This window comes from Leiobunum rupestre, chromosome 8 (assembly GCF_980474605.1).
Source record: "Leiobunum rupestre chromosome 8, qqLeiRupe1.1.hap1, whole genome shotgun sequence".
Lineage (NCBI taxonomy): Eukaryota > Metazoa > Arthropoda > Arachnida > Opiliones > Sclerosomatidae > Leiobunum > Leiobunum rupestre.
The window spans coordinates 10,343,068-10,415,156 of NC_143391.1; the positions used below are offsets into that span (position 1 = coordinate 10,343,068).

A 72,089-nucleotide genomic window follows, 5' to 3' on the forward strand; every position below is an offset into this window, starting at 1 on the left:
GCTCGAGCATCCGGAGTAATTGCACGCGATCCGGAGTTCCCGCGACAAACAGCCCAGAACTAGATTTCATTCCGCGAAGAGGCGTTTAAAAAGAAAACCGAAAGACAGCCTAAGGTCAAGGTGTTAGCGTCACTTCTATTTTCAAGAGCACAAACTCCCGCGATCTCATCACCTGCCGCTTGATTACGTTTTCTGTATTATATTCTTCTAAAACAGGTGATGCTCTCCGAGAAGAAAGAGGAAAAAAAGCCGTAGTGTAAGAGGCAGGGGGGAATTGAATAAGATTTACCATAGTCACGCCACGGTGTATAACTACGCGTTTGTCTATATATATATGTATAGCTATAGATAGATGGTTTGCGCGTTAGATTCATACATCCGCCGTACTTGGCGAATTTATGATTAGTCCCTGTCCATCCATTCTCTAATGGGACCTAACGACGGTCCGCGAACGGAGGACTGCCGAGGTAAGGCATAGGCTGCCTCAAGGTTAGTGGGTCAGTGGGAAAGCGAAAGGCCCCGCGTACGAGGGGCAGCACCCGTCACTTAAGATAAATACTATTTTTCGCCGTTGCTAAAGTAGTTAGCCTAGCTAGCTTACCCCGGAGAGGAAAACTAGGCTGGCGCATCTGCCGCGAATGAGGGGACAGAGTGTACCCGTACCCGAGAGACGCGCTTGTACCGCTCGTTATCAATCTTTTTTGAAAGTTTCGCTCTCCTTTACTCGTCAAGCTCGCTTCGTACACCGACAGACTTCAAACGTCCCCTCACTGCTGCCATATTTTTATATACATTTCTGTCGTTGGAGAAAGTTCTACAACGAGATAGCGTGTGCTCCCAAAATTTAATTATTAAATCTGGAAAAGAAGGTGGAAGATGGAGGGGCAAAGTCACCGGCGACCGGGGCTGAAAGAGTGAAGAAAAACTATCCCTTTTTCAGCGTCACCCACTCCCCATCTTTGATATAAGCTTAAGTAGAAGAACTGGAGAAGAAAACGACTTAGGGGTCCACCTGGCGATCGTGGTTATTAGAAAGTGGTACTCTGGTGGAGGGAGGAGGGAGAGATATAATTGGAAGTTTTTGGCAACGAACCAGCGGAGACGTTTGGCTTTCCCTACTGATAGATTTGCTCGAGGAAAAGAAAGTGTTTTTTTTCCTCCTCAGTGGGGTCTCTCCATCCCCTCCTCGTACATCCTTCGCTATCTATGGTCCACTCGGGAAGATGTTACGAGCAGATGCGTCCGGTCCGCGAGTGGTCCAGTCAAACGTCATTTCAAGGAAAAAATCTGACGTCTTGCCCGTTTTCCAACTGCATTGTAATAAAAGTTTACAAAGTTTTATTAGTAAAAATTGAAAAGGGTTAGGCTTATCTTCCGTTTTCTTTACGCAGAGTCCAATGTAAAATACGATTAGCAGGATAGTAATAACAAAGCTATGATAGTGATAAAATTAATGATGTAGAACCAAAATCGTAATTTAAAAAAAAATTGCTGATGCAAAAGGCGATGGGCTAACCACTCTTAGAAAGTCTGTACACCGGATTACGCTAAGATTACCACTGCCAAAGGCAGGGACTTCAAAGATTACGCGTAATCCCATTAGTACAGTCAAAGGTATATTGTTGTTATAATTAAAAATATTTTATAAAAATGTTAAAATCATTTTATAAAAACGTGAAAACCATTTTATTAAAACGCGAAAATTAGTTATTAAAACGTTAAAATTATTTTATTAAAACGTGAAAATCAGTTTAATAAAACGTGAAAATCAGTTTAATAAAACGTGAAAATCAGTTACTAAAACGTGAAAAGCATTTTATTAAAATGTGAAAATCATTTAATAAAATGTGAAAATCACATTTTATTAAAATGTGAAAATCACATTTTATTAAAATGTGAAAATCACATTTTATTAAAATGTGAAAATCGACATTTATTAAAATGTGAAAATCGCCATTTATTAAAATGTGAAAATCATTGTATAAAAATTAAAATGTGAAAATCATTGTATAAAAATTAAAATGTGAAAATCATTGTTTAAAAATTAAAATGTGAAAATCATTGTTAAAAAATTAAAATGTGAAAATCATTGTATAAAAATTAAAATGTGAAAATCATTGTATAAAATTAAAATGTGAAAATCATTGTATAAAAATTAAAATGTGAAAATCATTGTATAAAAATTAAAATGTGAAAATCATTGTATAAAAATTAAAATGTGAAAATCTTTGTATAAAAATTAAAATGTGAAAATCATTGTATAAAAATGAAAATGTAAAAATCATTGTATAAAAATGAAAATGTGAAAATCATTGTATAAAAATTAAAATGTGAAAATCATTGTATAAAAATTAAAATGTGAAAATCATTGTATAAAAATTAAAATGTTAAAATCATTGTATAAAAATTAAAATGTAAAAATCATTGTATAAAAATTAAAATGTGAAAATCATTGTATAAAAATTAAAATGTGAAAATCATTGTATAAAAACGTGAAAACCATTTGATTAAAACGTGAAAATCATTTTATTAAAACGCGAAAATTAGTTATTAAAACGTTAAAATTATTTTATTAAAACGTGAAAATCATTTTGTTAAAACGCGAAAATTAGTTATTAAAACATTAAAATTATTTTATTAAAACGTGAAATTCATTTTATTAAAACGTGAAAATAATTTTATTAAAATGTGAAAATCATTAAAAAAATGTGAAAATCACATTTTATTAAAATGTGAAAATCACATTTTATTAAAATGTGAAAATCACATTTTATTAAAATGTGAAAATCACATTTTATTAAAATGTGAAAATCGCCATTTATTAAAATGTGAAAATCACAATTTATTAAAATGTGAAAATCACAATTTATTAAAATGTGAAAATCATTGTATAAAAATTAAAATGTGAAAATCATTGTATAAAAATTAAAATGTGAAAATCATTGTATAAAAATTAAAATGTGAAAATCATTGTATAAAAATTAAAATGTGAAAATCATTGTATAAAAATTAAAATGTGAAAATCATTGTATAAAAATTAAAATGTGAAAATCATTGTATAAAAATTAAAATGTGAAAATCATTGTATAAAAATTAAAATGTGAAAATCATTGTATAAAAATTAAAATGTGAAAATCATTGTATAAAAATTAAAATGTGAAAATCATTGTATAAAAATTAAAATGTGAAAATCATTGTATAAAAATTAAAATGTGAAAATCATTGTATAAAAATTAAAATGTGAAAATCATTGTATAAAAATTAAAATGTGAAAATCATTGTATAAAAATTAAAATGTGAAAATCATTGTATAAAAATTAAAATGTGAAAATCATTGTATAAAAATTAAAATGTGAAAATAAAATTTAATTAAAATGTGAAAATCATTGTATAAAAATTAAAATGCTAAAATAGTTTTTATGAAAAACCTTTTAAGAAAATGCTAAAATAGTTTTTATGAAACTCTTTTTAGAAAATGCTAAAATAGTTTTTATGGAAATAATAAAAAAAAAATTATGAAAATAATAAAAATAGTTTTTATGAAAATAATAAGAAAACGTTTTTATGATTATAATAAAAATATTTGTGAAAATAAAAAAAGTGTTTGTGAAATAATAATTTTAACCCAAATAATGTTCCTCAGTTCAATTCAAATCCAATTTGTTACGGCAAAGAAATATTTTACAGTTTTAATATTTAGGTATTACATTTTGAAATTTATTAAAATAACGAACTTAGATTTTTTGAAATTTATCTTTGTTTAATATACGCCAAATAACCTTAATCCTAATCCAACCTATACTTTAATCCAAATTAATGACATGTTTGCATTATGTCTGTACAGTTAAAATTAAAAATATATATGTACGTCTAAATGAACAGATTGTAGGGGAAAACCAGTTCGGAGTGGATGAAACTCCGGTATTGGACCATCGAGGAAGGGGGCGGGGATAAAGGGGTCGCCATAAAGTATTAAAGGGGGAATCGGATAAAAAGTCTAATTACCCGCTAGGGAGCGCACGCATCCGAGTTTGTTGACTGCTACCAGCCTTCCACTACAGTCGAATAGTTCCACAGTCATTCACCTGCGATGATGACGTGAGCGGGCAACTTTTTTTTTATTATCTTTCCCTTTTTTTATAATATATCAAAGCTGGGACCGGGTTTTGGTACCTCAATATTTGGTCAAGTTCGCATTGAATTTGGTTAAAATGAATTCGCATTTGCTAGTTACGTCATCAATTGAATCATTCTCATTGTCTGACATTTTCCGGTGTATACGATTCATTTAATGATAATAAACTAAAATAAAATCGAAATACTTTATTTACGGAATAAAATATTTAGTAAAAATTACAAGCACAACATGTTTCGCACTCTGTTCAGATGCATCATCGTAGGTCTGATTCGGCTTAACATTAACAACCGATGAAATTCAACTTTGGTTACGAATAAAAAAATTATATTTTGAATCACGGTTCAGGTGTGAAACATTTCGTAATTTTTAAATATAATTTTTAATAAAATTTTTATTACGCAGCTAAAGTAGTTCGATTTTATTTTATTTTATTTTATTTTTATTTTTTATATATAAATACTAAAACTGTAGAGAAGCAACAGGTTCGAAACTTGAAAGTAAGCTAAGTTGGCCGCAGGCGTATTATGGTAGATAGAGGGGGGAGAGTTAGATATCATCCCAGGGCAGAAGAGGTAAAAATTCGAACGGGGAAAGGGGAGGGTAGCGAGAAGGGATGATGAGAGGGAAGGGGGGGTCGAGATCGAGGGGCAAACGCGGGCTCGAGCAAAAGCATCCTGCGGGAACGGTTCGAAGGAGAGAAAGAGGGAATAGCAGGTGCGAAGCGAAGAGCTCGTGCCACTGACCCAAGTATCTGGAATGGCATCCCTCCCCGGAGGAGCGACCTTGAAATAATCCTTTTCAGCCTGAAAAACCGGGTGCGCCATATTGTGAGAGAAAGTGGACGAAAAGACGATGGAGAAGAAAAAAACAACAATAATAATAATAACGCGTGAAAAGAGTAGCATTGAAAGTTTCTTAAAAGACAAAAGATTCGCATGGTTGCGTTTCATATATTTTAATTGAATTATTGTCACTAATTTGCGTGGGAATTTTCAAAGGACTTATAGCGAAACAATCTTAATTTTTTTATTATAAGCCGCAAGTTGAATTTGCACCGGGAGTGCAAAAAAATAGCGATTTAAAAGAAAATCAAATAAACTTAGTGTTAACGAAAGTATATAAAATTTATTTAGAGATAGGTATTAATCCTCCTATACTGCTAATGCTATTCGTTTGAAACACGTACTTTCATAAGGAAAATTGGCTTAGGCCTATACATCTGTTGCATCAGTTGATACTACGCCGCAATATCTTCATTATTACCCACACATTTGGCGAGAAAACGAAAGTTCGCTATTTTGGGTGTAATATATTCAAAATAATTTGAAGCTCGTAACATTTCTAACTTTTTTTTGCCGGCAAAGAAACATTTACTTTATGGTTAAAATACGCGAAAAGGAGTCAAAAAATTCTAAACACTAACAAATTTATAGTAATGATAAAACTTACTTCGATAATAAAATTAAACTCGGAGCAAATAGATCTTTGAGTCAAAAACAAACTAAAATAGCCAGAATTTGCAGCGGTAGACCGGTTTCGCCCTATTAGGAGCTCACAGTACCGCGCAGGGAATCTGACTTGCGATTAACTAAACCGAAAAGAGAAGCTAACCCTAAATATTAAAAATTTCAAAACGCGTTGCGTAGCAACGGAAATCCAAATTGTGGAGAATTAAATGTACGATAAGTTATAGTTAATAAAAACCACCTATGGACTATAATGCAGTCCACAGGCGGTTCTTATAACATTAAACAACTCCGAAATGGTAAAAAAGACCAACATATTTTTATTTATTTAAAACCGATAAGCGGTACTTCGACCGATAGGCCTTTAAAACGAAGTTATAAGTTACTTTATAAAGCTGTTAACACCACTGAAAATTTATCCTAAGCTAGCTATAGGGGCTTTTTCGACCGTTATTTTGAATTTTCGACAAAGACTTTATCCCTAGTGTAATTTAAAAAATTTTCACCGTTTAGTGAACGAGTGGGACATTAGAGATTTGAAATGTGCTTCGAGCCTTCGAAATTAACTGTATATTTATATCGTAAGATATATGTAATATACTTCTTGAGTAAAATACCTTTTAGACTATACAATTTTATCGCTGCCAAATTAGTTGTTTATATCCTATATACCAATTAATTGATCACTTTACGCTGTGCACACTTTCCCACCAAACAATGCACTTGTATCGAGGGGTTCGACATTTGCAAATTTTGCATACGGGATTTTGAATGTCAAAGTGCTTTCTGAAATCAGAAACTGATTTTCGTGTTGATTTCTTGTTTTTCTGGCTGATTTCCAGATTTTCAAAAAGATTTTGCCATTTTCAAGTTGATTTCAATAATTTTTCTTTAAAGTGTACCGGATTTGTACGAGTGCTAGACCCCTCGGTTTGTATGAAATTTTTGTGGTTCGCAATAGACAATTGACGAAGTCTAACAATTTGGGTTCCTTCCACGAGATTATTCGAATATTTTATCGTCGTTGATATAATTTTTCCTGTATGTAATTTAAAAATTAGGTTTAGCCTGTCAAAATTATTATTTATGTCTGGTTGCATTCCAAATAGTTGTATCTCTCAAACAAGTTTTTACACCCGAAAATCGCCTATTGGAGTGTTGGTCCATCAAAATGTGTACCATTATTTTCTGTTCACATTGATGAATTCACTGCCAATGAGTTGGAAAGTTTGGTATAGTCTGAACGCCCCTTTCGACTACCGAACACTTTTCTAAAGGACTTGCAAAAGCATCTTTACATTTCAGAAAGGAATGGTTCAGGAATGGTTCCGTCTTTAAGTCTTCATACAAAGAAAGAAATGACAATAAAACTCAGCGCGGTTCTTATAGTGATAATGAACAGATATTACTACTAAAAATGAACACATTTTTTGCGCTAAAATATGGCTCATTAAATAAACTTTTCAAGCTATATAGAGCCACGTAGCGGCCAACACGTAAAGCTCATAAACTGCGGGAATTTAATCCGCAAAGCAGACGATAAATCGCAATGAGTCCGCTTAGCAGACGAAAATCCAGCGAGAAACCTAAAAATGCAAATTAGTTCGCGCGAATTGGTAACAGTAGAACAGAAAAATTGGAACGGAAATTACTCGAAATTTGGTATTTGCCTATAAGGCACGTATAATGAAAAATACAAATAAAAAACTTTCGAATTGAAAGATTCGTTTCTGGGAAAAATTTATTAGACAGGCAAAAGGAGGAGGGGGAACGAATTAAATTTATTTCGGCTTTCAAAATGGGGTTTCGGATCGTCGCCGCAATTAAGGGAATTTCGTACAAATGATGATGATAATAATTAAGAGCTGGCACAGTCACCGACCTAACGCCGCTGCCTGAGACACGCTCGCTGAGACATATATAATCCTTCGTCCAAAACTGGATTGGGAATCGGCGGCTTGGCGAGCACTGACCTATTGATCGAAGCGCAGCACACTCCGTTCTCACGCTTGACGCCGGCCGACACATTTTAACATAACGCCAGAAATAAAATTAAGAGAAAAAAAGGAGAGAAGACACGTCGCGCACCCTTTTAACATTCGCCTTCGTCGCCTCGTTTCCGATGCGCTAACAACATCTTCGACTCCGCTTCGCGGCGATGTCCTTCGCCCATACCCCCGACGCCGCGGACTCGGCAGCGCTGACGGAGCCGCCTCTACCCCGTCAAGGTACCAGGGGGAAAAGGGCAATCGTGGCTTCCGACGCGCCGCCAAGCGTCTCGGTGCGCGCCGCCAGAAGACGTTGACTCCCAGCCGTTAAGAGACGAGGCTATTTACCCCTTCGCCCCTCGCCAAAACCGACGGTTCCAAAAATTCCAGCTTCACCTCCGGTTCTTTTCGGGGGCCCCTACCACCTTTGCGTCCCTCCCCGCTCGATTCGAGCTTTATAACGTATAATATAGAATATAATAGCGAGGTACGCTCGCCATCTTCCCCGCTTAATTAGCGCTTCCAGTCGCAAAAAAGCGAAAAAGGCGGTAATTATTATTTCTATTTTTTTGCCCCTTTCGTTTCCATTAACGAAATCGCCGCAGATATTCATCAGCAGAAACAATTAAATCGAAAATATAAACGCGCTGCCGCTGTTTTCGAGGGGCCACTTCACTCACTCTGTAAACGCTTGTGTCTGTATGGGCTACGAGAATCCCGCCCTCGGTCCTGGAAGGCCTCTTGGACATTTAAATACAATCAACCGCCACGGTGAGGTCTATGGGTTAATCGTCCCATGGTCCCCTACAACGTTTTCCAATCGGCATTTTTTTCATCATTTCTGAAAGACATTTAAGGTGTTTCATTAGAATCATTAGCACACGACTATAAGCATTTTATTATGTTAAAAATAGGATAATTTCGGAATATCGTTATCAATTATAACTTTTACAAAGCTAACGCGTGAAAAAAATTATTTTATTTAATATTTACACCCAAAAACTATATATTTTAATTATTTTCTAGTGTTTAAAATTCATTTGGGGATTTTTATTTGTTAGTTACAGAGAAATAAAATAAATAATTTTTGGCAAGTTTTTCGTGAATTATTTGAGGGGGGTTATCATTAAAACGTTATAGCTAATTAACCATTTACTTTAAAATTATTAATTATTATTAAGTATATTCTCTATATTCGAGAAAATTAGTATAACGTATGTAAATATAAAACTTCTACTTGAACTTGAACTTGGCTTTAGTATTTTCTAATTATCTTTAATATAATCGGTCATTCACCAACTATTTATCTAAAAATATTCTGCAAAAAAATGACACATTTAGTATAAAAACCCGCCTTTGTTTTCAAAGGGCAACGCATTCCCTGAGGTTCTAATTCTCCATACAAATAAACAATGTTAGAAGATGAACATATGGGCATATATATATATTTAATTGAATGTATAACAGATATTCTTTCATATACAATAATTGGTCGATATCTATTTCGGCCGCAATTGGTTGTAAACGATTACGAGTTTATTATAATTGAGAAACTATCGAGGGTAACGCTTATTTTCACGATATTTAATTAAGTCTAGTTATCATCCGGTCATGATAGCTAATGCGGCGTCTAACTAGTCCGGATTTTCCAGCATCAAACCGGAGAGGGAAATTACGTAAACGCTAACGTGTTGGATATATCAGAGCGTTTAAATTTAAAGCAGAGGGGAAGGCGGGGGGCCCATTATATTGTTACGGTTCGGAGCAATCTGAATCGTTCGGAAATAGCTACACGCTCGTTTGAGCTTCGTGAGCACGCTCTCTCTCATTTTCTCCTTTCCAGAAACAGCCCTTCCACGGATGAACCGCCATTAACAAACCTGTTCCCCACCCTGTTTAATAGATTACGCAAACACTAGCTGCCATTCGCTCTATCGAAGGGGGTAGCTTATACGCTTTCCAGATTTACATTGTCTATATTTGCTACTAATGGACTTAAATCTGGGTTGTTGATTTTTTTGAATTTAAAAAAAAAATGATATATTTGATTTTAATTGATATTTTCATTTTATGGATTTTTTAAAGTTTTATGCCTTTTGACAAATTTATTAATAATTCGAGTGTAACGGTAACGTAAACTACAATTTAATTAAATTTAATTAAGTATTGCCTTTGCTTTAGATAGAGATCGGCATTTGAATAAGAAATTATCAAATTATTTATTTTTGTTCATAACCGACAATTATCCAAAAAATATCAGAAAAAACGATTATTTTTGCATGTTAAATCGTTGTTTATTCCTATAAAATGTTCGTAAATAAACAGTTAACCAAAGTTTTTATGATTAATAAAAATTTTGCCGGTTAATTTATTTGTTCCGCCGAATCCCTAGCTTGAGAGCTTACTTCTGAGAAAAAACATTAGTGGAATCGGTGATTTAAATAAATGATTTAAAAAACACTTGATTTAAATAATTTTGACAGTGTTTTAAATTAAATATTTCGTCTAACGTTTATCAATCAAACCTTACGAAAAATATATTAATAATTTAAAAAAGTTAAACTTTAGACATCGCGACGTTTCCAAATGAACCATCTCACACTCATAACTCACACTATAGCTAAAAACCATGGAAAGTGTTTCTAAAGCTTATTGGTCAAAATCAGGCGCGGCGTTAGGGGTAGGCGAGACAGGCTATATCCCACGTTTGATTTCACTAAGGGGCCCACCAATCGACTTCAGGGGCCCCCGACGGGCTCACCTCAATTCAAATTATACAAAAAAATTGCTAATTTTAATTTAATTTAGGGGGGCCCACAATTGAGGAAAATCTCCTCGGTCAAAATTGATCATTGAAATCGGCTTAAAATGGGATTAAAGGTTTAGTAAAGCTAAAGTATACGAAATATAGTTTTTGTTTGAAAATGGATGTTGATCGTAAAATACAGGCTTCGTGTCCGCCATAGCCTTGACAATTCAGAACGACTGCAACCTCGGAAATGAAAGCTCAAATGAAGGTTACTAAGTCAGGCTGTCAAAATTAACACAAACTCCCGTAAAAAAAATTAACACAGACTCGCGTAAAAAAAATAAACCCAATTAAAAAAGGGGTTTTTTCTTAAATTAGCAGAGCGCGCTCGGTGTTGATATTTTCCCAGAGACCCAGTTCTGGGGAGATAATCCCTTTATTTCGCCATGCACGCGCGACTCGGCAGACAACTATAAGCGGCCTACTGTGTTTCAGATTGTCCAGCTGTGGTTCGACTCGCTCTCTCGTGGTCGTGAACGCCAAGACTTCCTTTCGCCGGTGATGATGGTGGGAAAGAAATTATGAAAAATGAAATGCCGTTCTGCCACTGACCCCCGCCCCCCGGACCATGTATTTTTCGGGGGTTTTAAATTGACTTCGACAAAAACCCGATTGAAGTGCCCTCGGTGGGCACACACGGTGAAAAAACACAATATATTGTAGGTGTATAATTATTAGCGGTAAAAGATAACACCTACGTGACTATGGTACTGAAAGAGTCTCCTTTTATTTTATTTTTGAGGGTATGCCTACGTCTCTTACTATACTCGGGAATTTTTTAATACACGAAAATCTTTTCTACAATATGTAGAAATTGTACAAAATTACAAATTAATATCTATAGATAGGCGACATTTTACTCAGTAGCTTAACCAGATTTTGAAGAAGAAAAAATAAACAAAAAACAATTGAACTTTCAACTATACGATTTGGGGGCACGTGCTCGCGGTGCCATCCTGGATAAACCACTGATTATACCGTTCCCAATCATGGACTAGTAAACTTAAAATGTATAGTATATAATTATATAACGTATTAACTGTAAAGCTGATGTTATAAGACACTAATCTTTGGAAGATAAAAATAATTTTATTAAGTGGAAAACCAAAGATTTAAAAAAAAAGTTTTTAATTAAAAGCCTACTAAAGGAAATTTCGAAAAAAAGTAGCGTAATTTGTACTGGTCCCACGGACCTCATTGCTTGGTGTGATCGGCCTCCGCTACAAAGGTATTTGTTACGAGCTCGAATAGGAGCAGCTTGAGGTAATCAGTTACTAAGGTAGAGTAACGAGAACAGATTTGCAATTTTCGCTTTCAAAACCCAATCTGGAATTTTTTGTTAATTTGCGAATTTTTTCGGCTGGAGTGAAGGGTTTTTGAATCGGGCCTTCTGGTTCCAGACCTGCCAAGCGAGACAGTGCTTAGGGTGACCGTTACTGGTTCAACTGGTTCCTTTTGATATCTGGCCACCCCTTTTTCTCGGTGGATACCCTCCCTTTATCTTCCATACCTCGCCGCTCACACGCCAACGGAGAGAGCGTCTTCTGTTCCAAAGAAGAATCTCTGGCCGCGAGAGGCGTCTCAACCGAAAGAGACACTGACCCTCATACCGCGTCACCGACCTCCAAATTATTGTTGAGGAAAAAAGTGAAAAGAAGCGCTTGGTTAGTGTAGCCCCCCCCCCCCCCTCGCTCGTATCCCGCCCTCCCTTCCTTCGCAATCTCGTAATAAAACCTGACTCGCCTCTTCCAAAATACCTTTTTTTGCCATCGTACTTGTATGTATACGTATATACTGTTGTACGAGATGAGGCTATTATTATTATTTCGCGAAGTACGAGTAGACTCGTAGCCGTAACTATACGGTGAATCGTGCAGGCGTAGAGAGAAAAATTCGTGCGAATAACGTTTTCCCAAAAGCGTGATTTGGATTACGCTGGCTGGCTGACTGAGCAAAGAACCACTATACCATATATGAATGCGCGTAAATAAACCCGGCGGGCCGACGCGCCGTACATCCTGCGCAAAAATACACTTTTAAAAAGGAAATCAAATAAATTTAATTATTTATGGGTTAATAGTGGTACGTTAAGGGTACAACTACACCGTGAAGTATTTTGTCCTTTTTAAGAAATCGTAATTTTAAAAATTAAAATTAAAAAGCTAAATGCCACTCTTTCAGGGTAATTTTTAACACCTCTTTCAAAATTCTACTTTAAAGAATTATAAATAAGGTTTAATTAGTTGTCTAGCGACTTGCACAATAGTATGAGAATAAATCATAAAAGACAACGAAATCTAAAAGTGCACAAGATAATTTATTTAAAAAGAAAAATAACCCGACTAGTTTCGGACAGCGTTATTGGTCAATCATCAGGGGGAATAATTAGGTAGCGGAGTTTGTTTGGTGTAATTTAAGCTATGTTCTTCCTAAATTAATTAAAATTTCAAACAAAAGGTGTTCCTATAAAATATGGGAGGTCATGTGACAATGTTTTGCCTACGTCACTTAGCTGTAATTCTGGAAGGTAAAGAGCACGTGCTGCCGTGGCGAGACCATTCGGAATCTGAAACCCGCACGCTGCAAAAATCGCGTGCAAGTAAAGCACTTAAATAACTTGCGCTCGTGACGCGGATAAAAACATTTTATACTTCTAATGTTTTTGTTTTATTTTATAGAAACACCTATTCTAAGGGTTGACACAATATTTTCATATTCCCTGACTTTTCCCTGACAATTTTTTAGATTTTCCCTGACCTTTTTAATGTGCAAAATTAGTATAAAGAGACTCTTCAAGTTATGTTTTAACTAAAACATGTTTCATTGCAAAAAGGAATTTATCACAGACTGACTTTTTTAAGGGCAAAAATAGACAATTTTACTTTTATCAGAAGTTAACGGGTTGCTTACTTATATATTAGTATATGTAGAGTAAAGGTAACTCTTCAGGGTATGTTTTACTGCAACACGGAATTTATCAAAGAACTATTATAGTAATAAAACAGTCATACATTTTTCAAGATAAATTTAAATTATCTAATATTTTACAAATTCTTGACCTATCCCTGAAATTTTAGGCCTATTATAAAATTCGCCGACTTTTCCTTGATTTCCATGTTTTTCCCAGATTTCATTTGGTTGCACTCCAGTAAGCCCAAAATTGGTTTAAAAAGTTAGAAATTAAGCGAGAATAGCTGTCAGTCCCATGTAGGTTAAAATCCTACTACTGACAACAAATTTACAAATATGTTCTCTAACATTATTTATTCAAAACAACTGAACTAATAATTTCACTATTTTGCAGTAAACGAAGGGACAAACCCACTAGTTCAAATACAAACCTTAACTCGTTAATTCAAGAACTCCTATACTCAAAATAGTTTTTTAAAAGGGTGATTAAAAGTTTTAATTTATTATATTTGCAAAGTTTAATACTATGTGAAGTTATATTAATGTACCGATTTAGTGATTAATTAATTATTAATTTATTTTCACGCGATTTTGGCTTAATAGATGTAGGCTTAAATAAATTTAGAAAAAATAATTTTGCTTTCTAACAGTTTATAGTTATTATAAAAGCCGTTGGTGGCGCTTTTGTCAAACATTTAATGGTTTGTTTTGGCATTACGTTAATATATTGTCGTTATTTTTGATTTAATATTAAAAAATCTACCCGCTTTATTAAAAATTCAGAGTATTTTTTAAATCCTAAAACAATCGATTTAGTTATAAATTATTTTTACTAAACAAATCAGGTTATATAATTTTTTTAATTTAATCAAAAAGAAAAAAAAAATATTTTTAAACGATTCATTAGCTTTACCGAGGGGCTGATCACTCCCCGTAATCGGTGTACAGGCCTGTAGCTTTGACTGCAGTAAAATGAATACGCGTAAGTACAGATTTTCAGAGAGTGGTTAGCCCATCGAGTTTACATTCTTGAACCCTACATTTTCAACCATTACTTTATCCCAAGTACCACATAAAGAAAAAATATTTAATCATACTGTAATAATGCATAGCTTGTTGTCCCTCAAAAAATACAGATTACAATGATAACAATTCAAAAGAACTGTCTCATTATATTTGATTATTATATTTTTAATATATTTATTAATTATATTTATCATTATTTAACAGCGAGTTTAAAATTTTACTGTACAAATACCGTAACAGTAATATCATATTTATTTCGTAGCGTGTGTTTAGGCGGGATGGAGTGGAGCAATCAGTCTCACGTCAAGCAGCTCGACAGATGTGAAAAAAAGTAGGCGACGTGGTCTAAGTGAAAGTAAAATCTGTTTGTTTTTTAAGCGTATTCTTCACTGGCACTTGTTTTCCCCACTTGTGTTTACGACGATGAAAAGCGAGAGGAAGGTCGCGCGAATCGGAAGGACTTGGCTGGCTGGAGGGTACTCCTGGCGCGGGGTGAGAAAGGAGACGGGGGAAAGACCAGCCGACGCGCCGAAATACTCGTACATATTTTTTGCTTATTTTCGGCGAATCTTCGAAGCCTGTTTCGAGTCAGTTTCCCGCAAATCACGCTCGAAGGACTGCGAAAGTGACCTAGTGACAATGACCCTGATTCGCCCTTAGAACCGGCGCGCGGCCCCAGACACTGACTAAGAGTCTGCCACGTGAGAAAAAGGGGGAGATCTTCGCGACAACGACAATAATCTCCCCAGAAAATGTTCCCAATGACAAATCAATACCGACGAGATACGCGATCGAAACTAGATTTCGTTTCTTTATAGTTTAGGATAAATTTGCTATTCTATTCCTAAGCCCTACTTTTAAAATACGGAACTAACAGGTAACAGCGGATTCGTACTATATTTAAGCCGTGAACCTCACCGAAATCCCAGCGGAACCCTTTTCAGATGTTTGTTTGTTACGAATGTACTTTCCCTTACAATTTTAACTGCAACCAATTCTCGAAATTATTTATCGAGTTTCGTTTAAATTTATTAGATGTTTTTGAAAATGTTGTTTTTCAGAACCGTAAGCGTGAAATCAAGAGCCTTGAAACAAATTTAGTAGCTGACCTTCAAAGATCTCATATTTTTTTGATATAAGAATGAAGCTTTTTTAGTTTAACCTATATAAAAATAAATGTTAATTTTGTTAATTCGTTTACTGTTAATTTATAACGTTGTGAGATATCTTGCACAAGGTGTAACGTGATATCCCTGTAATAGATGTATATTGTTATATTTACTAGATGCATTGTGCGTGGCAAGAAGGGCTTGCTACCACCCTCCTACGCATTGTAACCCGTCCACCAGTTTAAAACATTTAAATTCACTAGATGACTTGGACCTAAGGCGGTGCCTTGGGTATTAGCCTAGCTGATTATTATTATTATTATTATTATTATTATTATTATTATTATTATTATTATTATTATTATTATTATTATTATTTTTGGAAAATAGCCCAACAAAACTGCTCTATTAGCCATTCTTGTTCTAACACAGTTATTCTCAAATCGGGCTCCGTTAATAATTCTAGGGGCTCCACTAGATTTTGAGCTGTGCTATGATAGAATTAGTTTCGGCAGAGAAAATTTAAATACCGAATTGTTTTTCAACGGTTCCACGATAAATTTGAAACTAAAATGGGTTTCCACGAGGGGACAAAGGTTGAGAAACACGGTTCCAACAAATAGATTTGTATGTAAACCAATTACTCATTAATAACAATTAACAACAAATATATTAGACGGAAATTACACGTCTCCTCCCAGTTGCCACTGCCAACCGATAAATAAAAGTAACGATCGAAATTGGCGGGCAACTATACCCCGAGTAGGCGAATAGTTTTCACCTATTGGTTACGTGAGATTTATTCTCAACCGAGGGGCAGGTCACTTCCATTTTGGTTGCGTCCTAATCATAGTAAAATGATTAAATCAGGGTAATCGTGATTAAATCAGGATAATCAAGATCAAAAAATCTAATCACGATTTAAACGAGATTTAATCATTCTAATCATGATCTAGTCTTTTTAATCAGGATTTAATCATTCTAATCATGATCTAGTCTTTTTAATCAGGATTTAATCATTCTAATCATGATCTAGTCTTTTTAATCAGGATTTAATCATTCTAATCATGATCTAGTCTTTTTAATCAGGATTTAATCATTCTAATCATGATCTAGTCTTTTTAATCAGGATTTAATCATTTAAACGAGATGTAATAATTATAATCATGATATAATCTTTTTAATTAGATTTAATAATTTTAATTAGATTTAATCAATATAATCGGTCGAATCGATAATATATCATTAAAATCAAAACTAAAGTACGATTTAATCATACTAATCACGATATAATTTTTTAATCAGGATTTAATAATTTTAAACAGATTTAATCATTTTAATCAGATTTAATCATTTAATCATGATTAAACGTGATTTAATCAACTTAATCGTGATTAAATTGAATTTAATCAAAATAATCACGATGAAATCGAATTTAATCTTTTGAGGGATGCGTCGTTAATCAAGGAAGTGACCTGCCCCTCGTTCTCAACTTAGCACCTGAGCTTGGTCAAACGATTGTTCATTCATTTTCAGAGTTCCAACGACTGTGTTTTTAATGTTTGAAATTAATATTTGGGAATTTCATCGTGATAAATATTTTTACGAGCATAAGTTTACTATACTATCAGCGTAGCACTCCCTTCGACCTTATTTTTCCTATTGTTATTTTCTTTTCGTTGGGCGCGCGGGAGAACAGCGTCGCGGACGTTCCGGCGCTCCAGATAGTAACAGAAGGTTTGCATTCATCGGGCTTTTTTATAGGAAGCTAACGAAGAAGTAGCTCCAGAGGGGATGTTTATTTGGGAATCCGCGTCAATAATAGCCTAGCTGTTTGGTCCGATAGTGGGTCAAGCCATTGTCGAGGGGGACCCTCACCAGACAGCGAACCCGCTGAAATCGACGTCCCATCCCCGACATCGTCCGAAATATCGGGTTAGCTTTATAGCGCAGGGTGCGTTTCAACAACAGATTGGAAGGAATTGGTAAGGAGAGTTAGAGGGGGTCCTTCTTTTTTTCTGATCCGGTGAGACCTGACCGACCACCTCCGCCACCGATTTTAAGGATCAGAAACGCTTCCCGTCCGAAGGTGCGCCCGGGTTATCCCCGAAAAAAATCTCAACGTAAAAAAATGTTGTTATTTATCCGTCAGGTTTGACCCAATTTCGGCCCTGGATGAAGCCCTTTTTTCGGGGCCCAACCTATCTTCGGCGAAAAAGCGCGAGCCACTGGCCCACATGGTCAAAAAATAGAGGCACTCCTAGAAATGGAAACCCCCCGAAAATTGAACGAAAAATATGTTGATCTTCGCCAAGAAAGACTTTAGGAGTGGAGCGCAGCCAAGATTGAAAAACGACCGCTTTTCATTCGGTAAAATTTCCGTTACGGAGTTCACGCATTCTCCAAAACACCCGCGCATACTCGTATTATAGAAACGATTGTACCAACTCGTACTCGCGCTCTACGTGTATCTTTAATTACAATATTAGACAGATGTGTTTATCGCGCGCCTGCCTATTTCGCAATGTTTGGAAGATATTCAAAAACTGAGAAAACTACGCAATTTTGAAAATAAACTTGTACATCTATCCCGCTTTTTATTTCGCCATTCAAACGTTACGCTTACGTAGACTTTATCCTAATAGGTTTCCAATAATCAAAAATATTTACTCTATTTCTTAGATGCGAATCTATTTTTAGAAAGCTATATTTTAAATGGTGAACATTTTTGAAATTTTATATTAGTAAGCGTTTATCCCACGTGGTACTGTTCAGGGATTGTTGTACTATCGGGGGTTTACAATTACTAGAGTCAAACTGAGGTACACAAAGGGAGATTCCATGTCCATCCCCCCCTTCTTCGACGACCCCATAACTTTTACTAATTCCTGATTACGTCTCAGAACTCAACAATCAACGACGTAAGTATTAACTTCGATGTTTTGGGTGGATCAATGAATTTCGCGTTTCTGCCACCAGTTTTTAATTGCGTTAGTTTCGTTAAGTCTTAGTGCGTGTTGCTAGCGACCGAGGGGTAAGACAGTCTCAGATAATCTGTACACCGAGTTCGTGCATTTAGCACTGTTAAAGGTACATATTTTCAAGAGTTGGCGAGTTCTATTTAGCACTGTCAAAGGTACGGCAGTGTACACCGAGTTCGCAGAGTGTCTTACCCCTCACTGGCGACTTCTTGCTTTAGTTCATAGTCCCTTTAACAAGGTCTAGTATGCTAAAAAATCACGACTAAAATTCCATCGTCTCGACACGTGATGTCAAAAGCATCGGGCGCACTATCCCATTCTGTGGCGAGGATGAGCGCGTCTCTATATATTCGTGTTCCCTGAACTTGAAATGAAAGTGGGGAAGAAGAAAGATGGTTACGAGGCTAGGAGGGAAGCACGCGAGAAGATGGCAGGCAGTAGCGGGAAGGAAATCTTTTCCCTTTCCAAAAATGAAAGCAAAACGCTATCTTCTCTCTGCCAATGCCAAGGGCAACGCGGCGTTACGCCATACTGAGACGCATCCCTGGTTTCTCGCCCCCCCCCCTCTTCCCTCTCTCCTGTCCCGCCAAGAATCACTCTCTCTCTCTCTCTCTCTTTCTTGGCGCCCCCCTCTGATCCGCGACCCTCCCCCTCCGAGAACCATCGCGCATTAAAATCTCGATATACTAGTTTTCCTTCTTAGGCAGTTGCGTAGTTTGTTAGCTCCACCAAAGGGACCCAGCATAAAGGCAATTTTAACAGAATACACCGATAGTGACAACAGCTAGTCGGTCCAACTTAAACGGAAAGTAATTGACACGATGGGTACGTGTTTACCTTAATAAATTCAACTGGAATCAGAATCTACCCAGCGCTTCTATTCTTAACAAAATGTCCGTTGTTGACAGGTATATTTTAAATTCAATTGCGTTGATGACTTGGAAAAAAATTCTAACTTAAAGGCGAAATTTCTTATGATTAAAAGTAATTTTCGGAAAGGCTCCAGTAACGCGTACGCTGTGGGTTTAAATTTGGACATAAAACGCGGAGAAGTTTTTCGTCGATCGCGCCATTCTGGTAACGTCACGAAACGAATGTTGTCGAGAAAGCGTGACATGACGAGACGCTCCCTGGCGGAGGGCTTCCGAAACGGCTTCTCTCTCTTCTCGCACCGGAGGAATACAGTTGTGTCACTGACCGACAAACCGCCTCATTCATGCTAGGCGAAAACTCTTCACGATCTTCGGGCTGGCTGGGAGCATGCGCGAAAGGCTCACGGTCATGGTCACGGGCGGGGCGACTAAAGGGAATTTGCGCCTTTTCTCTACCAAATCTCCGACATCGCCTCTACACGTTGCCTAAAATCAGACCCCCTTCCTTCCCCCCTTTCACCAGCTTTCCCCGTTTTCCCCCGAAAAAATGAATAAGTCGCCCTCCCCTGTTATATCCTACCGGTCCACTCGCTTTCTTCGGGTTCCGGAGCGGGCTGATCGAGTCCGAACCACTTTCGCCTAGAAACCCACTTCGCCTAGACCTCCAAATCGTCCGGTCCCCGAAATAACGATCCAGCTCGCGACGAATATTTTTTACCCTTCGATACTAAGCGCATTCTCTCTCTTGGTGTACGTCGAGGTGTACGTAATTGCGCGAGTGAGCCTTATGACTATCGCGTCATCGTCGTCGTCGTCCTATCATCACTCGTCGGCCCGACGATAACGAAGGACGAAAGAGAGTGAGATTGCCAGTGGGCGCGTGATACTGTCGTGACCCGCGACTGGATGGATGACAAGGTCGGACTTCGCGTCGTAGTCTTCACGTTTCGAGTTTAATTTTTATCGCGACAAACACCCACCGAACGAAAATGCCAAAAGTGTTCTTAGTACGAAAACTGAGGAATCAGTTGAAAGGCAACGGGACTTACGGAACTGTTACGCCACCACCCAGTCCGGAGCAACAACTGGGTCTGGCCATTGCGCCACTTCAAGCGGCCAACCAGCCACCACAGGCCGAGAGCCCACCGCCGGAGGAACCCAAGGATCTCTGCTCGCGGCAAAGGGTGCCCGATGCGGATCCAGAGAGCCGGTCCGTCTCTCCATCTCACCACGATGGTAAGGCCAGCATCCTACGATTCCTTTACAGGTTTGACGCGAACATCTCCGTAAAAAATCAACGGTACATTTTACTAGGAATTTATATAAATATCATCATATAGAAACGTATGGAAATGCAAGGCCAAGTGCCTTATTCCGCCATTTTATTTAGAAATTTTCGAAGCAAGCCCGTCTTTTTTCCTACCGTCGAAACCAGTTTAGTGACGAGAAATTTATTCGCGATGCCAGATGGGATCAACGCCGTGATCAATTTTAAATTGGTCTATTGTACAGTTTACGGTCAAACGTCTCCAAATCCCCAAATTTCAACAAACCATTTTGAAAGAATAAAAGTTAAAAACTTTTCTGAGAAACGGGATTTCTCAACTAGCCACTCTAGATCAATTTTCGGTTTTCCTAGTTAGAACTGGCACTTGGGAGTTTCCCTTATAGTTCGATCGTTGAAGTTGGAAGTTTGGAACTAACTAGATAACGCTAAGTTTAATTAGTTCCATGGCTCTATTATGAATTCATATACGAAGTTAAACCAAGATAGTCGTTTTTACGCCTAAATTCCTTTTACCTTAAACGTATTATTTTCGTTGGGTTAGCGATGCGGAGTTATTCTGTAAATGAGCAAAACACTTAATTTCAGAATTGAAATATTAATTAATTTCATAGTATTTGTTGCTCGATTACAATCCTGTGACTTTTCTGATTGGTAATGAGCACTACGAATACATCACTGGAAAATAGAGATTATCTATTTGTTAGTTAGCGGTTGCTCAGAAACTGTAGATTCCGTTGCTACGATAATACAATCTTTGAATAAATTTTGACGTTCGACCTTCAGACTTCGGTTCCAGAAGTCCAATTGCGAATGGAAAAGTTGAGTTTGGTTTTGAAATTTCCAATAACAAGTTTATTTGCTTAATTCGCATCCTTAAAATATTTTGAAAATCATGGAACCTTTCTGGTTGATAATGGTGAACATCACTGGAAAATAGAGATTATCCATTTGATAGTTAGCGGTAGATTAGAAACTGAATTTCTGTAGAACAAATTTTCAGTTTCCATACGGTGTTCGATTTCCTTTACAAGTCGAACACGGAATGGAAAGTTAACATAAATTTAAAAGAGGAATTGTGGTTTCGTGCCAAGGGGTAAGACACTCTGCGATCTGGGGGGACACTGCCGTACCTTTGTCAGTGCTAAATGTAACTCGCGAACTCTTGAAAATATGTACCTTTAACAGTGCTAAATGCATGAACTCGGTGTACAGATTATCTGAGACTGTCTTACCCCTCGTTACGTGTGTATGGTTTGGATTTCGGAATAACGAGCTTATTAATATCGTCAACGATGCTTAAAAGATTTTAGGCGGTATTTTAAAACCATAAACAATTGAAGTCTTCATAGGCCAGACTTATTTAGTGACTCTAAAAAATGTCATAAATCGATAACATAAAATTTCCCGGAATTTGATTGCTCCGTCACACTAACGGAGATTTATAATGTACTGGCTGGAATAAAGTAGTTTCCAAGAAAAATAGCTAGGTCCTCTCTAAATATATTCATAGATCTCACCGTTATTTTCCCCAACTGAGAATTACGCAATTTTCCTGAGAGATGGATCACGTGTTAGTCAGGCATGTGCCTATTCTTTAAATTTGTTGTATCCTATAACTCTTCTTTCACTTAATAGACCAGTTAAATTTCGTAATTCCCAGAAGCGCTCGTGCACCCACCAAACTTTTTTTGTCCCCTTGTACGAAACGCGGCGCAATTTCTAGCAAGAAGTTACGAAATCAGATACGTGTATTCCGTGCCTAACGGGTTTTGCCATTGCAAAAACATTCCTGGTACAGGGAGCTCAAGCCTTTTTAGGGTCCCCTCTTGTACTGCCCTTTGACGACATTCTTTTGATCTACGAAAACGCGTTCTTTATATGCGTGCCTGGCTAAAGTCTCGAGATAATTTCTATCTTGTTAGTGTTTTACAAATTATTCATTAAATCGTCGAGGGATAAAAGATACTCGAAAAAAAAACCGATAACGGGTTTTTGCATACCGGTACACTGCTTGTGCATAAAAAACTCCGATCTTTTTTATCGCGTATTTAATTTAACAGTGTTTTATTATACACAATACCTGTTTCAAGCAGTAGGAAAGTAGTATAGAGGGGTGGGGAGCGGGGTTAGCGAATCGCGATGGCAAGAGCGATGCACGGAACGATGGCCAAAAAGGAGGGAGGGTAGAGACAGACGGGGTGGCCATAGAAAGTGAAACCGGTTTAACAGTCCTTTCGCTTTCTCTCTCCCCGACCGCTTTCATGGCCAAGGTCACCTTGCCTTTCCCCGTTCCAGAGGGGGTGGGGAGTAGTTTTCTTATTTTCCTCGTATCGTGATTTCTTAAAACTCGAATAGCTAGGCCTATGTAAATACATTCTGCTTAAAAATTTCCTTTCAGACTGTGGCTGTAATTGCGAATAGATGCTGGGAGGGTGGAAATGGACGGGGCGATAGATTTTTTGGCTAACGGTTTCTAATATCGCCTACGTTGTATAATTATCATAATTCCCTTTTCCCTTTCATGCTAATTCGACTGTTGTTTCATTTTCGCGTCGTGCCTGTGTACGTTAGTACTCGGAACGTAAAGCTTTATTATTATTAGTCAGTCTTTTTTCATTCCTGACACATTAATAAAATATTCCAATGAGATTTTTCAACGCGGAGGACCTTCTTATAATGAGTAACGAGTTTGAGTCGTTTGTAAAAATTATTGTTTTGATAATTAATTAAATAGCTACTTTTTACTTATTACATTTTATAGTCGATAACTTTTAGTTAAGATATTCTGATTAATTAATGGTAGTATTCTTCATATGGTTGGCAAAAAACTGGATAACCATGGATTAACTAACGCACGGGGATGTTTTGGCCCAGCTAAAACTCAAAAACGTTGGCTAATGGTGGTCTAGCGGCAAGAAACTCCAAAACTATGTATGTACACGGAATTAACTTATTTGTGCCCCGTTTTTCGCCCATGCGAGGTGACGTCTACATATTTGTAGCTTTTACGCGTATTTTATTTTCAAAAAGATATAAAAAAACTTGAAATTGAGAAAATTCCGTTTGAAATCCAAGACGAATCTTCAAAGGGTACTTTCGCTCTAATCTATAGTCTAGTCCATTCCAGTTCCAGTCTTGTAAATTCTTTTCTAATTATCTCTTTAAACATAGCGGATTTTCCCACAGATATAAATTCTTCCGTTTTAATTCTTCATATTTGTATTGTGTATTTAAGGAAATAGTACCAAATAATTATTTTACGATAAGCAATCACTGTTCATCTTACTATCTTTCTTAAATATTTTCGAGTCTAGTCCGAAGCCCTATTTCCCTTAAGTTGATAAAAACGTGTAAAAGGGAACTTGTAGGAGTATAGACTGTACAGAAAAAGCAACGTACGCCAGTTTACCCTAGACGTTTTTGAGTTGTAGCTTAATCTCTCTATTATCAACTTGAAACTAATAAAAAATGAAAAAATTGGGATTTTTTTCAGATCCCCGAAAGCACGCGAAATATCTCGAATCAATGTGCGCTTAAATACGTCGCGCAGATACGAATAGTTATCATTTTTTCCCTTTATTGAAGAACGGTCAGTTACAACTTTAATAGAATAGCGGGTGCCATCGCTATAATTCTTAAAAAATCCGCCATGATATATCTCACGTTTATGAAATATTTAGGCGAAAAACACCGAAATTTCCAGATAGATAGAACATTCGATTTCAAAAAGCAGCCGAAAGGTAGGAATTAAACGAAACCCTTTGACTCTAGTCGAATTATCGCTTATTAAACCGTGACGCGATAGTAGTATTAAAGAACGCTTTTGAATTTCGTTGCCACTAAAGTGCGGTTGAGAAAATGCGAGAATTCCCATATTGCGAATCGCGATTTCAATATAAAATATTCTTGTTATCGCAGAAAGATGCAAAACAGGTTTTGATATAAAATTACCTCTAAAAAAAACCCCCGTAGTGCGTGGTTGTATTGTGACGCGCTCGATACGGGACTGTTTGTGAAAGACCTTCGGGGCCTAAAAATAACGGTTCGTAACCACCGGCGTCACTTGATATACGGCTCCCGAATTGATAGCGTAGACTTTACAATCTCTAACGTAGTAGGTAAACTGATAGGCGAGAAAATTCGCCTATCTTTCCTTATACTACGCCTTTGTTGGATCTACGATTTCCAATGTTCGCCAAAGTCTCTTGACCGTTTCTCAAAACGGGCTTGATAACGGTTACAAAACCGATGACGAAAGTTGGGAGGGACGGAATTTCATGCATTTTTTATGTCAGTAACAAACCAGATCTAACCTTGAAGAAGCAGTTAGAAAAAAAAATCACTTTCGAATTTTTATTGGTAAAAAGAGCGCCCGAAGCCAAATAAGAACGCGCGCACCTACGGAACCCAACCCTGAAATTTTGGGGAACGAACTTGAAAAAAAACTTTCCCTTTTTTGGCTCCCTTACCCCGGAGTTCCGCGGGGAGGCAGATTGGACAGTATAGGTGACCGGGTCCCGGTGAGGCTTTCACGGGCCAGTTGGCGAGTAACTGGAGTGAACTATGGGCTATATAGAGGATACGTGATGTACCTCTATCTAAAAATAGAGTAGGGAACAATAAATTATTTTCTCCGGAGTGGACCGAGTACCCACACTCCTACGGTACTACGGCTAAGGTCCTATCTAAAAATAGATCAGTAACAAGGAGGTCCGGGTGGCCCGCTTCTTTTCAGAAATTCGTTTTTCGAGGGAAAGTGCTCGCGTGACCTTGCTAACCTTCTTACGGCGATAACAACATTTCTGGCCCTTGCCAGATTTCCGCGGAGTCAAACTGTCCTTGTGGAAAAGCCGTTTGTTCTCCTTCTTACCTTTTACCCTACCACAAACGACATAAATCAAATTTTACTTTCAAAAGACGTACTGTTACTACTATACTAACCAAGTTATATTCTAGCCCATCTTTATACAATATGTGTCTATAACGTGTAGTTACAATATGGCGACTCAAATGTACGATATTGAAAGATTTTAGATTTAAATACTGTGACTTGACTCTCTTCTCAAAATGCATTTATTTTAGTGTTATGTAAATTATACGTTTTGCTTTAGAATCCGAAGTTTGATATTCGAATTCTAGGCTCGAAAAATGTATGAAACTATAGCTTCATAAGAATATAAAAATTAATAATAATATTAATAATAATTAAAAATAATTTAAAGACAACTGAACGGAAAAGACGAGATTCAATTTTGAAAATGTTTTTAGCGTGGCTTGACTATCTATCTAGTTTGGATGTATTCCAAAACTACTCTTACTACCGAGCGCATCAATTTAACTCGCGCCAGTAGCGGCCGTTAGATGATGGTGAAAGTAAATAGTAGCTTACGGTAATCGGATATGGTACGAATACGAAGGAAGGAGATAATTTTAATTTCTCTCATTTGAAATAACCTAAACCCGATAACGATTTTATGTTGATCCTAACATTTTTTTTTTTTACTAATTTTGATTTCATTTTGGTTCATACGATAGCCCAACCTCTCGCTATAATAATCATTCGATAAGGAAATCACTAAACAGTTTTATTTCGGGATATTATGCTATTCTTGTCCTTGAATATGAAAAATGCTTAAACGTACAATCAGGTCAACGCGAGCGATGTTACGCTAAACAATTTGCGTATTACATTGAAATAATGAGTCCTATATTACAAATGGCAGTTAGATTAAAATACTGTATTAAACACGGTTATTTAAAAAAGTATAGTTACGCGCCAAGCAAATAACCGTTTGCCGCTGTAAAGTGTTTGGAAACCAACTATAAGCTTTTAATTTCTCGAACTCAAATCTAAAGGAGAACATATTTTTTTTCTTTATAGATCACTCTCGATCGCCGTCGCACTGGGCAGAAACCACCCACACGCCGCCCGTATCACCCATGCGTCCCATGTCTCCTCAACCACTTCGAGAAGAAGACATGATCTCTTCCACCACATCGGCATCCTCAGCCACAAACCGACGAAACGAAAGCTCGTCGCGAGGGTACCAGCACAAGCAATATACGGCGTCATTCTCGCCAGTGTGTCCGCCGTCCTTCTTGCCAGTGTCGGTCATAAAATCGCCCCACGAAGTGGCACCGACCGGATCTAGGGCCAGGTACGCGCTCGAGAAGTACGCCGAAAGAAGCGCCGAAGCTCGCGCTTCGGTGTCTCCCGTTGGTCGCAACTTCTACGATTCCGGTTCAGAGTCATGTTCGGCGATAAGCCCCGTAAGCTACGCTTCCAACGACCAGATGGACTACGAAGGTCCCTTGGACTTTAGATCGCACAGGCATATCAGTCCGTCGAATTCACCTTCGCCTCAACCATATCTTCCACCGATCAGACTGCCGGACTCGCTCCGACAGGTAAGGCACTGTCTATCTAACCCATTTGGCTTCATTACCGGAAACAAATTTAACATTCGGCCTTTACATTTCTTTGAAGGTCATTAATCCGGATTCGTTAGAGTTTGTCAACGGCGGCGCCGGCATTAAAAATCCCTTGATTGTCGCTCGCAGAAATTCCGAATTGACGCCAAGGGTGTCATCCACCAGCTCATCACCGACGGAAATTTACAAAACCCCGCCTCATCGAGAAAATAGGCAAAGCGATTCTTCTTCCAACCATAGGTAACGAATTCTTCGAACCATTTTATTCGTAACACTTATACAACTCCTTACTAAGGTTTTTTACTATTCTTTCAACAGGCTGAATTGTAATATATGTGGTAAAAGTTTCAGCCTCCAGAGACTCTTGAATCGTCACATGAAATGCCACAGCGACCAGAAAAGATACATTTGCTCATTTTGCGGGAAAGGCTTCAACGACACGTTCGATTTAAAGAGGCATACTCGAACGCATACGGGTAAGTGAGAATACAACGACGGCGGCGAAATTCGAAGGGGTTCCTAACTCGTTTTCTTTCTTACGGTGGGACAGGTGTGCGGCCGTACAAGTGCAACCTTTGCGACAAATCGTTCACCCAACGATGCTCCCTGGAGTCGCACACGCTGAAGGTGCACGGCATCCAACACAACTACGCCTACAAGGAGAGGCGAGCCAAAGTCTACGTCTGCGAGGAATGCGGACACACCACCAACGAACCCGAAGTGCATTACATCCACCTGAAGGAGAAGCACCCTTACAGTCCCGCTTTGCTCAAATTCTACGACAAAAGGCATTTCAAATTCAGCGACGGGTCGTTTCCCTTGGGCATTATCAGGGTAAACAATTAAACGAGAAAATTAGAAGGAACGAAAATAAAACATTTGCCAGCCATCGTTTAATACTTTTGTCGACATCCCGTTTCGTCCCGTGTAAAGTTCCGCGCGTAAAGAAACATTGCTGTTTGATGTACAATTGGCGCGTCCTCGACTGCGAGTCGTAAAACGGAAGTTTCCATTGACCTACTATTAAGCCGGGAAACATTTTAAACTGTGATATCTCCCTTATAAACGTCTTCCCACCTATATTTTAAAAATAAACTTGTATTTGTCCGCGTAAGCCATTGGATTAGCTCTTAATCCCACTAATCCGAACGACTGAAGCCAGCTTTTGCAAATGGGATTAAAAAGGCTTCGTAGTTTAAACGCAAACTATTTCCGAAAATATAATTTTAGAAGGAAACGAGGGGTAAGACAGTCTCAGATAATCTGTACACCGAGTTCGTGCATTTAGCACTGTTAAAGGAACATATTTTCAAGAGTTCGCGAGTTCCATTTAGCACTGTCAAAGGTACGGCAGTGTACACCGAGTTCGCAGAGTGTCTTACCCCTCGGAATGAAACCCAACTATACTCGGCACTTATTAATATCGCGTTGATTTTCAACAACATTGATCTCCCCTCTCAACGAAGAGCGCCATCTACATTATAAGAGTAACAAATAGTTTGCGATTTAAAGGGTCGCGCGTTACCCCCAGTCCCGTCATAATTGTAAATAATTTTTATAACAAATACGAAAAGTTTAGGCTCATATAAATAGTTTTTGGTAGAAAGGTATAGAGTGTTTCCATAATGGGTACCGAGTTCAACGTTAAATATATACACGACAAAAAAAGGGATATTTTTTTACGAAAAACTTGTTAAAAGAATGCGTACTCTAAATAATGGTTACCATAGTTCTTATAGGCGTTCCTCGAGGTTAAGGAAATATTTAAGAAGTGGCCTTATTTTTTTATTGTTCTAATATTATGAAAATAGGCTTTAAATGCAAAAACCAATAATATATATTTTTTCACATATTTTCACGTAGGAAATATTTAGTGGAGGTTTCTATTTATAATGCTAATGGGAGGTTTTGTATAAAAATTTACGGTATTTAAAAATATATACACGACGTTTTAACGCGTGTGACTTGTGGCATAGCCACTAGAGGGCGGTTGTAAACAAACTCGCCGTAAACGAAAATAAATCAATAATTCGACGAAAACCGTCGATTAACACTTAATTTTAATACGACTTAATGTTCACGAAATTATTTTATAATTTCCTGATGCGTTCTATCAGAAGTATATAATGGTGATTAGAGAGAAGTATTCATTTTAATATATTGTCGATATTATTGACTTGAAACATATACCTTAGCAGGATCCCTCTCATTTCTCAAAATACGTTTTGGAAAAAGAAATCGAAATTAAAATAAATATTAATTAAATCAGCACCACCTTTGGCCCATAGTTAGCTAGAGACTTTTAATGCTTTTAATTCAGGTGGCTGGGTTACAATTCTTAGGTGGGTGGTGGCAAGCCCTTCATTCCACGCGAGCCAAGAGCTAACTACACTAATTATTACCGTTAATTTCAACAAGGATTTATGAAAAGGGGAAAACTGTGTGGGAATCCCCTTTATACAGTTAAATTCGTTACTTTGAAATAATTTAAGAAAATAATTAAATGGAATTATTGCTTAATACATTAATAAAGATTTGTAAGGAGTGTAATTTTAGTATTTTACATCTTTATTCGGTGTCCTGCGAAGGCACATGTCTTAGATGGATACTTCTCTCAAAAGATAGATATTATGTACTTCTGGTTCTATTTTTCCATGATCTCAGTTTCAGGAACAACTTTAATTTGGAATTTAGTATTTTTTAAAGGACAAGGCAGAAAATTACCAAAAATTTCAATTTCGAAAAACAATTATAGACAATAGGACTTTTCATTATTAAAATTTAAAATAAAATTGGTTGAAATCGGCCCTAATTTTTTATATTATTGACACCTTGTTCTTTAAAATTAAATACGCCGTGAATTTATATTTGAAAATAAAATTTTGTTAAAAATTTAGACGTGCGTTTTCTTAAAGACTACAGTACAAATTTGAGAAAGTCTTGGAGAAAATAAATTCATTTTCGGACATGATATAATATCGGAGCATTGGGGACAAACATAAATTCGTCACAATAATAACAATAATAATATACTTGTACAATATTGTCACCGCATTTTTTTGTTACTTTTTTTCTCATAAAAGGTGCACCTGTGATTCACGTGTAAAGTTTTTAATATAATAAATGCATTTTTTGTATTACGAATCTTTGTTTTTAATTAGCTACATTTAATGGAGTTTTGCCAAAAGTAATTAATAAGGTAACCGAGAATATTCTGATCTATCTTATAAAATTTTAATAGGTGCGTGTTACACGTTATTGTTTTCCCAGCCGTACTTAGATACATCGAAATACTCTTAGGTTAGTCGAGGGCTAGGCGCCTCGACGAAGTGGCTAGGCACCGAAAGTCTACGCGGAATTTGCGGTTTTTGAAACGGATTAAGAGGTGTTTCGAAGAAAATTTAGTTTCGTTCTCATGCAAACAACGTGTTTATCTTGTCCTATAAGCGCAAACGATTTCCGTTAGGCGAAAAAAAGCAACTGGAAACGAAATTCCATATTGCCTTTTTTTTTAAAAAAGCGGTACTATTCGACTCAACGCAAAAGCTTACAGCGCTTTCGAAATTAATTCCGGTGAAAGTCAAAATCAATGTAAACAAATGACTCGACGCGGTGTAATTAAACATTTTAAGCTAGACTTTGACGAGACTCTAGATCGATTTATTTTAAGTCGTTAGGAAATGATCTCAGACCCGAAGTAGCCCGCGTGCCTGGAAAGTGGGACGGTGAAGCGATGGGAAAATTGAAATATATTAAAAGGCTACTTTCGATCGAGTGTACGCCTTTATTTACCACACAGGAAGTGCGTGAGGGTTCGTAATTTTAGCTTCTGACAATAAATTGAGAATTCGTTCAAATATTAACGAACTGGGCCGCCGCGAGTAACGAAATCATTTATTTAAGACGAGCGTGGACTTCGAAGTACGAAACTTTGGAAGCGTCATATAACACGGCCTAATTACGTAGTAAACACGCTATTATCACCGAAAGAGCAATGTTTACGAGAATTTATCGAACAAACAATAAATGAAATAGTCCGTAAGAGTGACCTGTGGAATTAGGACAATGAGCGTCGATGAATTTACTTGGAGCGATTTTGGAACCTATCACAGAGGAAACTCCGAGTCCGTTGGTGGAATGATGCAGCGCCAAAGGAGTATACGAAGACACGGTGGTCCGGCCGCTAAAGTCCAATACGTGTCTTTATGGAGAAATATCGACCAACAACCGATAAGGGACGACGGCTGTTGTAGAAAACTGAAAAAACGAGCAACATTAAGTTTCGTAAGGACATAGTGTGTATCCAAATTGTGTAGCGGTATTCAATTCAAGTTCAATTCTTTGCAGTTCCGAAAAATGACGTACTTAATGCTGTGTTTGTTTTGCCTCTCATGGTTCATTTATGAAGCGATCGGATTCGCGCGAATGTATTACGAATACCCAATCAACGTTAATGTTAACGTCGTTTTTCCAAAACAGACAACGTTGCCAGCTATCTCCATTTGCTACAACCATCCGTAAGAAATATAATACAATTGAATTCACACTCAACGGAAAAATTTATGGCAAACGTCTAGCGGAAACCATTATTTTTACCGTTGATGAATAAATTTACGACCTGTGTTGGAGAGTGTCAATTTGAGAAACCACTGATAGGTTTTACATAATTTAAGGCCTGTTCATACGAGCCAATATTTTCGATCAACCTTGTTGGTGAGCACAGTTTCCGACCGCAAATTACGTTGCATTTTCGTCCACACGCTGTTAGAAGAGTTATCGAGATTTTCGCTCGCTAACCAGTGAAGAAATTAGTCGTAATTCTTAAAAAAAAACCTCTTCTTCTACAACATAAACAATTTACATTTATATAAAAATATAGATTTGTTTTGTGTAAGCAAAAAGATTTATGTTAAAATCATAAAATTTAAATACGTGGAGCTAAGCTTCGGTGAGAAAAACCGACCGATCTTTAAAATTTGATCCTCAAATGAGTTTTACTGGGCAACACTGTGTGGAATTTTTTCCCCTTCACACGATGCCACTCGGTGTTCCATCTCGTCAACACTGTTTTGCAGAAACGTTGACTCGTTTGAATAGGCCTTAAGTCGACATTCACCTTCGAAACGTTGTTGCCCCGCATTTAATCGTACACACGTGGAATCTGAAATTGGTATTCGATAGGGTATTACGCAGTGTTTTGTGCAGCATGCCGGAATATTCGCAGGGATGCGACTACAAAAACAACAAATTTCCAGTGAGTATGTGGTTATTAATCAAATTATGTTTAATATACAAATGTTACGTTTACTCAATGAACTGGATTTGAGAAATACCATCAAATTTGCAACCGCGTCAAACTTCCAGAGATTTCGCCAACAGGCGCGGACTCTCATTAGAGATTTCAACGTCACGAACTACAAATCGTTTAACGAAAGTGGAGCTCACTTGTAAGACATCGGCTATACTTAGATTTTGTTACGTTGCGTACTACATCAATTTCGAAAATTTTAGAAAAGCGACGTGGTCTCACAAAGGTCTCTATTCGTGTTTTACAATCTTCGAGCAGTGGACCAGAGCTCCACTCAGAGTCATCAACGTTACAAGCAAATTAGGTGTGTCATTTTTGAGGTTTATTTTGTTGACTTCCTATTTGGCCAATCGGCATCGGTTCAGAGTCACTTGGACGTAAAATGCGATGGCGCAAACATTTCTAATTGGAACTGAGTCTCTAAGACCAACGGTTCTAGAGATAGATTTTGAATGACCGAGAGGATAGGGTTCAAGATCATTGAGTTTCGTATCATCTATGGAACCCTGCGCGTGCTATGGGATCTGAAAGTATCAAATTCCTACGAAAAATAGCTTTTCGATTATTAGCTCTGGATCGTTTTTTAGTGGACACCCTGTATATCACTATAAATAACTACATATATATTTATACGACTTTATATATTCCAGATTATTTCGTGGTAGTTCACATGAACAGCAACGAAACATTGGGTCAAGTTCGGGCTGGACAGGGTCAAATTTACATCCACAGTCCTTACGCTAACCCTTTCGAGATCGACTCCAAAATCCGCATTATGCCCGGAAACTTTTACGAATTGTCGGCGGATCAGGTGAGCGAGCACGAATTGGGAATATTTCCAACTCAACAGACGACCCCTTTTGTCTTTTCAGAACACCATTATGCTCTTGGAGCCTCCTTTTAGAACGGCATGTTTCAATTACACAAAAGCGTGGTTGAACAGCGGCAAGAAACTGGAATTCTTAGGACGATTTGTAAATTAATTCTACAGAAAATGTCTAGCTATATTTGTATCCTTTACAATTCGTTTTACCACAGAATTGTCTAATTAATTGCAAGCAACGGATGACGATGGAAGCTTGCGGCTGTTTACCATCGTACAACCAAGTTATAACCGAGAAAGTCATTAAGGATAAATGCACGAGCAATTACGGTGATCATATTTTTATATTAAAAGGCCCGAACACTCATATTTAATTTAATCTAACGCTGCCCCCGTAATAAAAACCGCGCACGGAGAAAATACATTATCTTGAAGATCGAAGTCGCACGCCACTGCGTAGGCATTAGCGATATCATTATTTCCATAATTAACGTTATACCATGCGCTACAAAATTTCCATATTTAAACATTCAATTTAGATAATGCGTTTCTGTTTATAGATCATTGTTACACGCCTACATTAAGAGCCAATTTCTCGCAGTGCGAATCGGAGGGTATTTGTCCTAATAGATGCGAGTAAGAAATTCACATCAACGGTTTCGCCTGAATTGGGCTAATTGACAATTTTTTTTAACAGCATTGACACTTACGATGTCAGAGCTAGAAGATACGACTTAAAATCAGTGTCTGAGCTGGTCAGAGGCGATTAATTCTTTGTTTAACCATTTATTTAATATTAACCATATTAATTATTTTATTATCACAGTTTACTTGTGATAGTGAGAAAAAATGGTAAGAACTGTTATAACTAAATTTTAATATGTATAGTAACTAAATATCTTCCACTTATTGAAATTTGGATATTTGACACCTTTATTCAAAAGTACGTGTGCACCTTTTATTGAAATGATTATCTCAGATTCGATTTTTATTCTTGTCGTTTCAGTCTGAACTTCAATAGCAATGATTTGTCAGTGGTCGTCTTGTCGATACGAACTTCTAGAAAACTAGTCTACCTACACAGACCTCAATTTACGGTAATGAAATATGATTTTTACAAATTACATTAATCGTAAGGTAACTTTTCGCGTAATCTCTTTTTATTCAGCCTGCGGAAATATTTGGCTACATAGGAGGGTATTTGGGAATTTGGCTGGGACTTTCTATACCCGCTATTTACAAATTCGTGGAAAACCATTTATTCGAAATTTATTTTAAATGCATTTTAAAGAAACGGCAGAATGGCACGGCTAGTAGCGTTGGTTAATTTCTAGATTGTAATTTTCGAGACCAAATTTGTACTAATCGTTTTAAATAAAATTACGAATTGTATCCTTTTTCAAATTCACCGCTTTTATTGACTTTTACTTTATAAAGCCATCTAGGCTCTTGTCAAGAAGACTTGAGGTATATTTTTAAATATTCAAGAAATAATTATATTACCAGTACTGATTGAATTTGCCATTAGGGTTTCGGTGAAATTAAACGGGTATTTTAATAAGTGTACTTAATCATTTGCAATATGCAGTTCGGTAGATGGCGGCACGGTCTCCGCAGTCCCGCCGAGAGGGACAGCGGGGAATTGAAAGAGAGACTAGGGATCGCGATTGCATCGTTTTAGCTAGGACTAGTACCGAGTTTTCATATTCCTAGGTTTTAGCGATCACGGGCCCAGCATTAAAAGAAAGAAAAAATGTTCGAATAAAACTAGGAAAACATTTTATTTCAACAAATCATAACGTATTATATCGTACTATAAAAAAATAAATTAAACGGTCATAGGAAACACCAAATAATGCGTAAAAAACTAGAATACAATTTATTTCCCTTTAAACAACTTCGACGGGGGCTTCGAAGCAGAAAATGTCTCCTTCTCCTCCTTGAATGCGGAGCTTGGCCTGGGTCTTGATCTGCGCAGCCGGAATAACAGAAGTCAAAAGTTAACTCGGCCATTTTATTTTCAAGAAAGCCACCGTGTACTGGAACCCATAAAAAGTAAAAGACATACGTTGGGGAAGAAGGGCAAGATTTTCAAACTGTGCTTGAAGGTGTGGCTGTCTCCCTTCTTGAGCGGGCAAGTCAATCCGGTGGCGGCGATGCAAGCGTCTTCCTTCAGACCGGGGAATTTGACGGTGGTGCCTTCGACGTTGGCGGTGATGCGCAACTTGGGCTTGGTCTCGTCTTGGTCTACAGGACGAAGGACGGAGAAGGACAGTTTTAGGTTTCGTAATGGGCCGAACGAGATTCGAATTTCCTCCACCTTTATAATTAGGATTCGATTTTACGCAACGGCGGTAACGAACTTACTGGAGACGAAGTCAACTTCGAGTTCGGCGGAGGTTCCTTTGGGGATTTTACACGGTTCTTCGGAGCAGGGGGTCACACGAACGGCCTTAATATCGCCTCCTATTTAGCGAAATTGAAATTGTCTAAATCGTACAACCTAGCTATGGTGCCGGTAAAGGCGAACGTAATACGATTCACTTACCGCAAGATTTGAACGTTATCGACTTTTGAGCCACAGCCGAAGCGATGACGGTGACGAAAACAAAGTATCCGAAATGCATTTTAAGAGATGGTTTAACACGACGTGTTAATATTGGTTCTAGAGCGGTGCTTGAGTAGCTTTCCAAAGAGGAACTGTCTCAACTCCTAGTCGCGTTCGCTATTTATAGGTAAAACCATCCGTACATTCGTCGGCAGGAACGAAGGCGCTCTTGTCTTTAGACAAGTCGTCCTTGTTAACACTGACCGTGAAAGACTATTTTTGTTTTAGGCTAATCCGCCTTAACGAGTTAGAGCCAATCTTCTTCCACGGACGCCGATATTCTTGTATAAGGGTGACAGTTTCATTGCCTTTTCGATAACATCCCCATTAATTAATATATAAGTGGCGAGGCTGAAATTTGGAAAACGTTTCAAGGTTCACGAATAAATTTCCTTATTGAAAGAGTCTCAAATTAGTTTCTCAATACGTAATAGCTGGAAGTTGAAGGTAGGCTCGAGGCTCTGCCGTAAGTTCGAATGTGGGACAACCAACGAAAAGGAAAGTGAGATATAAATTAATCTGCTGAAAAAAATATCACTTTTCTTCGGCATTCAGAATTTAAAGCCAATACGGAATATCCTTCGATGTTTTTGTAACCCGGAGGCCGCCGATGATTTTTTCTCTAAAAAGATCACGTTTTCGTATCATTATTTTTCGTCGTTAATCGCAGTTCGTAAAGACAGCACGTTCAATTATTTTCAAAGCCGGCGATTGAATCGCCACTAGCAAATCTAAATAGGTCAAAGACTTTCAATTTATTATTTTAAATCGCTGATAGCGGAAGAAAATACGGTTTAAAGACGGAAAAGGTTTTACGGAAATTATGAAAGCGCCGATAATTATAGCGTATTCAAGAACAATACAAATTGTTTTTAATTACAAAGCCTTCAGGTTGATATAATCGCGCTCGATTATATTGCGAATAAATTTTTAATCAAGGAAACCACATTGTACAACGCCATTCAATTATATTACTACAGCGTACTCGATCATACCGAAGTGAAGTTATAATTTTAGGAGATATAGCAAAATATTAACTCGTAATATTTTACGAAACATTATTTCGTTGCAAAAAATATTCTTCAATAATTTATTTAAAACTGTTACCACTAGCTTAATAATATTTGAAAGTGTAGCAAGGGGAGCGGGTTCGACGTTATGACGAAAATTATAGATCGAAAGTAAGACAAGCGCTTATTTTAGAGACCCGTATTTCAAGAAAGAACGCCGGCGTGAATTTTAATTATCTAGACATCAGTTGAGAAGGCTACGAAAAACCATAAACCGTTCCACGCAACTCTTTAGTTTGATACAACTAAAAACGATGCAATTTATATCATTGATTTATAGCGGAATTTACGAAGGAAATACATTAAGAACGTATAAACGAAGATTGTTAAAATTTGCGGCTAATCACCTAGGCTTAACGAGATACGTAGCGAGCCTTAAGGGGGAAGAATACAGTAAAAGCCTCTTTTTCGTTCAAGCTGAATGTTTCTGTTTTAACAATTACATAATTGAATTATATTTTTCTTATTAGGCTGAACCTTCCTCTAGTGCTTAAAATAATTTTGATGATTCTAATATTATTAGTTAACGAGATATAAGCTCCTAACTAAAGGGTAGTTTGGGCGCTTGCCCAACTTGTTAGCTCCGGGGGTCCGAATTAAAACGTAATAACTTAATTACTTTTAAATTTTAAATTGTCACAATTATTTTAAGCACTAAACAAGAGGCTGTTCTACACTTAAATATTAATTTTATAAGTTAAAATACAAATTTAAAAGAGTTCAGCTTGAAATAGCGCGAAAGTAGACAATGGCCACTGTAGTCTTCCCCCTTAAAACCCGTCATTGGAATCGCGAAAGATTTCTGACGAGGCGAATCGCGCTTAAAATGGAAGGAAGGGAAAACAACGGCCGAATAGAAATCTTCATCTCGCGAAAGAAAGAAAATGGCAGCGGGGCGTCCATTTAAGAGAGTCTGGGAGAACGTCCATCTGCCGTGCACCACTAAAAAAGAGAATCAATCACGGAATACTTTCATCGCTACACAAAGCGCTCTCTTCGAATAACGTCTTCGGCATTAAAACTACCCATACCTTATACTTAAGTCGCGTTCCTAGATATGTAATACTAACGCATATTTTGCCCGATTATTAGGGTTTCTACTTTACAAAAGGAAAAACTGCTTTGTTGCGGCACAGACCATTTCGAAAGTACGCCGCTAGTTGCTTGAAAACGAGAAATCAATAAAGCTGACGTCACGACATTTTTACGATATGGTTCAATTTTAGTGCTCCACGTGTCCGGCTCCGATAAATTCCGGAGAATATGTAGGGATCATTTTTCTAGTGATGCCGCGCGGCATATGTTCAGTTCCGGATTTCCCATGGTACACTCTAAAAAATTAAGGTGTATTTCAAAACTTTTTAAGAAATTTTTCTGGTCCAAATTTGTTCTGTTTAGAGGTGTTAACTCACACCATTAAAGGTGTTAAATTACTTCATTTTTACACCATTACCCAAAAATTCAAGAAAAAAAGTTTCGTTAAAAGTAATCTTTAATATCTTTTCTACACCTTTTTGGTATCTTTATCCTTCTTAAGTAGCACTTTTTTACTCCATTAAAGGTGTAAATAACAGTATTGTTTTCTTTTTTAAAGGTGTATAGTACCACAAATTAATTTTGGCATATATATAATTTTAAAAAAATTGTTTTACTGTTACACGCCATATTAACACCTTTTCGAGAAAACTTTAAATTCAGAAGGGTATTTTTACATAAAATGTTTTTTCTGGAGTTAAAAAGGTGCGATTGTAAAATTACAAGTTTACGACTCCTTAGTTACACCCCTATTTTTAAGAGTGTACTAACAAGGAGATGACCCGAGCTGATTTTCACTGATTTCGTTTCAATTCGGGAGATAAATAGACCTTTATGTAACTTGAAATTTCCCAGAAGGAAAAGATTCGACGGGCTTAATTATGCCATGGCAACCAAAAATGTTTTTGATAGCTTACAATCTACTTTTCCCATGGAAATTAACAAAGAGAAATAGCAGATTTTAGTGGTCCCCCCTTTGAAACATTTTAAAATAATAAAATAATGAATTATATATGAAAAATTGTACATTGGGTAATTTCAGGTTAATTTGGGTAAATGCGCGTACAGTTGGGGAAAATAAGCAATTGGATAAATACAAGTAAATTTGGGTTGTATTATTTAAAATTTTGCCAAATTAATTTACCCAAATTTATCCACTTTACTTGAGTTTACCCATATTTATCCAATTTATTGGCATTTACCCAAATTTATCCACTTTACTTGAGTTTACCCCAATTTATCCACTTTACTTTAAAGGCTTTAAAAGTCGCTCGATGACTTAGGCCTAGGGTGGTGCCTTGGGTATTAGCCTAGCTGATTATTATTATTTTTTATTATTATTACGCAAATTTATCCAATCTAATGGCATTTACCAATTTTACTTCCATAACCAAAATTTAGTGAATTTTACTTGCTTTTACCTAATTTACGTAATTTACACATTTTGCTAATATTTACCGAAATGTACATGCGATTTATCCATTTCAATTTATATAGGGTAATCAAAAACATTTTTGCTTGCCTCGGCAAAACTAAAGCCCGTCGAGACTTTTCCTTTTGGGAAATTTCAAGTTACATAAAGGCCTACTTATCCACCGAATTGAATCAAAATCAGTGAAAATCACCTCGGGTTGTCTCCTGGTAAGTGTACAAGGCCTCAGCTTCCTCGTAGTATAAAAGCGGGGCCTCGTAAGGCCTTGACCTCCACTCTCCTGCCCATTAATTTGGCAGTTAGTTAGATCTGGAACTGCATGAGTTTATAATTATGTGTGTTAGTTCCCTCTCTTAAGAATATTTAATTTTTACTTGGTGTTATTTCTAGAATGATCAACCAACAGCTCTTTACATTAACTATTATCGTTAGTTACACAAGATCGAAATACGAGTGTTATGGAAACGGAATGATTCTTTTGATGTTTAAGAACGGTACTTGTTAGTGTTGAATACACGAAATGCTACTTTCGAATGCTTACAATTGCTTCCATTTAATCATTTGTTTTTAATGGCGAAACGATAATGGTCATAGCTGATGTCTTGAGTATTAGGTGGGGTGGCGGAGTGGTTAGCACTTTCACCTCGCAGCAAGAGGAGCCGGGTTCTATCCCAGCCTGTGGCACTGGGTGAAAAATCGGAACAACTCCTTCTGCGTTGAGTTTGCAAGTTCTCTCCCCACTGGTTTAAGGGGTTTCCCCCGAGCTCTTCGGTTTCCCCTTCCATAAAAACTTGTCGAGGTTAACGGTAACAGTTAGTGTAGGGAGCTGTTGGCTCGCGTGGCATGCAGGGCTTGCCACCACCCTCCTACGCATTGTAACCCGGCCACCTGAATTAAAGGCTTCAAAAGTCGCTTGATGACTTAGGCCGAAGGAGGTGCCTTGGGTATTAGCCTAGCTGATTATTATTATTATTATTATTATTATTATTAAGTCTTGCCATGGATTTAATAACATTTAGATAAAGTTTTTTCAAAAATCGACATAAATGTTAATTACAAAAATTGTTCACCTCCGGCTGTAATACAGGTACGAGCTTGTCGTACAAACGATTCTCGACTCTTCCAAAGATTGCAACGGTGTTGCGGAAGGTTTCACAGTCATCAATTATGCGTTGTCACGGGTCATCAACGTCTCGAACTTCAGTCTTGTTATCTAAGTCTTTAAGATGGCCGCAGAGGAAAAAAATTCGTGAGTTTAAATCTTATGATCGAGCTAGCCACACAACTGGTCCACCACGACCTACCCACCTTAAAGGAAAAGTCGTGCTAAGATGAGCTCTTACGTCGCGTCTAAAATGAGATGAAGCTCCATCGTGCAGAACCCACACAAGTAGCTCGTTTAATTATCTTGCAGAAATTGTAAGTATTCCTGACCCGTTAACCTAGGCGGAAAGAATAATAATAATAATCAGATAGACTAATACCCAAGGCACCACCTTAGGCCTAAGTCATCAAGCGACTTCTATAAGCCATTAATTCAGGTGGCCGGGTTACAATGCGTAGCTCCCTACGCTAACTATTACCTTTAACCTTAACAAGTTTTTAGAGAAGGGGAAACCGAAGAACTCGGGTCAAAAGTCAACGCCGAAGGAGTTGTTCCGAGTTTTCACCCAGTGCCACAAGCTGGGATCTAACCCGGCTCTTCTTACTGCGAGGTGAAAGTGCTAACCACTCCGCCACGCCACCAAAAAGGACTAACTAAATGATCACCAACAATAGCACACCAAACATTTAGGTTAAACTGCACTTGATGAGATCTAATACTAGTCCCGTGTGGGTTATCTTGACTCCATTGGTGAGTGTTGGGGAAAATTTCCTTCATCCGCTGTTAACAGAATACTCGAGAACTGATGGTCACGACCTAGTCAACAAACCACGGAGAAAAGTCAACACGCCTATAGGATAGTCTGCGTCGTTCAGAGCCTGAATCTTTTGAGAGAACTGTACTCGGTACAATCTTTGGGCTTCTAGACTATTTCCCTGAGCCCGCCCGTACATAACGTGCATATCCGCGTTCTCAGAATTATTAAAATACCGCATACTTATCTTAAATTTGGACACCAAATAATGAATGGTCGATACAGAGCTATATGAATCCATACCTCTACTTGGAATACTTATCCTGCCGTATCGCGTATGGTAAGAGTGAGGCGTTTTACAATTACCGTGTCTGTCTGTCTGTGGGTCTGTCTGTCTGGGCTGCGAACGCGCACGCATTTTCGGGGCAATCTGTAATCATTGCGTTCGCAGTTTCTTGGAATTAGAGAAAAGCTTTTTCCAAAAGAGCCCTCTTTTTGTCATTGGGTGTAGTATAATTTTTTTTTCAATTTGCGTTAGTATCGGGCGGGATTCAAACCCGAGACCTCCTGCATGACAGGTGAACGTTTTACCACAGAACCATGGATATATGTTACGCTTTATTGAAAATTAGAAATTCTTCCGAGGAAAGGTATATTTTGGCTTGCCAACTTGTTGAACATATGTTTACGGGCGAGTAAATCAAAGAGATAAAACCGCGCCAGGTCATAGACCAACGATAAAGTTGCTAGTACTCTGCCAACTAGTACGCTATGTAGTCTATTGCGAGACTAGCTCTCAGTAAATATTTTAAAGGGTGCAGAGGTAGAGTTGACACACTTGTGGGTCTTATGTCGCTTTTGATATTATTTATACTGAACTAGAGAACCATAAGAGATAAATAATATTTTTTTGAGTTTTGTTTTGGTACACGTCTGATAATATTTCTTTAACGAAAAATCGACTTGTTTTCTACGTAACTAGCGCCAATGGCCCCTAGCATCTGACAGGAATCCATACCTCTACTTGGAATGCTTATCCTGCCGTATGGCGTATGGTAAGATCACTCTGACGGCTTTGGCCCCGCCTTCGAAATAAAAAATCCCCTTTGCGCGCGCTCCCCTCTCACGTTGTTGTTTGTTAAGTTAACAAAGTGACGTCAAAAAAACACCGTCAGCCACATCGAGACGAAAATCTGCCGCGATAAGCATTCCAAGTAGAGGTATGGATTCCTGTAGTAAAGAACAAAGTCTAAAGGTCCTCTCCGACTTTCCTTCTACGTTGAGTTTGCAAGTTCTCTCCCCACTGGTTTAAGTAGTTTTCCCCCAAGCCCTTCGGTTTCCCCTTCCATAAAAACTTGTTGAGGTTAACGGTAATAGTTAGTGTAGGGAGCTGTTGGCTCGATCGCGTGGCATGCAGGGCTTGCCACCACCCTCCTACGCATTGTAACCCGGCCACCTGAATTAATGGCTTCAAAAGTCGCTTGATGACTTAGGCCTAAGGTGGTGCCTTGGGTATTAGCCTAGCTGATTATTTGTTTTTGTTTTTCAAAAGTCAAATAACGCAATTTAAATTTATCCCCCGAGACCTAATCCGTTCAGAGGAGATCAAGTTAGATAACGCCTACATAACTAGTGTTATGTCTCATTAAGTACAACTTAGACAAAAACGTTCTATGTGGTGTTGTTAGTGTCATTTATTCTTCCGCCTAGGCTTAATGGTCTCGTATTTCGCTCTTGTGCGCTTTCCAAAAGAAGAAGTATTATTCCAGCATCGATCGGCGAAAATTCTTTGAATTGGCATTCGCCTGATAAAGTTGCTTATTTCCAAAATGCCTGTGTCGATTAAACTCGATTCTTTGAAATATTGGAACTTGGCATTATAATTTTTTTTTAGGATTTAGCGCACTTCTGCTAGTTCAGTAATGAACTTTTGGTATTTGCTATTATGTTTATGGCTTAACAGATAAAAAAACAAATGAATAATAAATTTAAACAATTGGGTTCAAGGCAGAATACCGAACTTCACATTACTGGCTATTTCGTAGTTTTGGGGCCCTGCTTTTGTGGGCCTAAAACTCTGAAACAAAGCATTTTATGACCTATGTTCATAGGACATTTTTGACTCATTAAGACCCAAAGAACACGCCATAAAATTCATGAGATACTTAGCCTTAACATCCTATTTACCTTTTTATTAGGTCATTAATTTTGTCATAGACATGACTTAAAAACTCCTAAATTATTTTGCTATGTGACAAAAATTTATGTACCAGAGTTTAAAAAACAATGAATTTAATAAATTCGTCTAAATTAAACAAATTGTTTATGTGACAAAAATGTATGTACCAGAGTTTAAAAAAAAATTAATTTAATAATTTCGTCTATATTAAACAAATTGTTTAAATACAAATTGCACAAACAATTATAAATATATTAGAATTAGATATATTTTGTTAGCTTTTGTACAGAACATTAAAAGATGGTATATATCAGAAACTTGTGTATTTCATCTACGGTTTTGCGTAATATCATAATAAAATTTTATTTTGTAATGTTTGTAATGAAAAATATATGAAAATTTTAGGGTGAACTATAATTTCGTCAAAGTAGGGCTATAATAAATGATCAGTTTGATTTGAAGGGTGATCTATACGTACTATAAGTAAATATAAGTCAACAATAACAAAATTAATATTAATACAATCGTAAAATCGGCTACTTTAAGACTAAAAATAGGAGTTGAACACATTCAATGTGTGTTTGTTGCTTTTTTAAATTTACATCAAACTAAGTCTGAAGTTTACAGTTTATTTAAGAACCTTTTGGTTAATTAATCTCAGACTTAAATAGATATAATTTTAAAAAATCCGGCAATTCTACGTGCAATTCTGGAAAGTAAATAAGTCATCTATAAGGTGTAAAGCCCGCATTTGCATCCGCAAATGTCGGCTTTGTCCCTAACAGTCTTTCCCTTTACTTCAGAGAGTTATCTCGTTGTTTTGGGCCAACGCTGCTGGGGAAGGTAGGGATGACTCATCCTCGCTCACGTCGTCCACCTTCGGAATTCTCCGAAAGTGGCGACCTATGAGGCTCTGACCCGAAGGGTTAAGAGCGGGATAAAGTTATCGGTGACGCTTACTATTGCACCACAGTGAGTCCGCAAAGATTTGGCGGGCTTTCTTCACCAGCCAATTAGGGCTGCGTTCAACAACTATCAACGGAGAAAAACCGCTGAGTTATCGTTGAGTTCTTTTAATCAACGCTACGTCACAAAAATCTAAAAGTTGTTGTACGATTTCAAGTTCGCTGACTTAACGAACAAAATATCGTCTGCTACCCCTCCTTTAACTTTGTCGAATGACGTCACGACACCGATGAGCAACGGAAAAACCTGCTCCTCCGACCGCTGACTTCGTTGAGCAACATGACGTAGAAACCGGAAGTTAAAAAAAGCGTACAGTTAGCTCAACGCTCAGCGCTGACATCAGCGCTGAGTCCGCTGCGTCCCGCTGAACGTAGCCTAGGTTGGAGACCGGTAGCGTCATCCGAGGGGCCCGCTATGTAAGGGACGTCGGGACAATGGACTAACTCTCTTGGTTACGGACTCCGACCTAACCAGTCAAATCTTTTCATATTCTCTCAAAGTTTCATTGCCATGCTTTGTTATCGTTGGTATATATATATATATATTATTATTATTAATAAAGAGTATTTTAAAGTTTGACTCTCGTACATGGTTTAGACATAAGCCGACAATTTCCAGGCTTCACAAAGGTCGGAAATAAGTAAGAAATAAGTCGGAAGTAATTATGTATTTGAGACTGTGCCAGCTTAGGTTTTAAAATAACAGCTCCGATTTTGGTAAGGCAAAAATTCTTTAAATAACGATGAAATCCTACTTCGCTTGGCTTATTCATCTAGCTATTTTACATAACAATATTTTGGTGGGAGAGTAGCTACATTAGAGGTCTTCACCGAAAATCATTTAAAATAGTTAAAAGATTAGACTGCTAGTGAAACCATAGCAACTAGTTCATTTTAACACTCAGTAGTGATTTTCAAATGGATTTTATCGAAGGGTCTATTTTGGTTAAACTTTCGGTTTCTCTTCCAAATGCTAGAAGTCTGTATACGGAATCTGATCATTAAAATTTTCCAAGATTTCTGGAGCCGGTTGCATAAAGGGCAGCCGTACTGATCACGGATGAAAGAGCTGCTCCTCCGAAATATCCATCATGGAGTCGAAACCGAATTGATTTCAGCAGGAGGTGGCTTTGAATTACTTATATGAACCTGGGTCTTTATATACCTTAACACGCGTATTACTATGTAATTAGTATTTTCGAAACTAAGGCCGTAGGTTTAAATTTAATTAATATTTAAGAAAACTAGTTTTTATATATGTATGTGGGCTACATTTTCCACCCATACATTTGACAGAATGGAATATTTGTGCCGGTCTCGAAACAAATAAAGATGGCATTACTATCCAAGCGGGATAATGAGTCACGTGTATAAATGACGTAATCCTTTGTACGAGTAAATTGTCTAACCATTTTTTTTTAGTTTCGGAATCGTGCTCTGTCAGGGGCGCGTCAAACTTCTGAGAAGGAATTGTTCTCTTGAGAAAAGATAATTTCTCTCCGCCTGAGAACGCGCTAAGAAGCGTCAAAAGAAAAAAGATTCTTCTAAAGATGGCGGCGTACGAGAATGCCACGAACGTTGTAATCTAAGCCTTTGACAATAAATATTATTTTTACAGAATTTCACGACAATATATGAAGGAAGAAAACATTTGATTTATAATTTAAAAGGAAATGTTTCATCGGAAACTAACTAACAATTCTATATTATCTGAAATTCATTTTCGTCCACAAAAAAACACATTGTTTATTTTCTTAAGCATCAAGTAAACTGATTAGAATATTAGCTGAAATTTTTTAGTTTTCCACTCGAAGACCTATTTGGTCCGAGTTTCGCGTCTTATTGTTTGCTCGAAGACCTATCGGTACGAGTTATTAGTAAGTTTTTAAATTTCTTCAAATTTGTTGAGGGTTTAAGCTTTATTATCCCTTTTCATAATTAACTAATCTACTTATTCACTAATTTTATCATCCTTTACAATGCAGTCCATAGGTGGTTCCTTTGAACTTAACATTTTTTTAAATATCCCCTCTTTATTTGACCAAGTGAGAATGCTCTTGTGAGAATGACCGTGTGAATTATCACTATCAAGGGAAGAATTCTTAGCATTTTGACGCACCCCAGACGGGTATTGCTATAATGACATTATAGATATAATTATCTATTTCGCTGTTTATTTGCACATACTCCACCAAACCTAACAACATTATAACTTAATATAGAGTAAAATAAAACTATTGTAATATTTAAATTATTTTTAATAAAATTTCAAAATTATGCTCTAAAACTAAAAGTACAGAAGGCGACAAGAGACGAAAGATTCCAATATAATAATGACTATTATCACAACTGATTTATTCCTACATCGTCGGAAATTTCTAGTTTTCATTTTCTTTAATATTTTTTATATAAAAGGATTCCTACATTTAAGCGCCTACACAGATATTAAAAAAGAATAAAAAATTCGGGAAATTAATCTTCTTTTCCGACTGCTTATGTAAATCTTACAAAGGGTAATTTCGCTGGCCACCCTTTGGCCCCTTTTCCCAAAATTCTCTCATCCCTCTCATCATCTCTCTCTTCGCGGAGAAGAGAAATGAAAGAAGGGGAAGATGAAACTCCGTCGTTATCTCTCGCTTAAATATATTTATATACATTTTCTCGGGGAAATGAAAGATTAAAATCTAATAAAAGTTTCGGTTAAAAAATTCCTTTTCCTCTGTAGGATATTGCCAGCACTCCAGTGCCTTTGCAAATTAATGAAAAAGGGATGGAAATTGGCTGAGAAGCTGATATACATTTTAAATATTAACAAAATCGTTTCTAACTATTAAAAATTTTGAGAGTAGTTGGTTCCTTAAAGAATCACTCCTGCGTTTGAATTTTACTAGTTTTGCACGCGACCTCCGAAAAATCCAAGATTATAATTGGCCAGAACGCTATCACGAGGTACGGAAGAGGAGGAAGCTGTAGGATTTTCACTCAGATTTCTCAAACACCGGTGTGGCCCTTTGAAGAGCATATTTATGGTAGGATAATGAATTTAATATTTATTCCACCTGATTTGTCAGGAATCCATACTTCTACTTGGAATGCTTATCGCAGCAGATTTTCGTCTCGATGTGGCTGATGGTTTTTCTGACGTCACTATGTTAACTTAACAAACAACTACGTGAGAGGGGAGCGCGCGCAGAAGGGATTTGATCTTACCATGCGCGATACGGCAGGATAAGCATTCCAAGTAGAGGTATGGATTCCTGTCAGATTCTAAGGGCCATTGGCGCTAGTTACGTAGAAAACAAGTCGATTTTTCGTTTAAAGGCCTAGGTTTTCTTCTGCCTGTCACCCTGGATATTTACTTGCCCTCAACGCTCCCCTTGCATATACGCTTACCGCAGCACACCTTTTTGGAGAAGGTCCGGCGACGAAATGCGCCTTTCGAACGCGTCGTTTTCTGCCTGCCAGTTGTTGCCCCGTGGAGATAAAAAAAAAGTCCGCGAGTTAGCCCCTTCTTTTGACCCCATCTTTTGTCATCGGCCGCTATCGTGTAGATTAGGTAAATTCCCGGAAAATCAACCTTCTCGGGACGAAAAGATAATCCCAAAATTGGCTGAGCGCGTACCAACGCTCACTATATAGTTAAACGTCCAAGGCGTTACCTTTACATTCAGGTGAGAGTCGTCCCTCCTTCGCGCGTAAAAAAGAGAACCAGATTTGGGCTATCGCTGTATTATTTCGGTTTTCTAAATATTTGAACTAAAACTAATCAGATGAAATACATAAATTAATAATAAACTTAAAAATATTTTCAATGACAACAATGTTTATCGAATCTATTCAAAACTATTCTTATATCCATTTAGGCTTTAGAAGCCATTATATTTTTCCAAATCTTATCAACATATTCAAATTTTTTATTCATCTACTTTCACACTGGCCGCGTGACTGTTCCAGTCTAAAACTGCCAAATTGGTCCTCATCTAAGCAATATCGAACTCTTTTGTCAACATACACTAAACACGTGTTGTTGAAAGATTCTACAAAATAAGTGTGGTGCGCAAAAATGTAATCACATGATGACTTAGGCCTAAGGTGGTGCCTTGGGTATTAGCCTAGCTGATATTATTAATCAAAGGGGGTACACGTTACTTTTCAAAATGAATTTCTTTAGAAGGGAAGCCGCGACGGGGTCTTTGATTATTTCGTTTTCATAGCATAGTTGTCTACTTTACACTTGGATGTATCGAAGCATTTATTGTGACGGTTTTGAAAATGTTTATATATTGAGCAGCAAGTCCTGGATCATCTTTTCATCACCATTGCAATTTTCCATGGACCAGTAAAATTTATTTCTAGTAGGCGCTGATTGATCAGTCAACTCGAGGTTCCATGTGACCCCATGGTTCTTTTTGGTTCCTTGGGTTATCGCCGTTACATCTTTCCCAATCGCCTTTGCCACTGGCCAGCGGTCATTTGAATTGCGCGTATCTTATCCGTACAAAAACGTATTTCATATGATGAATTTATCCAAAAATATTATTTGCCCTAACGAACGGCGACAAAATGGTACGCTGGTTCGAATTCTAGGAATATCTTTATTGTATGTAAAGGATTGCACTTTAGATGAAGCCACATCAGCCTTTATACTCACAGGACCATCCCCCCCCCCCCCCCCCGTCCCACCTCACCCGTTTTAGTGTGGATCCCCGATATTCGTCGAAATTTTCCACCGAATCTATCTGGGCACGGCCACTTCTTTGGCGACTCTTGGCGAGAACACCGGCCCGTGACCTTCCCAACGAAAGGCATAATCGAGGGGTGGAAAACTCGAAAATCCCAAAAAGGGATTATCTCGCCTTCCACCTTCGTCTAGTTTATCAGAGAGGGTTTCTAAAAGCTGACCTACCGAGAGGGAGCTCTCAAGCAATATTTAATGAGTCCTAAATTTATTCACAGAATATTTACTTTATAACAACATTTGGTAAACCGAATAATGCACCGATAAACTTAATTATCGCGTCAGTCCTTATTTCTAAAATATTATCCATCTGACAGTTAAATGGAAGCATAGTTTCTAATTAAACTAATAAAATTTCAAAATTTTACTTGTCTACGCTATCCCATTTACGCCGAATCCGATTTTGAAAATTTCAAACGGTTTATTCTGTATACCAATATCCCATATCTTGGCTTTATTTATTCTTACAAATCTGGTTCTCTTTTTTACGCGCGAAGGAGGGACGACTCTCACCTGAATGTAAAGGTAACGCCTTGGACGTTTAACTATATAGTGAGCGTTGGTACGCGCTCAGCCAATTTTGGGATTATCTTTTCCTCCCGAGAAGGTTGATTTTCCGGGAATTTACCTAATCTACACGATAGCGGCCGATGACAAAAGATGGGGTCAAAAGAAGGAGCTAACTCGCGGACTTTTTTTTTATCTCCACGGGGCACCAACTGGAAGGCAGAAAACGACGCGTTCGAAAGGCGCATTTCGTCGCCGGACCTTCTCCAAAAAGGTGTGCTGCGGTAAGCGTATATGCAAGGGGAGCGTTGAGGGCAAGTAAATATCCAGGGTGACAGGCAGAAGAAAACCTAGGCCTTTAAGAAATATTCTCAGACGTATACCTAAACAAATCTCAAAAAAATCTTATTTTTCTCTTATGGTTCTCTATTTCAGTATAAATAATATCAAAAGCGACATAAGACCCACAAGTGTGTTAACTCTACCTCTGCACCCTTTAAAATATTTACTGAGAGCTATTCTCCCAATAGACTACATAGCGTACTAGTTGGCAGAGTATTAGCAACTTTATCTTTGGTCTATACCTGGCTCGATTTTATCTCTTTGATTTACTGGCCCGTAGACATACGTTCTAAAACGCCTCACACGGTGGCGCTGAAGTGGAGTAAATTAAAAATTTTGATGACGTGTTTTTCATCCCCTCAAGCTCTCATTAAAAAATAAACCGTTCTGACACGTTTTTGGGTCTTATGTCGCTTTTGAATATATTAAGGCTGGTTCACACGGGCAGTGTTTTCCTGATTTTCTCTATTTTCTCGTTTTACCACCTTTTCCCGTTGTTCTGGCGCACGGGAAAACGACTGTACACACGGACAAAATTTGCCGGATTTTATCACAGCGAGCGCTGCCGGGGAATGAGAAATCGGATAACCTTTTTTTGAGGGGTGTTGGGCTCGACCAGTCAGCGAGCGTTATGCCGTCACGTGGTAGACGCAAAAATTCTTAAGCCTACTTTTAAAGAATTTCAAAATCCCGTGACAGCGAAACGCTCGCTGATTTGTCGAGCTCAAAGTGCTTCAGAAAACCGGGAAAAAAAGTAGAGATATTTCAACATTTTTTTCTCCGTTTTCTCGTTTACCGGCAGCGCTGACGGCGGAAAAATCCGTTTAATTTTGTCCGTGTGTACAGTCGTTTTCCCGTGCGCCAGAACAACGGGAAAAGGTGGTAAAACGAGAAAATAGAGAAAATCAGGAAAACACTGCCCGTGTGAACCAGCCTTTAGAAGTGATAAGAGTTTATAACTTACCAAAGATTTGTTTTTACTTTTTGATCAAAATGAAAAAATTTCGAAAAGGCAGAAAAAAAAATATAAGCTAAGGTATATTTGGGCATTGTAATCTTGCTCGTATTAGATATTGCCCGATGGAATACTAAAAGTATTTTTTATATCTTTAGTAAATCCACGTGTCTAGACGAACAACAATAATCGAAATTCCAAGAAAGGCAATTCTAATTAAGGACTTTCACCACGGGGGAAATCAACAAGCCACTCCATCGTTCGCCAAAAAAAAAATATCAGTACACAACAGGACCATCTCTATAAAGTCGTTTCTTGGCCGTAAAAATTGGATGCCACCATTTCGAACACACCATGACCGGTAACACTGATTTCATGGTTGTTTGTTTGTTGACGGTATCTTTAGTACGCAATCGATATTTCATTACAATATTTTGTTTAATAATTTAACCGATAAATCATTAAAGTTTCACGCTCAGATCTACACATTTAAAATCAATTCAAAATATCACCTCTTAATATTAACAAGATGTCACGGACCTTAAAGTACACACAATCCCCCCGATGTATTAACTATATTTTAAATATTAAATTTAAATTTGAACAAATTTTCAATCATCTTGTACAGTAAATTAGTAAACCCAAAAGAAATTTTATTTAAATTTTTTTTAGTTACCTGGTTTTGTAAATACATGAACACGCAATTTAAATTAATTGTTAGACAAACTAAATTTTCCGAGTTACCTGGTTTTTAAAATAAGGTAGCGAAACGCGAAGGAATTAGATGGCGCCTGTATAAATTGGCAATAAATTCAAATATGACAATAGTGCGTACGCCAGCTGTGGCGTCCCGTGAATTGGCCAGAAATCTCACTTAAAATTAAAATGTCTTAATGCAACCGAAAACGTAGTTCCGAAATGATCAGTACTATAGTGAGTTGCAGGCTAAGAAAGACAAAATATATAGTACAATCGGCGCAAAGATCCCTCAGATCGTTTCCGGTCATTCCACCGCGCGAAATTTGAATTTGGTCATTTTACGGTCAAATTCGAATTTTGCTCTTTTCCTCGTCTTTCAGCGCCATCTAAAGACCAAAATTGGAATATCTATTTTTTAATTTCATAATTGTGGTGGCGAGCAAATTTAAATGATAAGGCATTCCTATCCAAGGATTCCTATCATTCTCAAATTTAAAATAGTATGTATAATTATTTAATTTTGTAAATTTATTTCTACGTCTTACCAGTTAAATTGGCAGTTTCTTTTAAAATAGCTACCACGCTTTCTGGGGGGTAACGTTGTCTTAATGAGCTATAGACGTTTAAAATTATGTTTTTCTCTTTACTTGCTAACAATAAACCTTTATCGTGATTTTTATAGTAACCTCTTGGGCTATTTAAAATATTTGGAGCTTCCATTATCGAACCTTCTTTAGCAAAATAATTCGGCTGTATTCAGTAATTAAACTCGTGACAACATGAAATTAAAAAATAGATTCCAATTTCGGTTCCTAGATGGCGCGAAAATACGACGAAAATCACGAAATTTGAAATTGACCGTAAAGTGGTCAAATTCAAATTTCGCGCGGTCGACTGTCCAGAAATGGTCTGAGGTATCCTTGCGCCGGCTGTACTATATATTTCGTCTTTCTTAGCCTGCAACTGACTATAATTAAAAAATATAATATCCAACCAAGTCGGTCTTATTGTAAAAAAATATGTACATTTCAATTTGAAAATCGCCTAAAATCACTAAAATAGGAAAATGTACCCCTTCCGGGACCCCGATCTCACAAATGTTAACGATGCCGGTAAGGGCGTGATATTTACAATCGATTGACGTATCATGTGTCTTTGCACCTCTAACGTACCACGAGATATCGTGCTAACACCGGCGGCGGCGGACAGAGTACGTGAAACTACACAACAATCCATAGGGATTGTGTGTAAAAAGGAAGAAAGCGCTATAGAATATTTCTAGGATGTATGTAGAAACGTGTGAAATTTTTCACAAAATCATCATCTAAAATTAATGTCACGTGACGAGGAACGGTGGACACAGTGAGAGGTTATGACGTCGTCCTCTTTTTGCCGTGGAAGGAAAAATACATTTAGAATTTGACCTTTCGAACTGGATCGTTGTTTTTAGCGTATCCCAGACCTTATTTTCGAGGTCAGAGAGCAAAAAAACAAACTTTGTCTTCTTCGACGGGGTCAGAAAAGAGTAGGCATTTAACTTCGTAAAAGAAGGCTCATCCCAGAGGGTCTCGCGAGCGGATTGGAAGAGGAAACTATAGTTCCCAGAAAGAGAGAGTGAGAGAGAGAGAGAGAGAGAGAGAGAGAGAGAGAGAGAGAGAGAGAGAGAGAGAGAGAGAGAGAGAGAGAGAGAGAGAGAGAGAGAGAGAGAGAGAGAGAGAGAGAGAGAGAGAGAGAGAGACAGAAGGGGGGATTGGGGGTGGCAGACGAAATAGATAAATTCGTTCTGCCTCGCCAGGATGGATTAAAAGAAGCGATGGGATTCCTACAACCGTATAAGAAGAGCTGGTACGGACAAGGGCGCATTCTGCAGATCTTTCATATGAAACGACCGATTTATATAAAGGAAGGGCTTCTAGACTATACGGATGTCTAAATAAAGGATATACAGGCGGGGGGAGGGGGGTAAAGGGCTCGAATCTTAGCGAGGGAGGTAATATAAAAGGAGTGGGGGATTAACGAATCCCCTTGTCGGATGTCGGAGGAAACAAAAGAGTCGAAAATCCCATTGGTCGCCATCTACACCAGAACTCGCTTTCTTCCACCGTCACCACAAAGAGAGAGAGACCCTTCTTCTCAGAGTCGCCGCTGGTAATTTCTAAAAGTTTCTCAGTCACTTTCTTCCCAAACTTAATTCCGCTCTCGCAGGAGACCGACCGAACATTTTATTCTATATATATTAACCCTCCCAAAGTGTCTAAAAAGCCCTCGTTCTCGTTTAACTAAAGTTAAAACTACTTCGGCGTCTACTCTGCTTAAATGAGTTTGCCTAATTTCTTTCTCTTAGAACCACTCCATCGCTATCATTGGGGAAATAGTCAAGCTAAAATTCGAAGAACTTTGATAAGAGTGACCGTAAGGTTTAATTAAATGGCGTCTCCTTCCTCGTCCTTAATAATATATTTAAACTCATTTCCGATGAAAATTTATGTAGCCTACTTTATTTATCAAGAACCAAATGCTATATCTTTACGCTCTCTGAAGAAAGATATAAATCAGTCGTGGAATTAGCTGCGAGGCGTAAGTACAGTGATAGAAGCGAATGAAATAGTAATAAGGAACTATTACCGGAAGGCCGAATCGAAATTTATTATAATGCAACAAATTGAATAATACATATAGCATTATCGTAAACGAGAAATAGTCACGATTACGCTAAAAGCTTTTAAGAATTCAATTTCAAGGCATTCTTCGTCAAAGAGATTAAACCAACGCTATTGCAAATAGACTAACGAAACAACGCGGCATCCAATTGGCTCGCCGTTCAAACGTACAGCCGTCGATTCCAGGTCGAATAGAACGCGAAATACAAAACGAAAGACGTGACTACTCTTAAGTCGCAATTTTCTGACGGCGGAGAAAGATGGAAACGGAGCGAGAGAGCCAGAGAGATTGAAGTATCGCGTCTGGAGGTTGAGTGAGAGACAACGAGGAAGCGGAAGGCTTTCAACTCGATCTATACGTAGTTGTTGCGTTTTCTAATCGAGAAAGCTCTATTAAGTAGGAGGGAAGCTTCGGGTTGCTTGTATTCTTCGACGAAGCGAGGAACGGTGTTACAAAGGGGTCGAGGCCGTTCGAAGCGGGACTTAAGGGTAACTGGAATGATAGCCGAACACTAGGCTTTGGCCGAAACTCTTTAAGAATTCATCGATTTCCGATAAAATCCTCAGCGGGTTGGCGGCGTCGGCGGGGTGAGAAATGAGTCATTTTGGCCACTCTTAATCTGGCCAAATTGACTAGTCTCTACTGAGGCTTAACGGGTTAGATTTCCAAAAGCTTATGGCTCCAATCTAGGACGTTATCCCAAACGTCCCGAGCGAAGTTCTCTCCCTCTCCAACCATCGTCCATCTCCCCTCCTACACACACACACACACACACACCTTGCTCCTTAATCCTGGCAGCATCAACTCGCGATAGACGCTCCAGCCTTTTGGCTTTGACACGCGTGATTTAAAGGGATCTCTCTTCCTATCTCTCTATACTCTCTATACGGGAATACTAAAGTCTCGTCCATCCCGCATCGACCCTCTATATTCCCCATCCTTTCTCTTTCGCGTCGTCATTCAACCCTACCGCGTTTTGCCCAGTTCATATAGAGCTTGTGTCTCTCATCGGAGCTAGGAAGCCGGCAATTCCGTACTAAAATCCTCCTCTTCTATTCCCGATTTCAGCCTAATCCGCGGCCTACCTTACCGAGCTATCCTTTACATTAGATTGACGCTCACACTTCACCCGATTCGTAGCTTAGACAGAACCGTTTCGTGACGAAGCGCAACGCGACATTAACCGTATTTCTTCCTTTTATCCATTTATTAGCGAGATTCTCTTCACTGCGGGGGACTTTCTTATACACGAGTGGCGGAGGACAGCGTCAGTTCACCTCTTAACCTCTGGAAATAGCGTCCCATCCATATACGGAGGCGCTATTACTAGACTAGGGTTCAATTCGGAAAGGGCCTGTAACCGAAATGATTGACGATCTTGGCAGGCCGGGTCACCAAAATATCGAAGCAAGGTTGACGCATTCGTCATTCCGGCCGCCAACGACGAAGCTACGGAGACCGAGAGACTGAGAGACCGAGAGAGAGAGAACGCTAATAACCAACTTTCTTCTTCCTCCGAAACGGCGGGCCTTTCGTTTAGAGAGAATGAGATTCCCCGAAAGAAACGGTCTCGCGCTCTAAAGTATACGTGGGAAATTATAGCGACCGCTTCGTTTCACCCATTTATATTAAAGAGTAGAATCGTTCGAGAAAGATTTGTTGGAGCTTGAAAATAAATTATAACGGACCCGTTCTCGCCGCTCCTTCCAGCGCGTCGCCTCCCCGCGCCGGAAGCGAAAGGGCCCCCTTTTCCAGTTTAAAAGCCAACGTCGATGAATTTTGTTTCCCAATCGCCGCAGGTGCGAAAGATATAAAGAAGGGCGAGCGAGCCGGAGGAGGGTATTCTCGGGGAATAAGCTCGTTTATCTTCGCAATTTTTAGCCCCTTTAAACTTTTGACGTATATATGGCGGCGCTAGCGGCGGAGCGGAGGACCGCTGTTACGGACAGGCCTCGTCCACCAATGGAAATATATATCTACCAGAAAGAGAACCACGCGGGGGCAGAGAGAGAAGCTGGCCATTTTATAACAACGCCCTTTGATTTATTCGCCCGGTGTAATTGCTTCATTTTTATCGAGACTGTAACTCTTTCGAGTCGAATTTTTATCCCGAGGTTTCCCTCAGGCGTATTCTAAATAGTTCGCTTTCATCTCGTCGCTATCTCCCAGACGGGATTTCAAAACGAATCAAGCAGCTTTAAAAAAAACGATGGATAAGGTTACAATCGTCACCGTCTTTTCAGTTTAACCTTTCAGCGGGGGATTCGGTCGTGACCCGAGGTCCATTCAGCTGCCAATTAGCGCGTCCCGTTTTCTCTAGCTCTCTCTCAAAACGCGAGTGATCAGGCGATCTCGAAAGGAATACGAACCCGAAGAAGAATGATCTCCCGGGATAAGGAAGCTCCCGAAAGTGACTACCGGAGTAAAGTATCAAAGGAGGCCAGAGATGCCTCGACCGCGCGAGAGGACTTGTGATCTATCCGTTTTCCTCGTCAGACCAGACCCAAACACGATTACGTTTCAAGCGTGAGTGTGAGGTAGCTCAACTTATCTACTAAATAATGCCATATCAGAGCAGTCGGTCTAAATAATCCCAAAATTCGGTTACAAACATTCACACGTAAATAAATACGAAACCCTTCTTAATAATTGATTTCGGAACATTTTTTCAACATATTATAATCAAAGACTATTTCTCGGTATCCATCGAAGCGCTATTCGAAATTTTACGTATAAAGGAGAGTCTAAATACGTAAGAGACAAGATCGAGCCGTACTATAAGCCAGGGACATACTTCCGGTTCAAGAAGCGGAGGACGCGCTTCGTCTTAATTAGGAGTGCTGCAAGATTAAATTCTGTCCCTTTAGGGAATTAATTACTTTCCGAAAACTGTCATTGGAAGATAGCGAAAGGGAAGCATCGCGAAGAAGAGGAAAAGGGATACTGCTGCCGGATTCGAGGCTCGAATTTAACGATTAACGGAACACTAAGAACGGCGGCGCATTGGCGGAATAGTTCCAAAGACGCCGATTCCGCTCGTACGAAACATTCCCAAACTCTAATCCTTATTAAAATCATTTCGAGAAAATGTCTCATGGATGACTTTGGAGAATAAAATCAACGCGAGCGCTAATTGTACGAACCCATTACTGGGAGACTAAAACATTTCGGTCCTCTTCTAATTAGCCAAGAGGAGAGAAATGTTAGACCTGGCGTCTAAAGGCCATAGGCCTAGAATTCATTAAAAGCTGGTTAGATTCCCATCTTTGACCAAATACCTTATTCTAGTCGCATTCAATGGCCTACAAGAGATCCGGGTGGCAAAGGTTTGGCATTCCGGATTTTAATGGTAAACATTCAAATATTCGAATTCAATGTCTGTTTCAAGACGTTTAAAAAAGGACTTGAACCGCGTCAGCATTGTGGGATTCGGTTATTTATGGATAAGAAATAATCAAAAGCCCTTTATCGTATAATATCAGTGTCTACAGGGTGTCTTCGTTTGATCAGCCCAGGCATTTTTCTTTAGAAATGTGAAATTTTCAGTATGTACTCACTTGGTGGAGATCGTTGTTATTTGTGAATTTCAGAAAAATCGTGAAATATTTAACGGTTTTAGAATATGTAGTTTTTAAACGCTAGGTGGTAGATGAAAAGTTTCAATAAGTAAGTTGTAGAGCATACTCGAAAACCTCTAATGCAGTTGGTATGGTCAAAATCGTACATTTTGTCACTGAAATAATAGGTCATGAAAAATAACAAGTTGATACTACCCAAATGTTTTTACGCCTCATGTTATTGTAATGATTGTCTGTGAAAAATGAACATGTTTTGAGCCAAATCAATGTGCAATTTTATAAGGAATTACAGTATGACCCCGCACACGTTTGTTTTCTATGGACTAAAAGTTGGTGTTTTTTATTAAACAAGTAGGTTTTAGGGTCTACAAAATGTCTAATTTATGCCAATTGAATTTCCGAAAGCTTTTCTTTGCACTTCTGATTCGTTTAAAATGTGGATCCGTTTTAGTATTTAAAGTGCCACCGCTTTGTTTGAAAAACATTATCTCTACGTAATCCGGCAAAAAAAAAGTATGAATCGTTATACTCGTGAACAGCGGTCCAGGATGGTTGAGTTATACTACGGTGATGGTCATCGAAACGCACGTTTAACAAGTCGGTTGTTTCAAATGTTATATCCTGACAGTCAACCAAATCACCACACTAATCTCCGAGCTGTTGCTGACTTCGAAGGAGACGGCAATGTGAATCCCAGATTCCGCGGACCTGGACGTCATAACACTAATATGGAAGACACAGTCATCGCCTACTTTGTCGCTTACCCTCGAGCAAGTGTAAGAATGGCATGCTCCGATTTGGACTTGTCAAAATATTATGCCTGGAGTGTCCTTAACCACCATTAATTTCACCCATTTCGTGCCACTCTCCACCAAGCACTTCACGATGGTTATCAGCGCCTTAGGTTGGATTTCAGTAACTGGTTCAGTACCATGGCGGATGCCAACGAAAATTTCCTCCGTTTGATCCTGGCGTTCGACGAGTGTTCCTTTGGAAGGGACTGCAAATTTAACCGCCAGAATAACCATATGTGGAGGGATGTAAATCCGCACTGGGGATTTCCACATCACAATCAAGTACAATTCCGCTTGAACGTCTGGGCGGGTCTACTAGGAGATCGCACCATTGGGCCATTTTTTCTTTCGAATCGGCTTAATGGGCTGTGCTACTTGGCGTTTCTACGAAATGAAGTAGCAGAAGCATTGGAAGATGTCCGTTTAGTCAACCTGCCACGCCTTTGGTTCTTGCATGACGGTGCACCTCCTCACCAGGAACGACATGTCGTGCAATACCTCAACACCGAGTTGCCTGAGCGTTGTATTGGGAAGAATGGTCCAGTGCGATGGCCTCGTAGGTCCCCAGATTTGACCCCGCTGGACTTTTACCTGTGGGGATTCGTCAAGGAGGAAGTTTACAAGACGCCAGTCACTAGCGAAGACGACTTGCGCCAGATAATCATTGCAGCGTTCCAACTCGTTACTTCAGATATGGGCCGTGGTTCGTTCCAGATTATGCTTCATCGCGTACGGATTTGTATAGCAGTGGACGGTGGCATTATTGAACCGTATTTGTAACAAACTTTCTGTAATTCCTTATTATAATAATTGCACTTGTTCTAACACTTAATTTGTAAAAGTAAAACATTGATTTGGCTCAAAACATGTTCATTTTTCACAGACAATCATTACAATAACAGGAGGCGTAAAAACATTTGGGTAGTATCAATTTGATATTTTCATGACCTATTATTTCAGTGACAAAATGTATGATTTTGACCATACCGAACTCCATTAAAGGGTTTCGAGTATGCTCTACAACTTACTCATTGAAACGTTTCGTCTACCACCTAGCGTTCAAAAACTACAAATTTTAAAACCGGTAAAAATTTCACGATTTTTCTGAAAATCACAAATAAGAACTATCTCCACCGAGAGAGTACATACTGAAAATTTAACATTTCTAGAAGGTATAGGTTTTGAGAAAAATGCCTGGGCCGATCAAATGAAGACACCCTGTATAAGTTATTAGCATTAACCATTAAGGGAAGCATAATCATAATCTTTATATCAAGGATAAAACTAATTATATGATAAGGAAGTTCAGAACGCGTAATTTACAAGACTTTCAGATACTATATAATTAATTACTCTCTATCTAGGATCGACTGAAGGAGCTTTGCAATTTTACAACAAAGAAGTAAATTAGTTACGTTCTGAAATATTATTAAAGAAAGCTGACGGTTATGAAAGATAACTATCTAATTATCAAATTTTACTATTCAACAAAATTTATAAGGACCGCTCGGGTCCAAAGTTTGATTTAGAAATAAATTTCAATATACATTTTTTTGGAATCAATTTTAGCAATATTTTACCTGCTATAAATATATTAGGATTTTTTTCTTTCGAGTCAAGCTGGTTCTAAAAACATTACAATTTATTCATGAAATACTGGTTTTTTTCCCGGGTCCCATTACTAACAGAAAAATGCGAAACGTATACTAGGGAAGGATAAACTGATATTTTCGTGCTAAAAGCAAATTTAAAGAGAAAACTATCTTGTAGAATAGCAAAACGATAAAAGAAAAAAATATTTGCATAAGGTGACCCGAGACGGCGCTCGAGAGGTATCTCCCGAGGATATTATTACCCGTTCTACGTTTTCTTTACTTGTAGTGCTTTCTAAAACCCATTAAAGTTTGTTTCTTTTGTTTATTAAAAAAATGGGTCGGGTAAAATTTAAACCCAGATTGAGCCCCGGGTAAAAAACGGAAGACGATCCTTCCGCGACCTAGAAAATTGTCGGTCATATTACTTCTTTAAAATTTGGAAATTTAAATGGTGTTATTCTAGTAAGGCACGTTGTTTGTACATCCGTTCGTTTTTACATACGTAGGATGCAGACTACTAATAACATTTAATGATGGAATAAAAAAATTATATGATTTTAAAATAATTACTTAGCCTATGCTGAGCTAACTGAGCTATATCCTTTTTTGACGTGTTCTAGTCAGCATACATATACAGGGTGTTTCAAAAGGTTTAGCAAAAAGTTTAAGGAGTTGTATGGGGTGAGTTGAGAAGTATGCCGGTTTTTCCCCAATTTCCCTACGATGAGTTAGAAGAGCGCCAGAGAGCTTCAAAGTGTGGCCTACTAGCCCCTGGAAGTAGGCTGCAACAAGAGCAGAAACAATCAGCAGGGACTTTAAATACTGTTTAAGTTTACTTTTTTACGGTGGTTACCTCAATTTGTTTACAATGTCCTTTTTAACCTATCACACGAACCCAAACCTTAATGTTCGCATTTCCCTGCTGCATAAATGAATGAATGAATATTTATTTTCCCTTTAAAATACAAATCCCTTTTATAACAGGGAGGAAACCATTTACTGGATTCGCGGGGAAAAACATAAAACGGAATACGCTAGCACTTTAAATACAAATATAAAATGCGCCAAAAATAAAAACAATGAAATTAAATTAAAAAATTTAAAAATTTAAAAAATAAAACATTTTAAAGGATGATATATACAACCAATATACTGACTATGTACAACCAACACAACCAAAATGTCAAGAGATCAATTTGTCCTTTTTAACCGTAAGCCCCCCAACGACCAAGTATCCTTTTCGTAACAAGAATATCCTGCCATCAGGCACACCCAAGCCCAGCAGAAAAGACACACAGTCGTCTGACTTCCCTTACCAAAATGTGAGTCTTACTTTAGTCGCTAATTAGTCTCAATGAAGGATCAAGGATTTTTAAGTATTATGTAAGCATAAAAAACTGACACCCGAATTTTGGGTCCTAAATAAAATCTATTTTAGTCTCACTAAAAGAGTTTTATTAATATATATTTAGATGAAACTCATTATAGTCTCATTTTGGAAGACCCAATTCTGGAGACTTGAGAGAAGCTTAATTGAGAGTTGATTGTGGGTTACAATATTAGATTAGAATTAGAGTTATTTAAGACTTCACTTTAGTCTCATATGGGGAGACCCAATTTTAAGGACTTGAAAGAGACTTAATTGAGAGTTGCTTAGAGGTTACAATATTAGATTAGAATAAGGGTTATTTAAGACTTCGTTTAGTCTCATATTGGGAGACTTAAATTTTGGGGACTTGAAAAAGGCTTAAATGAGAGTAGATAATGGGTTACAATATTAGATTAGAATAAGGGTTATTTAAGATTACACTTTAGTCTCATATGGGGAGATTCATTTCTGGGGACTTGAAAGAGACTTAATTGAGAGTTGCTTAGAGGTTACAATATTAGATTAGAATAAGGGTTATTTAAGACTTCACTTTAGTCTCATATTGGGAGACTCAATTTTGGGGACTTGAAAAAGGCTTAAATGAGAGTTGATTATGGGTTACAATATTTGATTAGAATAAGGGTTATTTAAACTTCACTTTAGTCTCATATTGGGCTACTCAATTTTGAGGACTTGAAAAAGGCTTAAATGAGAGTTGATTATGGGTTACAATTTTAGATTAAAATAAGAGTCATTTAAGACTTCACTTTAGTCTCATATGGGGAGATTCATTTCTGGGGACTTGAAAGTTGCTTAGAGGTTACAATTTGAAGTTAAAATAAAAGTAATCGTAAATATAATGGCCACTTAAGTTTGATATTAAAAAGGTTATTAAAAGCTTATTGTTCAACTGCCATGATGGATTGCAACTTGAATCTTGGTTACAAAATGGTCATAAGGGATGGGCTGGCTAATTTTGATTAAGCGCAACTCACTTGAAACCCTAAAATTTTTGTAATAAAATAACCGTTTAAAATTTTTAAGTATACTAAATAATACAAATATATATAAATTTTTAAACTAGGATATTTCCTTTCAAGTAAAATTTATTCCGTATGAGTGTGTAAATAAACTGAGCTGAGTTAAAAGAAGCCTAGCATCTAGAGCCAGCCATGAAGTCTGGAGATTTTAGAACTTGCAATCCAGCATGGCAGCTGAACATAGTAGTCATTTTTGATTCAGTGTTTAATAATTATTTTAACGTTGGATTTGAACGGACGCCCGACCGTGAAAGTGGTCTGCTGTATAGCGACCGCCATGCAAAAACTGGCGAAGAATTTAACTATAAATCACAGTGGACTGCTCACATATAGGGCACCCTGGTTGTACTCATATCGGCAGATTTACCCGTATATCCAGAGTTTAGATCGAGTCTCCTAAAAATCGCATTAAAAAAGTCTTAGTAGAGTCTCCTAAAAATCGCATTAAAAAAGTCTTAGTAGAGTCTCCTAAAAATCGCATTAAAAAAGTCTTAGTAGAGTCTCCTAAAAATCGCATTAAAAAAGTCTTAGTAGAGTCTCCTAAAAATCGCATTAAAAAAGTCTTAGTAGAGTCTCCTAAAAATCGCATTAAAAAAGTCTTAGTAGAGTCTCCTAAAAATCGCATTAAAAAAGTCTTAGTAGAGTCTCCTAAAAATCGCATTAAAAAAGTCTTAGTAGAGTCTCCTACAAATAGTAAAACGCAGGTATAAATAGAGTCTCCTACAAATAGTAAAACGCAGGTATAAATAGAGTCTCCTACAAATAGTAAAACGTAGGTATAAATAGTCTCCTACAAATAGTAAAACGCAGGTATAAATAGAGTCTCCTACAAATAGTAAAATACGGGTCTTAATTGAGGCTCCTACAGAAAGCGAATTTTAATGCAGTGTCTTTCAAATCGCAAAAATCATGTCTAAATTGAGTTTCCTAAAAATGAAAAAATATGGGTTTAAACCGAATCTCCTAGAAATCACGGAAATAGTGTTTAAATCAAGTCTCAAACAAATCGCAAAAAACAAGTTTAAATTAAGTCTCCCACAAATAGTAAAACGCGGGACTAAATTGGGTCCCTACAAATAAAAAATCTGGGTTTCAATCAAATCTCCTAGAAATCACGGAAAAAGGGGTTTAAATCAAGTCTCAAACAAATCGCAAAAAACAAATCTAAATTAGGTCTCATAGCAAGATCTTAAATAGAGCTAAAAACGAGTCTTCTTTAAGGCTAGCTTAAAGAAACGTAAATAAAACTTGATTGTATCTAGATTTAAGTATATTTTTAGTCTGAGTTTTGGACTGTGGGAGACTTATTCATGATTTATTATGGGCTTTGAATAAGTCTTTTTTAAGGTTTTATTTTCGAAACATAATTTTGGTAAGGGTTATCCAACTCATCAGAGTGCATATATTCCGCTCTCACTATGGCGAATTTCTGACATTCAATCAAGATGTGGGGAATATCCTCCACAGGAGCACCACATAGAGGGCAGACGGGGTTTTCGCCGAAAATCACGGCGAATCTGGCCGCAGTTGGTAGCGCTCCAGTACGAGCGAGGAATAGTAGTTGACTAGGCTTGTCGTTATTGTAAAAAGACTCCACACCCAGGTTTTCCTTTTTACCGTAAAGCACTAGGCTTTGATGTGCTGCTTGGTTTTGCGCTTGTTGCAGCCTACTTCCAGGGGCTAGTAGGCCACACTTTGAAGCTCTCTGGCGCTCTTCTAACTCATCGTAGGGAAATGGGGGGAAAACCGGCATACTTCTCAACTCACCCCATACAACTCCTTAAATTTTTTACATAACCTTTTGAAATACCCTGTAGACAGGGCCGGCGGATCGTGTTAATCTCGGGTTGGTAGTCAGACGAAGGGGGGAGGGGATTTATTGGGTTATCCTACATAAAAAGATAGGCCTATATTATACTAATTAAGAGAAATTGATAGAGGTAAAAACAAAAATTTAGTATTATTCAAATTTATTATTACATAGTATTAATTGCGCAATGCAAAAACTCTACTGCGTTTTGCATTTTCGGAAATTAACTGATTCAACAATTTTTCCAAATATTTGGACGCGTGATTTAATGTAGCTACGTGTAACGAGGTTTGAAGGATCTGAGTACTAATATTTAAACTTAATTATATAGAAAGGTAGAGACAACGATATAAAACGTAGTACTAACAACTGTGGGTATAGTTTTCAACAGCCCCGATACTTAAAGCATGAGGCAAAGATAGTGTTGTATTTAACTTCCGCATCACTTCCCGATATAAGTCAGTCTTTACCGTATTTTCAGAAATAGAAAGGGGATTGACGCGAAGGAAATGAAAAAACTTGTCAAAGGTCTATGCTTAAGTTGTGATTTGCCCTTTGGCGAAGACTGCGTTTTACTATTCACGCTTGTCTCATTAGAATTAAAAACTAATATTTAATAACCTATTTTACAAATTTACTTCTGCAGTTTTTATACTGAAAAGTGTCACTTACCACTTACCAGGAACTGAATTTTCACTGCACAACGTTACTCGGACTCACTCCTACAATCGGGCGAAGAAGAAGGTGGGGAAAAACCGGGAAAGCGGTTCTTCTCTCAGTGTCGAATTTTTAATTGTGGCCGGTACAACGAAGACCATTAAATACGATCCCGTTTATGAACTAACTTCATCAAGGAGGGGATAGGAAAAACACGTAGTCCCGGAAAATTGTGCAAATTATTTTGTAGGCGGCATGGCTCTATTATTCGTTGTAAAACCTTTTCGAGGAGAGTGGAAACCTAGCTATTCTGTGACAATGGCCGTAGCTCTATCCCCACAGTACCGACTTTGATGACATCAATTCCGGGTGGGTACTTCTACCCACCATACCCACATTATTCGCCGGCCCTGCCTGTAGATAGAGAGAGCTAGTGGAATCAAGTGAGCTATCTGGCTATCTATAGGTTAGATATTATAACCACGGTGATATTGTTTTCATAACAGGAATAGATTCGCGTAAAACTCGGATTGACCGGCGCCATCTAGCGTTAGATTGAAAATATAACCGTTCGCGTTTAAAATTAAATTAATAAACATTCAGAGTGCCCTATATGTGAGCAATCCATTGCAACTTATAGTGAAAAATTAAATTACACGCAAAAATACAACCACAAGTTTTACGTCATCGAGTATTTACGGTCTTGTTTTAAAACCCGAAATCGACGATAAACTAAAACTCGCGGATGTCGAAATTTCGAACGACCGTCTTCTCGCGTTACCCATCTCCAAATCTACTGTCATATTTCTTAAAATAAATTTAATATCGTAATCGTAGTTCGTCGTTTTGTGTCTCTGTACTTCGGAGATGAAAGTACACGTGAAAAAATGGGAGAAGCTCAAGTTGCTTGCCTATCTCAGGTAACCAGATCTCATCAAAATACGAACACTGGAATGGTAAAGAACAGCGACGGATTGAAGGAGAACGACGCAAGGAAAGAGAGAGAGAGGGAGGGAGAGAGGGAGAAAGTGAGAGAGGTAGAGAGAGAGAGAGAGATTGGAGGGTGAGCTCGACTAATGGAAAGCGTAATGGGCCTGCTGGAAGCCTAATTCAGGATTATTTTTTCTGGGTGCCCAGGAAAGCGATGGACATCATTTATTTAAAAAAAACCTGAAGTTTACAGTTTCTTCTCTAAAAATACCTCTCCATCCGCTTCTCTATCTTTGCACGAGCTTAAAAATTGGTATCTAAGGTAAATTCAAAATAATGATTCACAACTGTATCAGATCGAGTTGCTTCAAATTGGGTTTTAAAATTCGATCATTGGAAAAGGTGGAGGTTAATATAATATAAATAAATGGAAAATTAAAATAATTAAATGCAACTTTATCAAATTAGAGATTAAAAATCAGTCATTTGAAAAAAAAAGTGGCGGCTAATGTAATGTCAATAAGTCTGAAAAACAAAATTAGACTAAACCCCTGTAGAAGTGTTCCACCCGCCGAGCTCTGTTGTTCCATGTGAAGAGAAAAATAAGGAGTCGTTTTGTAAAACAATTTTATCTCATCACCTTAATGTCACGGACATTTAATTAAGTACACACAATCCCCTCGATGTATTAACTATATTTTAAATATTAATTTTACAATCATCTTGTACAGTAACTTAACAAAGGTCATTCGAAACTTCGACATCCGCGAGTCTTAGTTAATCGTCGATTTCCGGTTTTAAAACAAGACGGTAAATACTCGATGCCGTAAAACTTGTGGTTGTATTTTTGCGTGTAATTTAATTTTTCACTATAAGTTACAATGGACTGCTCACATATAGGGCTTTCATCGAAAAATAATTTTTCGAGTTACCTGGTTTTGGAAATAAGGTACACTTTAATTTAAAGTACTTTTTAGACAAACTGAAATTTTCCCGTTATCTGGTTTTGGAAATAAACAAGATGTCACGGACATTAAAATACACACAATTACCCCGATGCATCTTGTACATTAAATTAGTAAATCCAAAATAAATTTTACTGAACAATAATTTTTTGAGTTACCTGGTTTTGTAAATGAAATAGCCATACACGAACACGTTAATTTAAATTAATTTTTAGACACACCGAATTTTTAGAGTTACCTGGTTTTGGAAATAAGGTAGCGAAATGCGGACGAGTTAAATGGCGCCTGCATCAATTGGCACGGTATTCAAATATGGCATTAGTGTGAAGGCGGGTTGTGGGGCCCCGCAAATTAACCCAAAATGTCACTTAAAATTAAAATTTCTTAATGCAACCGAAACCGTAATTCAGAAATGATTAGTATTATTTAGCTAAAAATGTAATATTCAACGAAGTCGGTCATAATTTAAAAAAAAATTATATTTAAATTGAAAAGCGTCCAAAATCACTAAAATGGGCAAATGCCCCACTTCCGGGGCCGCGATCTGACAAATGTTAACGATGCCGGTGATATTTCCAATCGATTGACTTTGTACATCTAACGTACCGCGAGAAATGGTGCGAACACCGGCGGCGGCGGCAGACACAGTACGTGAAATTAATACACACAAATCCCCTAGGATAATGTGTAAAAAGGGGTTGATACCTTATATTTTTACGCGCATGATAAAGTGAGCGTCAAAGACACTAATTTCCCAGCTTTGTGGACCCTTTTTTCAGATTGTTGTCAACCTTCCCACGCTATTCGGTGTCGTGTTAAGATTGTGTTAAAGCTAGTGGCGTAGAAACTTTTAAGAATTGGGGGGAGGGGGGGGCAATTTATTCATTCCCTGGGCGGGGGGAAATGACATTAGTTGCCCCCCCCCCGAAAACTGTTTGGGGAGTTGCCATCCTACCCCCCCCCCCCCTGGTTAGAACATCTGTGTTCACAGCACCATGCACTCCTGATCATTTCTCCATAGCTACAGGAGTAGATTTTCTAAAAAGTTACTTTTTTAAAAGGCACAGTGGACTTAATGTTCGGGGTTTGGATAAGAAATTTCCCTTTCATTTGTTTTATACCCATTCCCGAAAATTATCGGAATAAAAACTTATTTTTTTGCTTATTAAATCAATTTATAGCCGCGAATAATATCCATAAATAAACAGTTAACCGAAATTTTTATGAATAATCGAAATTTTGGCGGTTAATTTATCTGTTTCCCCGAGCTCTAACAAGGAGACTACCTGAGGTGCTTATCTCCGATTTGGTTCAAACTCGGGTGGTAAGTACTAAGTAGACCTTCATGTAACTTGAAAATCCCTGAAAGGGTGGACAAGAATGGGCTTTCGTTTTGCCATGGCAACCAAAAATGTTTTTCACAACTTAAAAACTGATTTTCTCTATGAAAATTAACATGAGAAAATATTAAAGATTTTAAGGGTCCCCCCTAACAATATTTTTCAAAAAATTAAAAAAGGTTCATCAATTAGATACATAATTCAGATCATGGCTAAATCTGGTACATTTGGACCAATATACGTCAATTTTGGTAAATATGAGTAAATATACATATATTGGGTAAATACGAGTAATCAGTTTATAAGTTGTGAAAAACATTTTTGTTTGCCATGGCAAAACTAAAGCCCATTATTGTCCACTCTTTTAGGGATTTTCAAGTTACATGAAGGTCTACTTACCACCAAATCGGAGATAAACACCTCGGGTAGTCTCCTTGTAAGTGGACTAAATAAAATTACACTTATTAAATAGTGGTTTGTAAACTTAATTTTTGAAAAATTCCGTATCTCCAGCTGCATCCCCTTCGGCGCCCAAAAATAGAAATGTACCTTCCCGTCTAGAGAAGGGTGAAAAGCCAATAAAGTTGAAATGGACAGAAAACCCTTTTAAATACCTCCTGTGGGCATTCGGGCAATTTTTTCAGGTGTCATCGTTTTCCCAAAATGAGCCGAAAAGAGCCCGAGGGACGAGCACCGAGCGTCAAAAATCAAAAGGCATTCGACAAAATAAAACTGCGCAACAGATCGGCCGATAAAGTTGGCAGCGAAATAAAGTTCCCTGGTGGAAAAAAGGGAATTTGGAAAACACATATATTTCGAAATATGTTTCGTAAAAGTCGAAAGGCTTACCGTCATTTAAACGTGCCGGGTGTAAGGCCTTGGTATACTTAATAAAAGTGAATCCGCGTCCAATAGCGGTTAAGCTCATTAACGGACGCGACAGGAAAGGCTTAACTACGGTGTTTCCGAGGCCGAGGCGCTTTGACCAATAGACTGAGGGGCCCACGGGGTAAAGAGTGCCCGGTGATAAACGTAGGGGGAAGCTAGGGTCACGGGAAATCCTATCGCGAGGAGGTGGCAACTTCATAACGTCCAAATTATAGCTTTATTTCCTTATATACATTTCTGCGCCGACGTTAGTTACCAATGACGTCATATAAATAACCGATGGGTGACAGAGGGTATGGTGGGCGGTCTCATTTTACGTTTTTTATCCGTACATAGGTTACGCTTCTCTAATCCGTTAGCGTAGCTAATAGCTACCTCTTACCGCTTACAATATTTTGTTAATAGCTTTAATTTTAAAAAAGGTTCCGTACACTTTAAAGAGCTTATTTTGTCAAACAGAGTTGAGCGGAGGAGGAGGCGTAGTTGGCGGTCATTAAAGCGGCCAGAAATAGGACTTTCCCCTCAATGTTTCAGGACGCCAAGAATAACGGCTACTTAGTGGAGCTAGGCGGTTCATTCATTTTTCGCCAGCGATGAGAGCAGCCGATAAAAGAAGCGGACTATATAATTCGTGGCCTAACCGAGAGATGGGGGAGGGCGGGGACTCGCCATAGGAAAGTAAGGACGCGCTGGACCAAGTTCATTAGGTTCATTTCTCATTTTCCTACAAGCTGCTCAATTACGCTCACTACAACGCCGCAGGGAGGAGACGAGTCCAATCGTAAAACCAACCAAATCGGTGTAAACTCATTTGATTTAATTTAAGACGGTTTTAATTCGGGTCAGCCTCTCCCCGTTTTATTTATTCGCCCTATTGGAACAGAGGCGCGGTAACTTTAGGCTCATTATTCGCAAAACTACTTCCGTCGTGAAATGAAATGAAAGAAATGTTCATTTAGTCGCTGCCTTAAAGGATCTAACAAATACGGCGGGGTCTCGGTGACCTTACGAACAATATTTCGGTTTCCCGGGGCTATTTGGATTCTGTAGGACAGTGAGTGTATCAACAAACCAAACTAAGTCGGCGGTTACAGTTTATGAATAATACGCCAGAATTAATTGCATTAATTATTGAAATTTCAATAAATATAAAAGCGAGCGATGTTATATACAAAATCAACAAATATTATAATTGGACTTTTTGCTTTTTCAACTTCCGTCGATGGCTGAAACAGCTATCTCCATGGACACTCCGATACGATTACAGGCTCCGTCTCGTGGTAGGTGGAGAATACCTTAATGGAATCGTGCAAACAGAGGCTATAGTTGAGGGGCTAGATATTCTATGTTAGCCTAAATACATTCTTGGAATTAAATATTTTGGCTCGCTCTGAACTCATTACAAAGTAACTAACAGACTTGAAGTTTTGATTTCGAAAAGTAACATCGTTCTTGAACTAAATAAAAATTTGGTTATTTTTCTTAAAACAAATTAATCGAAAACTCCTAATTTCTAATGATTACGAAATAATCTTGAAAATTTAACTCTTTGATGTACAATTATCCATGATCAATCTTATATATATATATATATATATATATATATATATATATATATATATATATATATATAGGTGCGAAAAGAAAAATAATTAAAACGTAACTCCCTTATTTCCCAGTTAAAACTAACGAGAAAAGTCTATAACAAGATTAGAACTATGGAGGAAAGTCAGAGTGGAAACTTAAAAAAAACCTGAAAGAGAAAAACTTTGTATAAACATTTCTTTTCGCCCTTAAAAGTACGCGAGCACACCTCTTAGTCGAGAGTCTATCGTGCTAAAGGGCGAAAAAACATTTTTTCTTGAGCCCACGCCAAGCGGCGAGATCACGTAGAAAGAAAAGAATTTAAGAACAAAAAACTCCCAAAACTTTCTGGTCGGGGGAAAAATCTTGCTAACCTTTTTTGAGGCAAAAGAATTGAAAAAAAGGCTTCTTTACCAATCTTATAAATTAGTAAAAATGTATAAAAAGATACAACATTTCAACCTTTTTTCATTAAAATTTCGAAGTAATAATTTTTTATTTATCTTAGTTATTAAGCGTGATGAAAGGAAGAACAGAAAGGGCGGGGTCCCTCTTTTAATCCCCTGATTAGCATAATTAGAACGAGGGCACTCTCGCTTCCCTCCCCCCTAAGCGCGATTGGGTAGGCGATAATAAAACCGAACGTGATTAAGCTAAAAAACTGCGAACGAACAAGCTGGAAAGACCAAAATAGCCCAGGGGCACGTTCAGTAGCGCTTAGGGCTTCTAACGATGATCTGAAAAAGGCAATCTGATTACTATTTATCATATAAGATATATCGCCGATAAAAAACCTGAATTCACTGGCTACCTGTTCCTTTTTTAATCTGACCTGCGGCAATCTAGTTTTGTTATCTCGTTTCGGTAACCGACGAGGCCACAGATATAGAAAGCAGTTATTTTATCTGATAGGCGCGTAGATATCTGTCTATATGATGTCTACTTTCCGACATCTAGTTGAATGTTTTTTATTCTTTTAAATTTTTGTATAGCAACAAAAACAATGGCTTAGTTCCAAGAAGTCAATATAAAGATATACTAAAATAGTATATCCGCCGTTATCACGGGTTAAGGATACAATTTAAAAAACAGACCAACCCGTGAAAGTCATATAGGCTTGTCAGACAAGCGCAAAAGCGTATCCGCGTACTACTGTTAGAGTAAAAAATCTGTTATCCGCTAAAGGTATCGGATTAAAAATAATCCAGTTCATCTGTGAAAGCATCAGACACCATATCAGCGTTAGAAGCCCTAGTAGCGCTCATTGGACTCACCGATTACTAGTCGGTGACATCGGTTTTCTACTGTACGCTTTTTCCCGTTTCCAGTTTTGACGTCA

At 37.8% G+C, this 72,089-nt stretch overlaps 3 protein-coding genes across 5 annotated transcripts; 2 read left to right on the forward strand and 1 right to left on the reverse strand.

The window, feature by feature from the left end:
• Positions 1–19,707: 19,707 nt before the first annotated feature.
• LOC149932361 (uncharacterized) lies at positions 19,708–29,831 on the forward strand. Of its 3 annotated transcripts, none has more exons than XM_090156382.1 (5): positions 19,708–20,535; positions 26,469–26,995; positions 27,075–27,259; positions 27,338–27,495; positions 27,570–29,831. In XM_090156382.1, the coding sequence occupies exons 1-5, from the start codon at positions 20,289–20,291 to the stop codon at positions 27,863–27,865; spliced, it is 1,413 nt and encodes a 470-aa protein (XP_090012508.1). In that variant the 5' UTR covers positions 19,708–20,288; the 3' UTR covers positions 27,866–29,831. The 3 variants fall into 3 exon arrangements, with proteins under 3 accessions (XP_090012508.1, XP_090012509.1, XP_090012510.1); XM_090156383.1 differs by having other exon boundaries at positions 27,365–27,495; XM_090156384.1 differs by lacking the exon at positions 19,708–20,535 and adding an exon at positions 24,151–24,327.
• A 2,483-nt stretch (positions 29,832–32,314) lies between these two features.
• Positions 32,315–34,477, forward strand: LOC149932362 (uncharacterized). Its single transcript, XM_090157107.1, has 10 exons — positions 32,315–32,466; positions 32,531–32,631; positions 32,978–33,138; positions 33,200–33,301; positions 33,366–33,480; positions 33,711–33,786; positions 33,848–33,905; positions 33,977–34,002; positions 34,172–34,247; positions 34,319–34,477. The coding sequence occupies exons 1-10, from the start codon at positions 32,315–32,317 to the stop codon at positions 34,475–34,477; spliced, it is 1,026 nt and encodes a 341-aa protein (XP_090013233.1).
• A 435-nt stretch (positions 34,478–34,912) lies between these two features.
• Positions 34,913–35,890, reverse strand: LOC149932363 (mite group 2 allergen Gly d 2.02-like). The gene is made up of 4 exons (XM_090156176.1): positions 35,699–35,890; positions 35,518–35,616; positions 35,219–35,397; positions 34,913–35,120 (listed from the first exon to the last, which is right to left on the reverse strand). The coding sequence occupies exons 1-4, from the start codon at positions 35,775–35,777 to the stop codon at positions 35,040–35,042; spliced, it is 438 nt and encodes a 145-aa protein (XP_090012302.1). The 5' UTR covers positions 35,778–35,890; the 3' UTR covers positions 34,913–35,039.
• Positions 35,891–72,089: the final 36,199 nt, after the last annotated feature.

Bases quoted from the DNA above. Each gene is read 5' to 3' on its own strand.
- LOC149932361 (XM_090156382.1), top strand. From the start codon at position 20,289: ATGCCAAAAGTGTTCTTAGTACGAAAACTGAGGAATCAGTTGAAAGGC. The intron at 20,536-26,468 runs GTAAGGCCAGCA...TTTTCTTTATAG, and splicing joins CTCTCCATCTCACCACGATG to ATCACTCTCGATCGCCGTCG. The intron at 26,996-27,074 runs GTAAGGCACTGT...ATTTCTTTGAAG, and splicing joins TGCCGGACTCGCTCCGACAG to GTCATTAATCCGGATTCGTT.
- LOC149932362 (XM_090157107.1), top strand. From the start codon at position 32,315: ATGTTACGTTTACTCAATGAACTGGATTTGAGAAATACCATCAAATTT. The intron at 33,139-33,199 runs GTGAGCGAGCAC...TTGTCTTTTCAG, and splicing joins ACGAATTGTCGGCGGATCAG to AACACCATTATGCTCTTGGA. The intron at 34,003-34,171 runs GTAAGAACTGTT...GAACTTCAATAG, and splicing joins TGTGATAGTGAGAAAAAATG to CAATGATTTGTCAGTGGTCG.
- LOC149932363 (XM_090156176.1), bottom strand. From the start codon at position 35,777: ATGCATTTCGGATACTTTGTTTTCGTCACCGTCATCGCTTCGGCTGTG. The intron at 35,398-35,517 runs GTAAGTTCGTTA...TTCGTCCTGTAG, and splicing joins CGAAGTTGACTTCGTCTCCA to ACCAAGACGAGACCAAGCCC. The intron at 35,121-35,218 runs GTATGTCTTTTA...CCGGCTGCGCAG, and splicing joins TCTTGCCCTTCTTCCCCAAC to ATCAAGACCCAGGCCAAGCT.